Raw genomic sequence first — 72,089 nt, 5'->3', positions numbered from 1 at the left:
GTGCGGATTCCGTGGTGGCATAAACAACGCTGCCATCTGCAGCATACACACACCACACACACCACACACACACACACCACACACACACCACACACACACCACACACACACACACCACACACACACACCACACACACCACACACACCACACACACCACACACACCACACACACCACACACACCACACACACACCACACACACCACACACACACACACACACACCACACACACACCACACCACACACCCCACACACACCACACACACCCCACACACCCCACACACCCCACACACCGTACACGTCTCGCCGTGTACAAGCAGCAACAGGTGAGCTCACAGCAGAGTGAGTTTTCCCTCCGCCTGCGTTACTGGAGGGTAAACGAGAGCCAGAGAGTGTGGGTTACCGGAGGGTGTCTGCAGAGAGCGAGTTAGGAGGGGCGGGTGTGGGTGGGGTGATTGGGGGTAGGAGGTGAGAGACGGGCGGGGTAGTCAGGTGGAACAGTGTGGGGGGGGGGGGGTGCGTGTCCGTGCATGTGGGGAGCGGTGGCGCAGTGGTTAGCGCGCCGCGCCACGAACCCGGCAAGCAGAGTTCGATTCCCGCTTGCGGTCAACACCACGTGACGTTTATCTGAACCGGTTCTGGGCCTCCCCTAGGTCGACTCAACCTCCAATGAGTACCTGGTGCGATGTGTAAATATCAGCACAGCGTGGTGCTGGCCACCCACCCCCTCGCGTGCCGTGCCGGCCTTCATAAGTGGGTGCTCGCAAACAGCAGTTGCCCCCAATAGTCTACGATGGCTATACGGGGGATCTTTGTATTTGGTGTGGGGGGGGAGGTAGGCGGTGGGGGAGTTAATCACCGTGCTTATCGTGTTCGTCTCACCTGGATGGGTCGTGAGTACGATACACGCCAGGGCAAGAATGTGTGTGGCGGGGAGCGGTGGCGCAGTGGTTAGCACACCGCGCTGCTTGTGTATGGCGGGGTGGGGAGCGGTGGCGCAGTGGTTAGCGCACCGCTTGTGTGTGGCGGGGTGGGGAGCGGTGGCGGGGTGGGGAGCGGTGGCGCAGTGGTTAGCGCACCGCGCTGCTTGCGTGTGGCGGGGTGGGGAGCGGTGGCGCAGTGGTTAGCGCACCGCGCTGCTTGTGGACACCGCGAGCGGGCGAGTCAAGCCTCAACGGGCATGTCGTGTCAGCCCTCGCCCCTGCATGGTGAAGTATGGACAACCAACTCCCGTAACAGATGCGGCGTTGCGAGGCCTTCATCCAGGAGCTACATGAGCAAATGGCTGTAAATGATGAATAACACTGGTCAACAACCACCCCCCCCCCAAGACGCCTCCAAACTAAACGCGCCCCCCCCCAAGCGCGGGGCCCTGGGCGATCGCCCCGAGTCGCTGTACCCCTAGCCACGCGCACGCACCCGCCCATACACAGCACATGGAGGAGGTGAGGATAAAGGTGGTGGTGGTGATGTCGGTGAAGATATGAAAAAGAGGAGGAGAATAGGTAATAGAGGAGGAGGGAGGAGGAGGTCCAGGTGAGATTGTGGAGGAGGTGGAAGGGGAGATGGAAGGGGAGATGGAAGGGAAGGAGCTGTAAGCCAGGGTAATCGACCCAAGGGAGGCCCAGGACCGGTTCAGATATAATCGTCACTGGTGGTGGCCGTCAGCGGGAATCGAACTCGAGTCACCGGGTTCCTAGCACAGCGCGCTGACCGCTACACCACCGCTCCCCCCACACACACATACACACATACACTCTCATTGACACACACATATACCCTCATTGGCACACACACGCGCAGGCACACACCCAGAAGTGCCCAAAATATTTTCATGTCCCTTCTTTTTTAAAATCACGGTACAAAGTCTAAGCGATGGCTCTGGTCACGCCTGAGCGAGCTTCCTTGCACTGAATCTCACAAACTCACTGTGGTCAACACTCACCACCACACTCACCAACCGCTTACTAAGCTTCCTACCCATATCTCTCCATCCACATACCAAAAGAAAGTCGTTGTCACACATCCCATCGCCGTCATCACCCCCATCACAAAAGACAAAGATCCCCCGTTTAGCCTTAACACACTGCTGGGGCAAGTGCTGTTAGCGAGCAGCAACCTATTAAAGCCTAGTGAGGCACACGAGGGGTTTGGGTGGCCAGCATCACGCCCGGTCGCCTTTGTCTCCCTAGTAGCGATGTTTACACACCGCTACTCCAGGTACTCACTTGATGCTGAGTCGATCTAGGGGAGGCCCAGGAGCGGTTCAGATAATCGTCACTGGTGTTGACCTCGAGGGCAGCGCGCTAACCGCTACACCATCCCCATCACCACCCCCATCATCACCCCTATCACCTTCACCACCTCCACCCCCTTTGACCTCATCTCTTCGATGCCCCTATGTCCCACATGCCCCCAATGTCCCCCATGCCCCCATTGCCCCCCATGCCCCCATTGCCCATGCCCCCATGCCACCTTTAGAAGCGCTCTGCCCCCCCCCCCCCACACTTCACCTGCGCGCTCACCGCACTCGTCGCTTAAACCGCGCCGAGTGCGATGAGCATCTCACGCACCCCGCCCCCCTCCTCCCCCGCACTTCCAAACCTCTCGTCTTCTCCCTCCCATCCCCCATCCTGCCCTCGCCCCTCCGCCTCCCCCATCCCCCCACGATTATTCGTCGACCCATCCCATCGGCGGCGCGGCGTTTTGGTCGCGGAGCGTAGAGTTTCAGCAGCACGAACATAACTCCGAAGCGGTTTCGACATCTCCGTGTCTCATCGGCAGAGTCGCGCTAACAATGCGGGGGAACGGCCATGTGTTTACAGGCACGCGCTATGCCCTGTTCGATCATGATGGGTCATAGCGAGACGCACACGGACGTGACACGCAACGCGGATTCACAGATCAATCACTCGCGTCCTGGCGGGAAATGTTAACAACATAGATACACGGGCAGACGTGCATTCACCATGACAACGAGTTGTTGTTGTTGTTGACGATAGATAGCCCTCCTACCACGACGGGGAGTCTCATAGCGGGCGCCACGGTGGCCAGGAGATGTTGACTACCTCGCCTGGTATACAGGAGGTCGTGGGTTCGATCCCGACCCTGACGCTTGCTGCTGTACATTTGGAGTTTGCGTTGTGTCGCTCATCATCACGGTGGCCAGGAGATGTTGACTACCTCGCCTGGTATACAGGAGGTCGTGGGTTCGATGCCGACCCTGACGCTTGCTGCTGTATATTTGAGGTTGCATGTCTTTCTGTCCGTGGTCGCGTGATTTTTCTCCGGGTCCTCTGAGTTTTTCCCTCCACGTTTAGAAACGCGCCTTTCGAGTGTTTGGTCGTGCGATACATGTTCACGTGATAAGCCACTTCGTCGAGATCTCATTTGTGATGGTCAGGTCGCTTCTGAAAAAAAGAGCTACAGACCTCAGTCCGCTTTACCTGGTAAAATCAAATCAAATCAACAGTGATCTCAACACAATTGAAGGGGGGATACCCCCAGTGGCAGCTGTCCCTGCGCGGGTACAATGTGACTTACATGAGCTGGCCTGCAACATCTGTCCAACAGAGGGAGGGAGGGGGGGCGTGAGTGGAGTGGGCGATGATTTGAAGCTGCTTGCTGTGCAATCCCAATCGAGTCAATCGATATAGTCTGCGGGCTCAACTGCGTTGCTCATTGCATTCTCCACAACTGCCGCGAGCGATGGTTGTGTGGTGCGTGGCAGAGAGACGGGGTCCCGGTGCCCCCGTGAGGCCGAGGGGAGCGGTGTGTGCGGGTTGGCCGCGTGGAGTGCTGGAGACGAGGCTGCCTGGGATGCTTCTTGGCAGCACAGGGACCACCACCGCCACCACCACTACCACTACCACCACCGCCACCACCACCACCGCTACTACCACCACCGCTACTACCACCACCGCCACCGCCACTACCACCACTACCACCGCTACCACCACCGCCACCACTGTCACGGCGTCTTGCCTTTACCGTCTGGACGGATAAAAAACCTGGCACGAATTTACGCCTTGGCGAACGCGAGTGTGTTAGTGTAGTGGTGGTGGGGGAGTGGTGGTGGTGGGGGAGTGGTGGTGGTGGTGGGGGGGGGTGGTGGGAGAGTGGTGATGAGGAGAGTGGTGGTGGTGGGTGGAGTGGTGGTGGTGGTGGGGAGTGGTGGTGGGGAGAGTGGTGGTGGTGGGGGGAGTGGTGGTGGTGGTTGTGGTGGGGGGGCGTAGTGGTGGGGGGAGTGGTGGTGGTGGGTGGAGTGGTGGTGGTGGGGGGAGTAGTGGTAGTGGGGAGTGGTGGTGGTGGGTGGAGTGGTGGTGGTGGGGGGAGTAGTGGTAGTGGGGAGTGGTGGTGGTGGTGGGGAGTGGTGGTGGTAGTGGGGAGGCGTAGTGGTGGGGGGAGTGGTGGTGGTGGGGGGGGGAGTGGTGGTGGTGGCGGGCGGAGTGGTGGTTGGGGTGGGGAGGAGTGGTGAGTGGTGGTGGCGCAGTTAGCACACTGACTGCGCAACGAACCCGACGACCCGAGTTCGATGCCCGCTGCTCACGTACCAATAAGTGGCGATTATTATTTTAAAAGTCGTGGATCTTCACCCCCCCCCCCCACCCAGGTCGACTCGGCCCTAAAATGAGTACTGTACCTGATGCGGTATGTTAGAATTGGAGAGACAAATGCGGCCGGGCGTGGTGCTGGCCACCCACCCCCTCGCGTGCCGGCCTTCATAGGTGCTACTCGCTTAACAGCACTTGCCCCAACAGCCTGTTAGGGCCATACGGGGCATCTTTGTCTTCGTTAGTGAGTGTGTCGGAGTGTTTTGCTAATGGCACTCGACCATACAGTCAATACACATAAGCGGGGATCTTTGTTTTCTGAGTGTGTGTGAGAGGGTTAGAATTCGTGAATGTGTTTGGCAGTATGTGTGTACGTGCGTGTGTGTTCTTTACGTTAGAGTGTGTGTATGGCTCGAAAAGTGTTTGCTAGCTGCACTTGCCCCAACAGTCTATACAGCTGAAAGGGAAATATTTGTCTTTGTGAGTGGGTGAGTGGGTGAGTGTGTGTGCGGTGCTGGGAGCGGCGGTGCAGTGGTTAGCGCGCTGCGCTACGAACCCGGCGACCCGGGTTTTATTCCCGCTCGGGACGATCATCCGAGCACTTGCTACACGCGTGCTGGGTCTCCCGTTCATCCGAACATTGGCCAGGCTGAAAGATCTCTGCTGAGCTTCTAATTGCAGCCACAAATGCATTGGCCAGCAGCATGTCCGCTTGATTGCTTGCACGTGTGGGCGAGTTAAAGCTTCCCCACACCCACCAGCCCCCCCCGCCCCCTAGTAGCCCCCCCCCCCCAACTGGTGAACTTGTTTTTCTTATTTGTTTGCTTTGAGGTGTATGTTTTGCTTATGTAATTCGGGATGTCTGCGTGAGATCTCGGCTGGATTACAGAGAAAGTTGGCTTTGTTTTTACAGAGAAGAGGGCTCCTGGGAGCCAATCACAGCACGACCTCCCTTCCTAACACAAGCGTCCCAGACACCAACTCTCGGCCAATCAGAAGCTGTTCATATCGCCAGCCCTGACACTAACCAAACTGGCCACTCAGATACCATCTCTACCACTAGCCATAACCCGAACCACACTTGCAAATCAAACACTAATATTAGCCCTACTCCTAAGCGTACTAACTAATCACAGACCCTTAACCATAGCCCTACAATGAAATATTAACACTCGCCCTAACACTAACCTCAACGTACTGACCACACACACGTGCACCTGTGTGGGTACACGTATGCCTAGAGCAGGGGTCGGCAACCAAAATAACAAGAAGAGCCATTTCTTTCCAATTCGGTACAAAATTCAGTATTTCAAGAGCCACAATGAATCTGAGTACATACGTACTCATCGTCAAGAAGCAGCCCGTAAAGAGCCGCATGCGGCTCCGGAGCCGTAGGTTGCCGACCCTTGGCCTAGAGCAACACTGACACCCGTGCACATACATTAGTTGAAATGCACGCATAACTTTGGTTCAAAGACAAAGCTCCCCCGTATAGCCTTTAGCAGACTGTTGGGGCAAGTGTTGTTAGCGAGTAGCTACCTATGAAGGCCGACACGGCACACGAGGGGGGGGGGCGGCGGTGGGTTGGGGGTGGCCAGCACCCCTCGAGGCCGCCTTTGTCTCCCTAGCGGCAATGTTTACTACGTACCGCACCGGGTACTTTGTGTGTGAATTCCATAGTTGTCAACCCATACGGGTTTACCCGGTTTTCGTGTCCAGGGAAATTGAGTTTTCAGGTCCGTATGGCGTACAGCCGTTTTCAATACGGGGCAAAAAAATGTGTCTGTCTCTTTGTTTGTGTTTCTCCCTTGTTTATGAGACTTTGTAGGATGAACGTGGAGATTTCTAAGGGGCACGGGGTGACCAATAAGGTCTGAATTGATCTGTAATAAGGTAGGGAGGGCACTGACAAGCAGAGGTCGCAACCGGGTACCCGATACCCGTACCCTACGCGATGCCCGGCTACCCGTACCCGGCCGGGTACGGACACCCGTTTGCGACCCTGGTGCGGCCGGGTATGGGTACGGGTAAGGAATCAAAACCCGTTTGCGACCTCTGCTGACAAGGGGTTGATGGGTGTGGAATTCACCACACGCCGTGACCGCCCTCTGCTGGACACGCGGGAGATATCGAGGGCGGGGGTTCCTGTGCGGGGTTCGAGTCAAAATGTCAAAGTGAAGTTGATTTAATCTTGATTTGAAGCTTTCGTGACTGCAGGAATCCATACAGGTGGGACAACCACAGCAAGACTTCAGCTATGGTTGACCCACCTGGTATAGATTGCTTGTGTTGCGATCGAAACGTCGTGAGTTGTTTTATTTTATGTCTACCTACGTGACTTTACCGAAAGAACCAAAGAGTATGAAGTTGATTTATGTAACCAAGGCTAGAGAGAGCTGTATATATCTTTTTAAAAACTATTTAAATTTTACCAGATAATGCCCACTGAGCTATGGAGCTTTTTTAAGAAGCGGCCTGGTTATATCGCAAATGAAAGCTCAAACGAAGTGGCTTATCATGTGGAAATGTAAAGCAGCCAGATACGCTAAACGCGTCATGTCGATTCTAAATGTGGAGGGGGAAACCCGGAGGACCCGGAGAAAAATCTATGCAACCACGGGGAGAGAGAGAGACGTGAAATCAAAATATACAGCAGCAGGCGTCAGGGTCGGGATAAAACCTACAACCTCATGCAAACCAAGCGAGGTAGTTAACATCTCCTGGCCACCGTGATGATGATGAGCGAGACAACGCAAACTCCAAATGTACAGCAACCGTCAGGGTCGAGATCGAACCCACGACCTCCTGTATACCAGGCGAGGTAGTTAACATCTCCTGGCCACCGTGATGATGATGATAGTGAGAGACGCGGAAACTCCAAATATACAGCAGCATGCGTCAGGGTCGGGATCAAACCTACGACCTCCTGTATACCAGGCGAGGTAATTAACATCTCCTAGCCACCGTGGCACCCCGTGAGAGACTTTCCCTTGGTAGAACTCGAGATGCTCCGAGGGATTGTCTCGGCTTGCAAGAGTGACACGGGCCGTCCAGTCGAACAGTCGGGGACGATGAGGAGATAATCCCAATTGAGTTATTTTTAGGGAAATGAGTAGGATTATGGATAGGGGGTGTGAGTTCAAGTGGGAGTGGGATATTGGTTCAGAGGTATGGCTTGTAAGAGAGGCAGTGTTGAGTCGGCGTATGATGACGGCTAGGGTTAGGTTAGGATAATGGGTTTAAATCGTAGGGTCTGGTTAAATACAGTGGTAGGATCTCAAGACTTGCGGTATGGTTGGAGGTAGCGGTAGGATTAGGTTCGGGGGATGGGTAGGTGCAGAATTAAGCACAGGGCTATGTGTAGAGGTGGGCGTATTGCTAGGGGTATGATTGGAGCTCGGGTTAGGATCAGGAGTAGGATTATAATAGGGGTATGTGTAATATTAAGTGCATATAGGGGTAGAGAGGTAGGTGTGTGGTCGGCAATATTGTTGGAGATAGGGTTAGGAGTAGGGTTGAGGATAGGGTTAGAAAGGGGTGCTAGTGGTAACGGCTAAAGAATTGAGTTAGGGGTAGGATTGGGGGTAGGGTTAGAAAGGGGGTCTAGTGGTAACGGCTAAATGATTGAGTTATGGGTAGGGTTGGGGGTAGGGTTAGTAAGGGGGGCTAGTGATAACGGCTAAAGGAATGAGTAAGGGGTAGGGTTGGGGGTAGGGTTAGAAAGGGGTGCTAATGGTAACGGCTAAAGGATTGAGTTAGGGGTAGGGTTGGGGGTAGGGTTAGTAAGGGGGGCTAGTGGTAACGGCTAAAGGATTGAGTTAGGGGTAGGGTTGGGGGTAGGGTTGGGTTAGGGATGTCGTCATGGTCAGCGGTAAGTGTAGCAATGGGAGTAGTGGAGGGAGCGTGGTTAAGTATAGGGGTTGGTGTATCATTAAAGGATCGGGGTTCGGCACGGGCTAGAAATAGAGGGAGTGTTGAGGGCAGGGTAAAGGTTGAGTGTCGATGCGTACGTACAGGGATATGGATAGGGGTAGGATTAGGCATAAGGGTAGTGAGACAAAGGCGGCCGGGTCCTACCCCCATCACCTTCGGGCGCTTACCTGCTCCATAATAGGTGCTCAAAAGCAACACTTGTCGCATTCCTCGGATGATAAGACCCTACCCCCATCGCCCGCGGTCATTGAAAGCAACAGTTGGGGGTGCGTCTTACTATCCGGTCTGTGTAGGTGCGTGTGTTTCTATAACTCCTTATCAGTGCCCTACCTTAGCACAGACCCATTCAGACCTTATACTGGTAGGAACCACCTGGTTCCACCAGCCCACAGGGGATTATTGTGTCCGTCCGTCCGTCGTGCATCCAAAAATGGGAGGGGTGGGGCTGGGTGGGGAGGGGAGGGTGGGGAGGGTGGGGCTGGGTGGGGGGTGGGAGGGGTGGGGCTGACGTGGGGAGGGGCTGGTCACCCCGTGGTGCCCTTATAAAACTCAACGTTTAACCTACTCACGCCGGCTTGTGCTCGCCCTAACAGTCGGGCATATTTGCCGAATACACCACGCCGCCGTTGACTCTGCCCATTGACCGAGCAACCCAACGTTCCTGCCAGCTCCCTCCGCAGCAGGAATGTGTTTGGTCACCACGCGCGCCTTATAAATGTCAACGTTCATCCTACAAAGTCCCATCACAAGGAAGAAACACAAACAAATAGACAATACAAAAAATATCTTGCCCGTATTGAAGCGGCTATACGTCGTATGGACCTGAAAACTCAACTTCCTTGTACACTGTATAAGAATACGGGGTTTGGAGTTGTGTCTTACTTATACTCGTCCAAGCATTCCATCAGCGCTTAGAACCTTTGCGCCTGCACTAAGCAGCCTTGGTTAAGAAAAAAAACCATACACACACACCAAGGTCAATAAAACTCAGTACCAATTTCTTTGGGGGGAAAAACTAAAAATCGTATTCATCCACAACGTTGCAGGATAATTTTACATTTGAAGTTTTCGTGACTGCAAGGATCCATACTCTTTGGTTCTTTCGGTAAAGTCACGTAGGTGAAAAATAATAAATAAATAAAATAAAAATAAAATGAGAATAACTAAATTAAATGACGACGTTTCGGAGGCAACACAAGCCTCCGTCATGAGGTAGGACAGCCACAGCAAGAACAAATTCCACTCCAGCAAAAAATGGTCTTGCTGTGGCTGTCCTATCTGATAACGGAGGCTTGTGTTGCTTCCGAAACGTCGTGATTTAATTTAGTTATTTTCATATTCCATTGGAACCTTATTTGCCAGAAAAAAAATTATAATAGTTTTTTTACCCTTCTATCTGGCAACAAAACTGACACCTTTTTTTTACAAGGAGTCATGTTTGCATAGACCACAATACCTGCAGCCATAATGCAAACAAAAAACATAACTCTGATATTATATGCACTGTCCTTGAAGTTGATTGGTCCACACCCGAGATAGCTTTCTGCCAAATGAGGTTCCAATGGTGTAAATTCTTACCCCGAGCTCTCATACTCTGATGGTGCATTGTCTTTGAGTTGTGCGCCTTTTGGCGTCATCTGATCCAACCCATGTGAGACTAGGCTCTAAGGAAAGCTGTCTCGGGTGTGGACCAATCAACTTCAAGGACAGTGCATATATTATCAGAGTTATGTTTTTTGTTTGCATTATGGCTACAGGTATTGTGGTCTATGCAAACATGACTCCTTGTAAAAAAAGGTGTCAGTTTTGTTGCCAGATAGAAGGGTAAAAAAACAATTATCATATTTTCATTATTTTTTTATTTTCACTTACGTGACTTTACCGAAAGAACCAAAGAGAACGTTGCAGGAGCTTGCAGTGACGCGCAGTGACCGCGAGGATGCGCTAGAGCCTACGATCGCTCGCAGCGAGCGAGTTACACACCAAGTGAGTTGAGTCGCGGGCGTTTTGGCATCCCGTGCGATTGTGTGTAGACTTGGTAACTCGTGCGTGGGGGAAGCGATCTTAAGTTGTCCGTGACGATTAGCCACATCGAAGCTTCATGGTTATTCTGGATTGTGTTTTGCAGGAGGGAGCGCTTTGTGTGGCCACTATAACCCGCATAGAACAGGGAGAGAGAGAGCGCTTCTTACCCACATGGCCATCTGGCAGTTCACCGGATACAGATATTTTGCTGTGACAGTTTCACCTGAAGACGGAAGCTTGTGTTGCCTCCGAAACGTCGTGATATTATTGTTTTTGGTTTTTATTTTTATTAATTTTAATTTCATTTTTTACCTACGTGACTTTACCGAAAGAACTAAGAGTATAGTTCACCGGAGACATTGAATGCCGAAACCGAACCAGAGTTTTGCTTGTGCTGAACCAATGTTGCTCATGATAGGATGCACTCCCACAAGGCTGTACGGCTGATGGGATGTGTAAACGAACTTTAAGAAGCAGTATGTTTCATTTCATTCAGACAGCTCCAGTAATTTTCGATTTAAAGCTTTCGTGACTGCAGGGATTCATCTTCTTGGTTCTTTCGGTAAAGTCACGTAGAAGGGAAGTAATAAAATAATAAAAATATAAAACAATACAATTCTCACGACGTTTCGATTGCAACACAAGCAATCATCATCAGGTGTGAAAGTACCAAGAAGATGAAGCTCCAGTAATAATAATATACAAATAAAAACACGGTTATTGACAGCTACATTCGTTGAATGCAGTATTCTAATCATGGACAGCACATCTGTCAATCAGCTGCTGGATGAAGTCCAGCAGCTGATGCGGGTCACGTGGGGGGGTTATTTGACCATACTTCACCACCGCTGGTGAATGGGGGGGGGGGCATAGAAGACGTACGGTCCAATGCGGTGGATCTCACTGCCTTGCGTCCTCCACTGCACACAAAGTGACGACACAGCAACCGATAGCACCTCGGTTATGCAATGCGGTCGTCTAAATCCGCGCACGGCTATCCAGGCTAATCCCTGCACAGCAACAAGATTACAACTCAGATCGGTGCTGTTTGTTACTGGCCGTTTTGCGCCGCTCACATCGGTGGCGAATGGCAGACCGTCTGAACTAACCCGCATTGACCAGAGTGGTGAAGTATGGTCAAACGACATCCCATGGCGGACACGGCGTCGGGAAGCGTTCATCTAGCAGTGGATAGACCATGGCTGATGAAGATGATTTTAATTACGATATGAACGCACCATGTGCGTGAGCAACTCTGCCCTAACAGAGGAGGAGGAGGAGGGGGGGGGGGGGATATAAGTCGACGTTTCGGGAAATGACCCTTGTTACATAGTTTCCGCGAGGCCTTCGTCCAGCAGTGGACTGATCATGGCTGACGATGACGATTCCTGTTTAAATACTCAGTACGGTCACGTGGCAGTGTGAAAAAACAACCAAAAACCAGGTAGAAATAATAGCGACGCATTCGGCGGGGGGGGGGGGAGACAGTGAGAGCGACCGATAAAGCTTTAATAAAAAATTATTGAATTATTTTTTACAATTACTACGTCAATTCGGCGATGTTGGGGTGGTGTGAAAGCAAAATAATAAGTCGCAAAAAATCAGTGCTCCAGGTGAGGCTCGAACTCACAACCTCGGCATTGCCCACCAAAGTACTGCTCTATAAGTACCGCGCGCTAACCGATTGCGCCACTGGAGCCGCCGCTAGACGAGCGCTCACAGCGGCTACTTGAATGTTTCATGGGGGGGGGATGTGATATGGGTTTTTTATTTGATAGGGTTTCGGTTTTATGAGTTTGCGTTGTTGTTGTTGTGCCGGTCGATGGCGCACAGTGAAAGGAGGAGGAGATGTGTGTGTGTGTGAGTGAGAAAATGATCGTTTGAAAAAATATGAAAGTTTTTCTTTGCTTAAAGCTTTCGTGACTGCAAGAATTCATACTCTGGGTATTTCGGTAACGTCACGTAGTTATTCTGTTTCTATCTCCGTGACTTTACCGAAAGAGCCAAAGAGAGTATATATACACACTGTACTCTTGTGTTCTTTAGGTTGCTACAGTTGTGTGTTGCTACAGTATATTTACTGTTTTGCGGTGAGCCGTGGCGAGCGCTGTTATTTTTTTAAAGATCATTTATTCACAAGTGATATTGATATTTACATCATATCGTAGGCGACGTTTCGGGTAATTGCCCTTATTCATAGAACACCGTGCTATGAAGAAGTGATGCGAACTAAAATACTTTTCACAATTGTTTTTTTACTAACAATGACTATTTTAGCACGTTTTATATTATTTAATTTTGAGGCTACACATGTGGTGGTGTTGTCGTTATTGACGAACGTGTTGAGTGCTGCTGCTGTTGCTGTTGTTGCTGTAATCGTGGCCTTGTCACCTGCACGTCTGGTGCACGAGGTGTCAGGGCCTTGAGAAACGAGGTGTCAGAGCCTTGAAAAACGAGGTATCAGGTCCTTGAAAAACGAGGTGTCAGGTCCATGAGAAACGATGTGTCAGAGCCTTGAGAAACGAGGTGTCAGAGCCTTGAAAAACGAGGTGTCAGGTCCTTGAAAAACGAGGTGTCAGGTCCTTGAGAAACGAGGTGTCAGGGCCTTGAGAAACGATGTGTCAGCGCCTTGAAAAACGAGGTGTCAGGTCCTTGAAAAACGAGGTGTCAGGTCCTTGAGAAACGATGTGTCAGAGCCTTGAGAAACGAGGTGTCAGAGCCTTGAAAAACGAGGTGTCAGGTCCTTGAAAAACGAGGTGTCAGGTCCTTGAGAAACGAGGTGTCAGAGCCTTGAAAAACGAGGTGTCAGGTCCTTGAGAAACGAGGTGTCAGGGCCTTGAGAAAGAGGTGTCAGGACCATGAGAAACGAGGTGTCAGGACCTTGAGAAAAGAGGTGTCAGGGCCTTGAGAAAGAGGTGTCAGGGCCTTGAGAAAGAGGTGTCAGGGCCTTGAGAAAGAGGTGTCAGGGCCTTGAGAAACGAGGTGTCAGGGCCTTGAAAACGAGGTGTCAGGGCCTTGAGAAACGAGGTGTCAGGGCCTTGAAAAACGAGGTGTCAGGGCCTTGAGAAAGAGGTGTCAGGGCCTTGAGAAACGAGGTGTCAGACCTTGAGAAAGAGGTGTCAGGGCCTTGAGAAACGAGGTGTCAGGGCCTTGAGAAACGAGGTGTCAGGGCCTTGAGAAACGAGGTGTCAGGGCCTTGAGAAAGAGGTGTCAGGGCCTTGAAAAACGAGGTGTCAAGACCTTGAGAAAGAGGTGTCAGGGCCTTGAGAAACGAGGTGTCAGGGCCTTGAGAAACGAGGTGTCAGGGCCTTGAGAAACGAGGTGTCAGGGCCTTGAAAAACGAGGTGTCAGGGCCTTGAGAAAGAGGTGTCAGGGCCTTGAGAAACGAGGTGTCAGGGCCTTGAAAAACGAGGTGTCAAGACCTTGAGAAAGAGGTGTCAGGGCCTTGAGAAACGAGGTGTCAGGGCCTTGAGAAACGAGGTGTCAGGGCCTTGAGAAACGAGGTGTCAGGGCCTTGAGAAACGAGGTGTCAGAGCCTTGAGAAACGAGGTGTCAGAGCCTTGAGAAAGAGGTGTCAGGGCCTTTAATGAGGTGTCAGGGCCTTGAGAAACGAGGTGTCAGGGCCTTGAGAAACGAGATGTCAGAGCCTTGAGAAAGGAGATGTCAGGGCCTTGAGAAACGAGGTGTCAGGGCCTTGAGAAAGAGGTGTCAGGGCCTTGAGAAACGAGGTGTCAGGGCCTTGAGAAACGAGGTGTCAGGGCCTTTAATGAGGTGTCAGGGCCTTGAGAAACGAGGTGTCAGGGCCTTGAGAAACGAGGTGTCAGGGCCTTTAATGAGGTGTCAGGGCCTTGAGAAACGAGGTGTCGGGGCCTTGAGAAACGAGGTGTCAGGGCCTTTAATGAGGTGTCAGGGCCTTGAGAAACGAGGTGTCAGGGCCTTGAGAAAGAGGTGTCAGGCCTTTAATGAGGTGGGGCCCTTAATGAGGAGGTGGAGCCTGAAAGGAAGCGGTGGGCCTTTAAGGAGGAGGTGGGGCCTTTAATGAGGAGGTGAGGCCTTTAATGAGGAGGTGGGGTATTTAATGAGGAGGTGGGGCCTTTAATAAGGAGGTGTGGCCTTTAATGAGGTGGGGCCTTTAATGAGGAGGTGGGGCCTTTAATGAGGTGGGACCATTAATAAGGAGGTGGGGCCTTTGAAAGGAGGTGGGCCTTTAATGAGGAGGTGGGGCCTTTAAAAGGACCTGGGGCCTTTAAAAGGAGGTGGGGGCTTCAGGAACGAGGCACTGCAACAATGACGCCCTCCCAGAAGGCGGTGTGGGCTGATGGGATGGACAAAAAAAAACGTTTTTGTTGCTACAGTATGTGGCGGGATAGATGTTGGGGCCGTCCATAAATGACGTCACGCGATTTTGGACGATTTTTGACCCCCCCCCCCCCCTCGTCACACGTCGTCACAAAAAGTCAAGACCCCCCCTCAAATATGACTTCACAAAGCTCCCCCCCCCCCCAAAACCATATTTCAATTTTGAAAATAACACATGCTTCAAATCGCTTTAAACTATTGTCATCGTAGTGCGTATTTAATGTGGCGCTGCACTCTGATGTTGTAGGAGAAAACATTTATTAAAAAAGTCTATTTAATGAAGTAGAACGTGTTGACTATATTTATTTAAAGTTGCGCATTTTGATGTGACGTCACATTTCTCACACATCGTCACAAATGTCTGACCCGCCCCCCCCCACCCCTAGGTGCGTGACGTCATTTATGGACGGCCCCCCACCACCACCTATGATCGGCAGGCCGCGTGCGGTGGGGTAAAGTGTGTGTACCCCAACTTTTTCCAGGATGACTGACCAGCGTGGAAGAGTAGGCCAAATCCCACTCGAGAGCTGCCTCGAAGTGGAGGGCCCATCCACCAGCAGTGACGCTTGCCAGCAGTTACACGGCTGCGCTTTTACTTTTTAAATCCTTTATATTAAGTTCACTTGCTTGCTCGCTTACGACCGTGCAAATCTTTCGGTCGTTTTTAACCCACTTCCCGTGATCCAATCGAGCTGACATTTTGTACACAGACTCGTTGTGCGTGACAATTTATTTTTGTGAAATTTTTTTCCCAAAATTTTCCACTTTTTAGTAAAAAAAAAAATCTGATTTAATTTAAAATACCAATGTGATAAAAATGAAACTCTTACTCAAGAAAAACAGAAATGAATAATAAAATAAAACCGATGCCACGCATATAAAGGATTTATAGTGAAAAACTTTGTTTTTACGGGTTAATTTTTTACGACCACAGTCAATATTAAGTCACACAAGACCACGACAACAAATATCCACGTCTTTAATGTTTTTATTCATTTTTAAATATAGATTTTTTTTTTGCAAACCATCGCTTTTAGGGCGTGGTGAAGGAGTATTGAATTCTCATTGCGTTCATATATGTGGAGAGAACATGTGATGCATGTATGTCTTTATTTTACACTCTTTTTGGACAACCAGTACAGTATTCCGCCTCCAGACCTTGGCTCAAGTTTCCATCTTAACAAATCCACCCATTGTGCCGCACGCGCCACGCACATCGTCTCACTGAGCATTCTCACATGTTTACTGGGTTAAAGGTGAGTGGGCGTTGAGTGGATGGTGGGTGGTGGAAGTGGGGAGTGGTGGTAGTGTTGGGGTGTTGGGTGTCTGGTCGGTGAGGATGGTGAGCGATGGCGACGTGGTGACGGTGACTCAATAGTGGTGGTGATGATATTGAGTGGGTGGTAGTGGTGATGATATTGAGTGGGTGGTTGGTAAGTGTTCATGGTAGTGAGTGGGTGGTGGTGAGGTGGCAGTGGTTGTGTTCAGTGTGTGGTGGTGAGTAGAGATTACAGTGGTTGTGTTGAGCGAGTGGTGGTGAGTCGATAGTGATTGTGGTGGTGGTGGTGCTGATGCTGGCAAGTTGGGTGGGTGGTGGTAGTGACGGCAAGTAGGCAATGTTGAGCATGCCAGTGGTGGTGCTGGTGACAGTGGTGGTGCTGGTGACGGTGGTGGTGCTAGTGACAGTGGTGGTGCTGGTGACAGTGGTGGTGCTGGTGACGGTGGTGGTGCTGATGATAGTGGTGGTGTTGGTGACAGTGCGTGCAGCAACATTGGTGGTGTGGCTGGTGTGGCTAGGAGGTTCAAGGTGGATTGGTAAACAGGACCGGCTGAACCTGTGACCTCCACTTTCGCAACGTGACACAAACAAGGGCCTCGGAGTTAGGTCAGGAATCCCAAAAAATACATTTCCCAAGTCAGGTTTTGCTTGTTTTTGTTGTCAAACAAGATTTATGTATTTCAATGTTCCCACGTGGATAGTGCCTTCACAGACAGAACTCTGAACACATGTGGGGGCTTTTAGGGCTGCCACCTTTACCACGGTTTGACCCGAACCGGCCAGAAGTTCTCAGTCAGATGTGACTGCGATAAAGGTCAACACGATACCGCTGCCAGCTCTCGATACATCTGGGTACAACTCAGATACCACTTCGAGATATCGGTACTAATCAGATACCACGACCAGATGATACAAATCAGATGCCACGACCAGATCTCGGTACAACATCTCGGTAACCGGTGTATTGTCTAGCAACAAAAAACAAAACGATAAAAAACTCTAACCGTTTTCAGAACCGATTACAGAAAATTATAAACCGGTTACCGTTTCATATTCTTTTTTTATGAATGAACCGATTTATTTTTTTGTTAGACATTCGGCTGACGGTAACACTGACACGTTTTTATATTTTAACTCCCGATTTTAACAACCCTCAAATCGAATCCTTAACCCCCCTCCCCCGCATCCTCATCACGAATGTCCGTGACAAATCCGGGACGGGTGGCAACCCCCAGGCCGCGAAACGTCGCGACTCTCGCTGGCACTCACGTGGCTGGCGGAATACAAAATATATCGACTATCTATAGACTGTCTATAGACTGTCTATAGACTGTATTGATCATGACACCGGACGTAAGACGAGACACACAGGCAGGACGAAGTCGGGGGGAGGGAGGGAGCAGGCAAGACGCGTGACGGTGCGGTGATAATGATGATGGTGGAGTGAGGTGGTGGTGGGGTGAGTGACGGTGCAGTGATGATGATGATGGTGGAGTGAGATGGGTTGGTGTGGTCGGGTGAAGTGATGGCGATGGTGGAGTGAGGTGGTGGTGGGGTGAGTGATGGTGAATTCACGCGAGGGCGAGTGATTACATTGCGAGGTGAGTGATGTGAGTGAGTGCATGGTGAGGTTAGGGTAATATTGCTTATGAGCTTCATTGCCCCATCAAGGGCTGGTGTATATTGCAGTAAATCTGAAATATTCAATAGAAAAATTGTTCAGCTCATGATTATTAATGAGGGGGGAGGGGATTGCCCCATGTGGAGTGACGTCACCCGCTAATGGTTATTGGGGAGGGGTGCGGCATGTGGAGTGACGTCACCCCCTCATGGTTATTGGGGAGGGGTGCGGCATGTGGAGTGACGTCACCCGCTAACGGTTATTGGGGAGGGGTGCGGCATGTGGAGTGACGTCACCCGCTAATGGTTATTGGGGAGGGGTGCGGCATGTGGAGTGACGTCACCCCCTCATGGTTATTGGGGAGGGGTGCGGCATGTGGAGTGACGTCACCCGCTAACGGTTATTGGGGAGGGGTGCGGCATGTGGAGTGACGTCACCCGCTAATGGTTATTGGGGAGGGGTGCGGCATGTGGAGTGACGTCACCCCCTCATGGTTATTGGGGAGGGGTGCGGCATGTGGAGTGCGTTCATCTCAATTTCCACGCGGGCATGAATATTAATGAAGGGGGGGGGGGGGGCTCTTTTGCAGTGACGTCACGCACGGATGTCGCACTGTGCTGCGTATATTTATTTTTAAATCCTTTATATTAAGTTCACTTGCTTGCTTGCTTACGACCGTGCAAATATTTCGGTCGTTTTTTAACCCACTTCCCGTGATCCAATTGAGCTGACATTTTCCACACAGACTCGTTGTGCGTGACAATTAATGTTCGTGACAATTTTTTTCCAAAATTTTACACTTTTTAGGACAACAATAATATATTTAATTACCAATTGCTTAATGGTGCCATGCAATCATCTGACCCATAGGTGGCAGCCATCTCAAGCCAGAGGACGAGAGGACTCTAGCCGCCACGCATATAAAGGATTTATAGTGAAAAACTTTGTTTTCACGGGTTATACTTGTTTACCGTCAATTTCTGTAAAGAAACGTCATATTTGAAGCGACTTTGCGTAATAAATTATTTAATTCGTCTCGACCTTCCTCTGCGTTAGTGTACAAATCCACCCGACTCATGAATATTAATGAGGGGGGGGTGGGCCTCATTTTGGAGTGACGTCACACGGGGGGGGGCTCATTTTGGAGTGACGTCACGCGGGGGGGCGGGCCTTATGTGGAGTGACGTCACGCGGGGGGCCTCATGTGGAGTGACGTCACACGGGGGAGTTGGCCTCATGTGGAGTGACGTCACGCGGGGGGGTGGGCCTCATGTGGAGTGACGTCACGCGGGGGGGGGGTGGGCCTCATGCGGAGTGACGTCACGCGCGGGACGGACAGACATTTGTGGGTGATTATACTCGGTAATAAACAAGTACAACAACAACCACCAATCATCCACCATGATCCACGTGCAAATACCACAATTCTCGCGTGCCAATACTCGCAGGAGTGGGGGTAGGGGGGGATGATGAACCTGTGGTGGCAGTGACAAGACGCGTGCGTGGAGATCACAACGAGGGAACAAACACCACGACACGTTCGCTAGGGCTGCGGCGGCGGTGGTGGTGGTTAAAGTGTGGTGGTGGGTCTACTCCTGAGACCTACTGCTGGCCAGCGTGCAAAATTGGCCCAAAAATACAATGTCTTACCCCACCCCCCCCCTAATACAGCAGCTCTCTCTGACAGCTGCCTTCTCGTATTCTTAGGTTTTTTCGGTAAAGTCACGTAAAAAATTAAAATTTATAAAAATAAAATAAAAATAAAATAAAAATCACGACGTTTCGGAGGCAAGACAAGCTTCCGTCTTCAGGTGGAACTGTGACGGTTCCACCTGAAGACGGAAGCTTGTGTTGCCTCCGAAACGTCGTGATTTTTATTTTATTTTTATTTTATTTAACTTTTATTAATTTTTATTTTTTACCTAGGTGACTTTACCGAAAAAACCTGAGAATATGAATCTTTGCAGTCACGAAAGCTTCAAATCTAGAATTAGCTGCCTTCTCGTTGACGCCCTTCCGCCAGCTGCGAGGCGAGAGAAGATACTTGCAGGGCTGCGCCTACACCTTCTGTTCGGGAAATACGACCTGACGAAGGCTGCTCGGCCGGAACGTCGAGATCTCATTCTCGGCGGTGCATCTGCCGGTCATTTCAGTGAGTTAACCCGTGACACCTGGGTGTGTCTGCACCGGGACCTTCCACGCTTCACGTGGTCGTTTCAAAGTGCACCGAGCCTGGCACAAGCGCTGCTGCGGTGGTTATGACCGCCGCTGTTGTGTGCGTTTCTGTTTGTGTGTGCGTATATGTTGCTGTGATTGTGTATAGGTGTCATTTATGTGTGACCTGGGGAGCGGTAGTGTAGTGGTTAACCCGAGTTCGATTCCCGCTCACGGCCAACACCAGTGACGATTATCTGAAGCGGTCCTGGGCCTCCCCTAGGTCGATTCAGCCTCAAATGAGTACCTGGTGCGGTGTGTAAACATCGCCGCTGGGGAGACAAAGGCGGCCGGGCGTGGTGCTGGCCACCCACCCCCTCGTGTGCCGTGCCGGTCTTCATAGGTTGCTGGCTAACAGCACTTGCCCCTACAGGCTGATAAGGCTACACGGGGGATCTTTGTTATGTGCGTTGTGCGTGTGTCTATGGGGAGCGGTGGTGTAGTGGTTAGCGCGCGACGTTACGAACCCAGCTCCCCGTCTTCCAAATCCCAGCCACGGCTAACATCAGTGGCGAGTGATGTGCCTAGGTCGACTCGGCCTTTAAATTAGTTCCTAACGCCTGGTGGGGAGACAAAGGCGGCCGGGTGTGGTGCTGGCCACACCAATACCCCTCCCGCACCGTACCGGCCTTAATAGGTGCTCGCCAACAGCACTTGCCTCAACAGTCTATGCAGGCTACAACAGGGCACCTTTGTCAGTGTTTTTACGCACACGCGCACATATACAGTATTGTACAACTCTACTCAGTTCCGAACAACACACACACACGCGCGGAACCCAGATGGACATACATCAGAATTGCCAATTTTAAATTTACATTCTTCATAAATTATCACACGCGAGAGAAAGGGAAACAAAAAACACGCATCTTCTGCGTTACATTGAAACATTTAGTTTTTGCATTGCTTGGCGTAATTCTTCACTCTGGCCTCGCCGCCACCAGGCGGAGTTCATTGCACGCTTCCTTCGTGTCGAGTCCCTTATTCGCTTGGCTTTACTACCCATTCAGTAGCTTAATCGTTCAATCAAGCACTCGATAGTTAATCAATCAACAACACCGATCACCCTTGTATCCCGAAATTGCAATAAACAGACATGTTGAACACATTTGCATTGCATAATCTGTAAAACGACCTGACATCAATCTTTGACATCTGTCAGTGAATAAACTAAATAAAACAATTACGGTAACATTACTATTTTTTTTAAAAAGGACACACCCAACAAAAAATACGAAACGATTATAAATAAGTAAACGAATTAACAAATATTAAACTTCTCGCACTGCTCAGTGGCGCTGGTCGAGTGCTCGTTATGGGCCCTCTGTTGCTAGGGAATGCGACGTGGCCACGGCTAACATCAGTGGCGAGATCTGGAAATCATCCTCGTGGCCCCCCTCTAGGTGAACTCGACGTTAAAATACCGCAGCACTGGGGGAGACAAAGGCGGCCATGGGGAGGAGGGGGGGGGCAGTTGCACCGCCTGCGCACTGCGTAGCTACGTCACTGCCTCGAGCGGCAAAATGAAATGAAACGAAACAAAACATACTTTTGCCGATACGAACAGAGCTACGTGATGTTCAACTCAAAACATAATCATGACGCACGTTCTTGTCGATGAGCGTTTAAGTAACAAAATCGACACGCCGCACATATCCGTCTCCCAACGTTAACCAAATGTTTCTTGACGCAGCTGTGCGTTTCGTATGACTGCATCATTTCGCGTTGAACCAGAACCCCTGGTATTGTATCATGCGGCAGTTCAGCATTGATTCAAGCAAAGCCCGACTGCTGATGAGGCACTGCATGTCGAAACCAGCCCTTGCCGATAAACATCTGGTCCAGTTCAACATCGATTCAAGCAAAGCCCGACTGCTGATGAGGCACTGCATGTCGAAACCAGCCCTTGCCGATAAACATCTGGTCCAGTTCAGCATCGATTCAAGCAAAGCCTGGCTCTGCTGCTGATGAGACACTGTGTGTCGAAACCAGCCCTTGCCGATAAACATCTGGACAGTTCAGCATTGATTCAAGCAAAGCGTGGCTCTGCTGCTGATGAGACACTGTGTGTCGAAACCAGCCCTTGCCGATAAACATCTGGACAGTTCAGCATTGATTCAAGCAAAGCCTGGCTCTGCTGCTGATGAGACACTGTGTATCGAAACCAGCCCTTGCCGATAAACATCTGGACAGTTCAGCATTGATTCAAGCAAAGCCTGGCTCTGCTGCTGATGAGACACTGTGTGTCGAAACCAGCCCTTGCCGATAAACATCTGGACAGTTCAGCATTGATTCAAGCAAAGCGTGGCTCTGCTGCTGATGAGACACTGTGTGTCGAAACCAGCCCTTGCCGATAAACATCTGGACAGTTCAGCATTGATTCAAGCAAAGCCTGGCTCTGCTGCTGATGAGACACTGTGTGTCGAAACCGGTCGCAAAAGTTTTGCTCGTCTTGAACCATTGCTGCTGAAATTCATTCCCAATAGGCCGTGGCAGCAGCTGATGGGATGTGAGACTTTATATATATTGTTATTTTTTTAACGTAGAGAGACGAATTATACATAAAGGAGACATTGCTCGTTTTATTTTGTAACTGATATTAATGACGGCAGTAACTGCAGCTCTCTCCGATGTCTGTCCATGGTTGCTGGACACTTTGTCCGACGTTTACGCTCCACGTGCCAGAACCGAGAGGTCCCAGACGACGAGATATCCTGGCTTCGAATCCAGATTTCAGCCGCCACAATTTGTAGTGATTGAAGGCGGTGTTCTCGGGCGTAGCGATTCGATAGTTTCACCAATTATCAGTTACCAATGACTGCACACAACAAGAAAAACAACCCAATCATAAAATTTGCTTCTGGACCTCTTAGGTGTGGCTGTCCGTTCAGTTACATCTGTACTGGGGGGGGGGATTCAAGCGGCGACCGGCTCTCACACGCGTGGGCTTTTCTTTCTCTCCTCCCACGTGAACGAATAAACCACTTCATCAATGAAGTTGACCAAACATCCGCACATAGGACCCACAGGGCTTGGCCAATTGTGGCCAACCGGTTAAAACCTCCCTGCCTGTCTGTGGTTTCCCCGTGCCTCTCAATTATTCTCTCTCATTCTCTCCTCTCTCTCTCTCATTTTCTCCGTGGTGGAGAACGTAAAACTGCGCCGTTACAAAACTCCGCGTTAATTAGCGAGATGCTCCCAGCACGTGGAGATAATTGGCACGACCCGAATTCACACGGGAGAGTCGCGCGCGCACACAGCGGCAACAACCGTGAAAGCACACGCACTTGTAAAACAGTAACGCTATCAACCGCAATCGATTGTTGGGGGCGAGATGACCGACCGCGTGTGAGTACAGCCCCCAGTGTTGTGTCGCACGCCATCCTCCACCCGACGCAGCCACTTAAAAGCGCTCACGTGAACAAACGCACCGTTGTAGTTTTCGTATCGCGTCGGCACGCCGCTGTGTTGTCGGAGAACATGACACACGCGCCTTTAACAATCGGGGAGTCCGGCGTTTCGCTGGAAGTTACAACGGACAGTATGCGGTGATTGTACATGTACGTTGAGCTTCTTTTCGCACTGCGCGTAGCCAACCGCGCTAATCGGAGGTGCCAGAATTGTGAGAATGCCCTCTTCCAGTCTCAGGCCTTCGGTAGGCGGCGTGAAATCATCAACGTCCCGCACAGATGGGCAGGTAGTAGGGAGTGATGCCTAGAGGTCTCTTTCCGTCTGTTTGTTCAACATTTGCCACACACAATGGAAGTACCGGAACTTTTTGTTTGTTTGTTTGGCTGCGTCGGGTGGAGGAGGGAGTACGACACAACACTGGCCCCAAACAATCGAAAACGAACCTTGTCGATATTGGCCGCGAAAACCCCCACGGGTTAAACGTGCAGTAGCAGAGATTGCTTGCGGACTAACGTCACAAAGGACTGTAAGATCTGCGCAAAATCGATTTTGATGTGTTTTTGTCCATAATAGAGGTTTGTTTGGGTTAGATCGCGTAAATATATAAATGTGTCGTTAAACCCGCCACCACCCGACACGGCCAACTAGTAATGTTTGTCACGTAAACAGAACGTGGCAAATTCGTCACTAGTACAGCACTAACCGGTGTGTTGGAGAGCCAAGCCACAACATTTACAATCCGAGTACGACGTTTCGCCAGTAATTACAACCAGCTTCATCAGGCGAGAGCCAGATTTGTTTTTGGTTTGTTTTTGAACACTTTCAGATTTTTCTAGGAGGGGGTCGGGACTCGCAAAAATGACCAGTGAGTATCGTCGTGGAGAATGTCATCGACGGAATAAATTTCGCCTCCTCGCCGTCTTTGCCTCGTACATTAATTAAAGGTACTTGTCACGAAACAACTATAAACTAAACTTAAAAAAAAAGTTTTTTTTTATTTTACCGGATGAGGTCCACTGAGCTATAACAGCTCCTTTTCAGAAGCCACCTGGCCACAAATCATAGCTCAGCGAAGTGGCTTATCGTCACGTGGACATTTATTGCAGCCAAATGCTCTAAATGCACATTTAGAAACGGAGAGGGAAAAACCGGAGGACCCGGAGAAAAATCCACGCGACCACGGGGAGAAAGAGAGACATGCAAACTCGAAATATACAGCAGGCGTCAGGGTCGGGATCGAACCCATGACCTCTTGTGTAGCAGGCGAGGGAGATAATGTCTCACCATCGCAGTTCCCCTAACTCACGGACCACATGCCGGTATCAGAATCCACCGAATCGGTTGATCGCTACAATTTTCAATGTCCTCCTCTCGTCTCCAAACGAGGCGAAGGGAGATGATTTCTCAAGGGAGTCTTGGGAGCGTGCAAGCGAGTGGGCGGGCGCCGCGATTGAACGGGCGAGCGGAGAGAGGGTGACACTCGAGGCATCGCATCATCCATCAGGCCAAATGGGGTGAGGGGGATGACACTGAATCGATCGGGCGAGTGAGTGGTGGAGGAGGAGGTGGCGGGGAAGATAGAGGTCACGCGCTCTACGGCACAGCGAGCTGCGTCTTCATCGTCACTATCACTGTCGACTTTACCATCATCTCCGTCGTGAGCTCATTACCACCATCGTTGTCATTGCCATCTCTGCGATCATCATAATGACCACACCATCACCACGATTATCGTCAACGTGTACCACAGTTCACTGAACAGCGCCTTGGTTAAGTCGCTAAATAAATGTACGATAAGGTAAGCGATCACTTTCACCGTCATCACCGGGGTCAATCATCGTCGATCGTCATTGGCGGTGTAAGCGAAGGTCTGCAACGCTTGCGTCACGTTAGCTCAGGCGGCTCCCAACACGAGTCGACATTTGCGAGAGCCGGGCACCACCTGCTCCTCGCTCGCTATTTATACCCCCGTTTATATTTTATCCGCAGCGCGGCGTTTCATAATTCCACAATAACTCCTAACTCCTAAACCCCCACAATCACGTCGCGTGTCGGAAGCTGGGCAGCCTCGTTTGCAATCGGATCTGAATACCAGGTGTTACAGGCTTCGGGGCTGCGACGTAGCGGACCAGGCAGATGGCATTACGTAATTGGATTGTTGATTCAATCTGTGCGGGGCATTGAAGGGTGCCCCTTGCGTCGTGCTTTGTGGCCTTTCTCCAGGTTCTCCGGTTTCCACGCACGCGGCGCCAGGCTCTCTCCGCAAATAGAAAGTGGCCAAACGTCCCGAGCCAACGGGAACCTCCTGCAAACTAGCCTCGAGACTCGGCGAGGCTTCGCGGGGAAACGTAAAGGACACTGCCGTTAAATTTCGATTTAAAGCTTTCGTGACTGCAGGGATTCATCTTCTTGGTTCTTTCGGTAAAGTCACGTAGAAGGGAAGTAATAAAATGATAAAAATAAAACATAATAATTCTCACGACGTTTCTTGGAGCGTATTTCCAAGCGTGGTGGTGTTTCATTCAGACGCTGTCTCCCCGACAGACCTGGTCTTCACCTGAGGACGGCTGCTTGCGTTGTGGCCGAAACGTCGTGAGAATTATTTATTATGTTTTATTTTTATTATGTTATTACTTCCCTTCTACGTGACTTTACCGAAAGAACCAAGAATAAGACACTGCCGTTATTGTTATCGGGATTACTTTTAAAGATCGCGAGTAGAAAAACAAATGGGCCTGGGCGGGACGCATTGCCGGACGGGGTGAGGGCCGATGGGACGAGACTGGTGACGGAGTGGCAGCCGAAGGAGGAGGGGAGAGGCGTCCGAGCGGACAGCCGGCCACGAAATCCGTTCACGTGCGCAGAGTGAGACGATGGGTCGCGAGGGATGGGCAACGGCACGGGGAGGCCTTCATGCAGCAGTGGATAGACACTGGCTAACGACGATGATGATGATTACAATGATGATGACGATGATTTTAGCCATCTCCACCCAATCAACATTATTACATAACCCACAAAACGAGTCCAACATGCCACGGGCTCGGCTGAGACACTAAACACCAACGGGGGGGTCCGAACATCAAGACAATTCACAGTCAGCTGGTGATCCCGGGTAGAAATCCGCGGCAGCAGCAGCAGCGAGGGCGGCGGCGGTGGCAGCAGCGGACAGAACCGACTGCCGCGGATTTCTTATTTGACCCACGAGAGGTCACGCAAACCGCACACAAGTCGCAATCCAATTCGCTTACCCCGGCCGCCGAAACCGCGCGCACAAATAAAAGAAACCCAGCAGCAGCTGCTGCTGTCGGGGGATGTGAGGATGCAGTAGGGGGTGGCGGGGTGGTGAGGGGGAGGTTGGGGGGGCAGGAGGGAGGTGGGGGGCCGGGGGGGGGGCTCCCCTGGGAGTCCCCCGTTGCTACTGTTCCTGGCGGCATCTTCGCTCGCTCTTTCGTGGTGTAGCTCTCTAGTGGTGTAGCACGCGGGTTTCCGTGTCGCAGTTAAATACAAGACCTTGGTCAATCCGCTGCTGGATGAAGGCCTCTGCATGCAGTGCTGGTCGTATTGTAATATCGTACTTAGTACATGTAAATATATATGTACGCGTGGTTGTTTTTGTTAAAGCTCTTGTTAGTTTTCTTGTATGTTTTCTTCTTTATTCTACTTGTTCTTAAAGTAAAAAAAAAGTACGACATGTTCAGTTTGAAGTATCTTTAAAACGTAATAAAATGACGACGACGACGACGATGACGACGATGATGATGATGATGATGCAAGTTGAGCAGGAATTCGTGGACACGTGGGAGCGTCGGCGAATTCGAACCGAGAGGTGCGGGAGAAACCTTAAGCTCAAATGGATTTGCGTTAAACACGAAAAAATAAAAGAGTTCCGAATGAAACGGAGCGTTCGTCGGGAATTGTTGAACCACAAGGAAGAAAAATGTGCGCGTTGAGAAAGTAATAAATAAATTGGGGACGATCGCTAGAGTCGTGCAGCTTTAAATTGGCGGAACAACCCCGGGAGACACAAAAACGGAAACTGCGACGAGGAGGAGTAGGACGATGATGAAATGGAATTTTTTTTTTCTTTAAATTAATCAAATTTGATTAAATAAAAACAATCAAAGAGCCTCTAAGACTTTAAAAGAACAAACAAGATCCTCCAAACTACTTTGATGGAGAAAAAAAACCGCAAAAAAAATAAACGGCGGATTAGAGTTCGAACGACATATACATTAAAGAATTTAAACGCCGGTAAACTGGAAACGTAACCTCCAACTCAATCCACGTTCGGCAACTCAGATGTGAATAAATTAGCGGCGTCATCACGACCACCCGGCTCTCGACAAGCGGCAGGCCTAGCGATCGCTCGCCGTGCCGATGGCCGACTTCGTGCCGCCGTCACGAATCCGAAATGTGGCGCCGGCCGGCCGGACCGGAATGGCGACGCGGTTTGTGGCGTTCCGGAGAAGCGACGGAAACTGAGGGGAAGTTCCTTGCCGTCCCCGGAGACCTCTCCCCATCTTCGGGGAGACTCTCCGTCATCCGCGAGAGGGCTGGTGGATCACGGACGGCCGGCTTTGGTCGGTCGGTCCACCGATCAGCGCAGCGATCGTCACCCGCCTTTCATGTCGCCCTGCGACCGGTACCGGCCCCTCGAGTCGACCGACCGCACAACCGATCGATCGGTGGATCGGTTGATCGGTGAGCCCCTCTCCCTCCCCCAACTCCACTCGCCCGCTCGCTCGAAGCATACCGATCGATCGTTTGTCGTGACCGTCCGATCGCCGGTCCCGCTTTCCCGCGGCCTCCTCCTCCTCCGCCGCCTCCGCCGCGTCCGCGGTCACTCGGCCTTCGCGGCGACGACGGCGGCGGCGGCGGCCCTGGCCTTGCGCTCGCCGCGCTCGTCGAAGCGGAGGCGCAGCGTGTTGCGGATAACCATCGTCTCGACGAGGAAGCAGCCGCAGAACCAGGGCAGCGCGTACTCCAGCGTCACGAGGCCCATGAAGTTGTAGCGGAAGTGCGAGTAGTCCCAGGGGCAGGCGTCGACCTGGCGCAGCGCGAGGCCCGTCAAGAACTCCCAGGCGTAGGTCCACAGCGTGTAGACGACGCAGCGCAGCAGGATGTTGCAGCGTCCGCGCAGCCTCAGGTACATCCACTCGAGCACCAGGATGGACGTGCCGTAGATGAAGAGGGCCCAGACGCTCGTCACGCCGGGGAACTTCCAGTTCTTGTTGACGACGAACTCCCACGCGGCGGTGAACATCACCTCGCAGAAGTAGCCGTGGATGGCGTAGATGTACCAGCGCGACTTGAGCGTCAGCGGCTCCACGGGCATCGCCGCGGCAGCGCGGCCGCCACCGCCTCCCATCGCTCACGATGGGCTGATGGGATTGGTCGGTTGATCGGGTTCAGCGGTTGGGTGCTCCGTCGGTCGGTCGTTTGCGTGGTTGGTCAGTTGGTTGATTAGTCGGTCGGTTGGTTAATCGGTGAGTTGGTTCTTCAATCGATTTGCTTTGTTAGTCGTTTGTCTGTCGCTTGATTGATAGGTTAGTCAAGTCCATCGGTGGGTGAGTCGGCTGATCAGTCGCTCAGTCGGTCAGTCGGTCAGTCGGGGCAGTTGATTGTTTGGTTGCCCAGTCGCCGGCTTGCGCAATCGCTCGCTTTAATCACACAATCGATCACTCATTTGATCATTAGCTGAAGAAGCACTTCATCGCTGGTTCCCCCGATCAATTGCTCGCTCGAACGTCAAATCAATTGTTCAATAGTTCAGCCAATGGTTCGCTTGCTCGTGAACTCATTCGGCCGTGTCCTCGTTTGATCGTTGCTTCTCCATCCAGCCCGTTCATTCGCTCACCGACGCAGTCGCTCACGCGTTCGCGCATACGGTCAGTTACTCATTCACTCGGTTGTTCGTTCCCTTAATCACTCGTTCATTCACTCCATCAGTCACTCGCATGACAATTCAATCGACCAATCGTTAAGTGTCTCTTTCACTCATTCGCTCGTTAGCTCCTTCACTCACTCGAGTGGTCGCTGAGCCCCCCAGTTTTTTGTGGTGATGGGGGGCGGGGGTAGGGAGAGGCTCCGTGGCTCACTGTCCCTGTGGGTTACAAGCGGGAGTAAGGGGGTGCGTGGGGGGGGGGGTCAAGGGTCGAGTGAGAGGGAGGTGGACGAGCTTCCGCAGATTTCTACCTGGTCGGTGATCATTCCAAATGTGAACGTCCTCATCTCGTTACTTATGACATCACTTATATTACTTACGACATTACTTATGACATCACTTATATTACTTACGACATCACTTATGACATCACTTATATTACGACATCACTTATGACATCACTTATATTACGACATCACTTACGATTTTACTCACGACAAGTCTTATGACATTACCTTGGACATGACTTACAAACACAAATAACGGAGAGAAAAAAACTCAACACCTTTGTCAATATCCCTGTGTGGTCTTCCCGGGCGGTTGTTGTTTGTTGTTGTTGTGGTCTTAAATGGAAACTTATATAATGGACGTTTCGGGCAGTGGGCCTTCTGCATAGCACGTGAATGGAGAGCCGAGTAGAGAGTGGACGACACTTCTATGCACCATGGGACGAGATGAGAACTACATTTTAAAAATGTCCGTCGATGATGACCAATGTCATTTTCAACAAAAAACTTCCCGACGGACGTTTTGAGTTTGTGTGTTCACGATGAACCGTAAACATCGGCTGAAGGAGCATAATTATGGATCATACAAAAGCTCTCAGGACTTGTCGAGATCCACCAGCTCAAAGGAACTGCGCGTGTGGCCAATTTTTATTGTTTAGAACTGCCCGGCTTTCGGAGTTCAGAAACCATGACCATCCCAACAGGCACCAATGGGACAAAGACACAACTGAGGACATGCATTCATGTTTCATACTACGTTGTAAAAAAGTTTTGCTGGCTGCCTGGCTGCTTGGAGGGAGGGACAGACTGCTAGTCTGTTGCGATTGGTTTCCTCGTCAATTACAGATTTAATTACTCTAATCAGTTGTGGAGGCACAGCTAGTCCGAGGAGTGTGTGTGGGAAGTTGGGGGGGGGGGGGTTACCTTGAGTGTGATTGCAGCCAATCAGCAATCGGCTGCTCCCCCAAAGTGGGGCAGCACTTGCGGTCGCGAGTGGAACGAGGGCAGCAGATGAAGATCCTGCGACAAAAATGGTGCGGAGGGGGGGGCGGGGGCAGGGGCAGGTGGGGGGGGGCACATGACACACAGGTCGTCATCGTCGTCCGTAAGCCACGATCTCTCCACTGCTGGATGGAGACCTCGCCAAGCCGTCGTCATCATCTCTCACGCGGCGCTGCAAGCGATGCAGCGTCGCTACAATCCACCCCGCCAGTGCGCCAGCAGAAGATCGACCTTGCCGCTAGCGTCGCGCACCCGCAAAGATAAAGGTCACCCTAAACTAAACGTTTCATCTTCTTGGTTCTTTCGGTAAAGTCACGTAGAAGGGAAATAATAAAATAATAAAAATAAAACATAATAAAATACAATTCTCACGACGTTTCGGCCACAATGCAAGCAGCCGTCCTCAGGTGAAGACCAGGTCTGTCGGGGAGACAGCGTCTGAACGACAGACCTGGTCTTCACCTGAGGACGGCTGCTTGCGTTGTGGCCGAAACGTCGTGAGAATTATTTTATTATGTTTTATTTTTATAATTTTATTATTTCCCTTCTACGTCACTTTACCGAAAGAACCAAGAAGATAAATCCCTGCAGTCAAGAAAGCTTTAAATCGAAATGTAAACGTTTCATTTTAGCAGGTAAGGGCCCACTGTGCTTTACGGCCTTTTTTCAGAAGCGACCTGGCCACACAAATGATAGCTCGACGAGGAGGGGCTTCTCACGTGGACATTAACGGCAACCAAATGCTCTACACGCGTGACGTCCATTATAAATGTGGAGGGAATAACCGTGGGACCCGGAGAAAAATCCACGCGACCACGAGGGTGAGAGACGCAGCAAACTCCAAATATACAGACGTCAGGGTCAGGATCGAAGCCACAAACCCCTGTATACCAGGCGAGGTTGTTAACATCTCCTGGCCACCGTAGCAACCAGTGTAGCCATGCAAGTTGTTGTGGAAATTGCCGATCGTGAGCACCGATTAAGTGAGGCGGGCACAGAAACATAACCTGGACTGGCCGCTGGTGGGTCAACAAACCACTTTCTACACGATCTTACTAATAAATATTTGCGAAATTATTTGGTTTGCTATGAAGAAGGCCTGTCGCCCGATACGTCAAGTATTATAAATATTTATATATTTCCCCCCTTTCATCAAAGCCACACGGTGTTAATAATGGACCGATTGCGCACATCTCCGTCGTGAACGGAATATTAACGACACAATCCACAGTCGTACGATTGTGGCCATGCAGCCTTGACTATGGATCTTACAGTCGAACCACAGAGACCCACAGAGACCTACAGAGACCCACAGAGACCTACAGAGACCCACAGAGACACGCAGAGACCCACAGAGACACACAGGGACCCACAGAGACACACAGGGACCCACAGAGACACACAGAGACCTACAGAGACCCACAGAGACACACAGAGACCCACAGAGACCCACAGAGACCTACAGAGACCCACAGAGACCTACAGAGACCCACAGAGACACACAGAGACCCACAGAGACACACAGGGACCCACAGAGACACACAGGGACCCACAGATACACACAGAGACCCACAGAGACACACAGAGACCCACAGAGACACACAGAGACCCACAGAGACCCACAGAGACACACAGAGACCCACAGAGACACACAGGGACCCACAGAGACACACAGAGACCCACAGAGACACACAGAGACCCACAGAGACACACAGAGACCCACAGAGACACACAGAGACCTACAGAGACCCACAGAGACACACAGAGGCCCACAGACACGTAGAGACACACAGAGACACACAGAGACCCACAGAGACACCCAGAGACCCACAGAGACACACAGGGACCCACAGAGACACACAGAGACCCACAGAGACCCACAGGGACCCACAGAGACACACAGAGACCCACAGAGACACACAGAGACCCACAGAGACACACAGAGACCCACAGAGACACACAGAGACCCACAGAGACCCACAGAGACCCACAAAGACCCACAGAGACACACAGGGACCCACAGAGACACACAGAGACCCACAGAGACCCACAAAGACCCACAGAGACACACAGGGACCCACAGAGACCCACAGAGACACACAGAGACCCACAGAGACACACAGGGACCCACAGAGACACACAGAGACCCACAGAGACACACAGAGACCCACAGAGACCCACAGAGACACACAGAGGCCCACAGACACGTAGAGACACACAGAGACACACAGAGACCCACAGAGACACACAGAGACCCACAGAGACACACAGAGACCCACAGAGACACACAGAGACACACAGAGACCCACAGAGACCCACAGAGACACACAGAGACCCACAGAGACACACAGAGACACACAGAGACACACAAAGACCCACAGAGACCCACAGAGACACACAAAGACCCACAGAGACCCACAGAGACACGTAGAGACCCACAGAGACACACAGAGACCCACAGAGACACACAGAGACACACAGAGACACACAGAGACCCACAGAGACACACAGAGACCCACAGAGAAACACAGAGACCCACAGAGAAACACAGAGACCCACAGAGACACACAGAGACACACAGAGACCCACAGAGACACACAGAGACCCACAGAGACCCACAGAGACACACAGAGGCCCACAGACACGTAGAGACACACAGAGACACACAGAGACCCACAGAGACACACAGAGACCCACAGAGACACACAGAGACCCACAGAGACACACAGAGACCCACAGAGACCCACAGAGACACGTAGAGACCCACAGAGACACACAGAGACCCACAGAGACACACAGAGACACACAGAGACACACAAAGACCCACAGAGACCCACAGAGACACACAGAGACCCACAGAGACCCACAGAGACACGTAGAGACCCACAGAGACACACAGAGACCCACAGAGACACACAGAGACACACAGAGACACACAGAGACCCACAGAGACACACAGAGACCCACAGAGAAACACAGAGACCCACAGAGACACACAGAGACCCACAGAGACACACAGAGACATTCCCAGCAAGCCACAGAAGTGTGACTGATGAAACTATGGACCACGAAACAAACCCATTAAGACCCAAAGAGGTACTTGCAGAATCCTCGAGACCCAAAAAGATGGAGACCCCGCTAGATACGTAAAAGACACAAGCCACATTAGTGAGATTGTGCCCACGCAAGCTACGGACCGCGTCGAAAACCCACTGTGGCCTCCACTCCTTCAACAGAGGAACAGCGACGCGACACGAACTAAATTTCGATTTAAAGCTTTCGTGACTGCAGGGATTCATCTTCTTGGTTCTTTCGGTAAAGTCACGTAGAAGGGAAATAATAAAATTATATGATATTATTTTATTATGTTTTATTTTTATTATTTTATTATTTCCCTTCTACGTGACTTTACCGAAAGAACCAAGAAGACGACACGAACTCTCTCTCTCTGCTGAAAAAGCCCTCTCGTTGTGGTGAGCAGCAGCAGCAGCAGAACTCGAGATTGGTCTCAAGCTCCTGAACGACAACAGCATCATCATCATCATCGCTGCCGCTGCCTCCGTCGCGCGCAAGGACAGGGGAGAGGTGTTGCGGACAAACGCGTTGAACCGAGTTCCGTCACGTTTGCCGTACTCCGTACTCTGTACGTACGTGCGTTGAACTTCTTTCGCACCTCCCGTAGCCGACCGTGCTTCCCGCGAGCGGAGAGGTGTGTGACGCTCGCTCGCTGGGTGACCGTGACTTTTATGGGGGGGGCCCCAACTCGAGTTGCGATAACGCGGTGGGGGGCGGGGTGGGCGGCGGTGACATTCATGCTCCGCCGCCACCGATGTCACGCCACGGGTGTTGACTCGGCGATCGCCTGTGCCAGGCTCCGGTGATTACGGCCCAAGGGAATGAGCTACCGCCTAAATTTCGATTTAAAGCTTTCGTGACTGCAGGGATTCATCTTCTTGGTTCTTTCGGTAAAGTCACGTAGAAGGGAAATAATAAAATAATAATAATAAAACATAATTAAATAATTCTCACGACGTTTCGGCCACAACGCAAGCAGCCGTCCTCAGTTGAAGAACAGGTCTGTCGGAAAGACAGCGTCTTCACCTGAGGACGGCTGCTTGCGTTGTGGCCGAAACGTCGTGAGAATTATTTTATTATGTTTTATTATTATTTTGTTATTTCCCTTCTACGTGACTTTACCGAAAGAACCGAGAAGATGAGCTACCGCCTCTCAGATCCCTCCTCCTGCTCCTGCTGTGAGCGTCCTCTAGTCCACGCGCACGGCAGAGGGCAGCGACTTTCGCCGGTTCGCTCTGCCGCATGAGAGTCATAGGGAGCGCCGCGGTGGCCAGATGTTAACTACCTCGCCTGGTATGCAGGAGGTCGTGGGTTTAATTCCGACCCTGACGCCTCTCTCCCACGTGGCCGCGTGGATTTTTCTCCGCTTTTTCCCTCCACAATTAGAAACGTGCGTTTTAGAGTATTTGGCTGCTATGAATTTCCACGTGATAAGCCACTTCCGTTGGGCTATCGTTTGTGCCCAGATCACTTCTGAAAAAGAGTTCTACAGCTCAGTGGGCCTTAGCTGGTAAAATAAAATTTAAAAAGACAATTTTTGTGTTTTTAGTTTTCAGTGTTTTGCCGCCGCGTGAATTCAAACCGACATTTGAAATTCTCCGAGCTGCAGTTGAACGAAAACGAAGCACGGATTTTTGTTTTGTTTTACGACGACGCCGCCGTCTCTGAGGGAGCCACCAATCCTCGCCTCTCCGTGACGCTCAATTCCAGGGGGGGCGCGGTTCGGTCTCGGTACAAGTAAATGTTTGCCGATCGATAACGTAACGAGAGACGACGGATACGCCGCCCCATTGTGTTTCCGTCACCTTTGGTCCAGGTGTGAGCGTGTGTGTGTGTGTGAGACGCGCGCGTGCGTGTTTGGGTGTGTAGATTTCTTTCCACGTAGTTTGCTGGTAATTAAATTGAAGGTGGACGGGTTACCAGCCCCCTCGCACCCGTCCAGAGGGCCCCCATGGGGCACTGCGGTGGCCATGGGGGAAAGCGTTGGCTCAGCGGTTAGAGCACTGCGCCACGACCCCTTCGGCCCGAGTTTGAGTCCCAATAACAGCGGCAAATACTTGAACTGATCCTGTGCTTCCCCTAGGTCGACTCTACCTTAAATGACTACCCGGTGCATCTGTGTAAATATCAGCACTGGGGAGACAAAGGCGGCCGGGCGTGCTAACCACCCACCCCCTCGTGTGCCATGCCGGCCTTCACCCGAGCTCGCTAACAGCGCTTGCAAATCAACGGTCTCGGTGCTGGCCAGCCGTAGGCCTGTACCGTGCTGTTTAAATAGGCGAGGAGATTTTGAATAATTCTGTAACCTCGGGGCGGCCCAGTGGCTCATGGATCAGAGGCACCGTGCCGGCACCGCTGAGATGCGAGGTTCCAATCCGGGTTTCAGACGCGCAGCCACAGAGACCCACAGAGTCCCTATGTGGGTCTCTGTGGGTCTCTGTGCGAATGTGAGTTTCTGTATAGAATTGGCCTGTGTGAGTATATGTGTCTCTATGTGACTCTATATTTCTGTATATCTGTGGGTCTCCGTGCGAGTCTCCGTGTGAGTCTGTGGATCTCCGTGCGAGTCTGTGGGTCTCCGTGCGAGTCTGCGGGTCTCCGTGCGAGTCTGCGGGTCTCCGTGCGAGTCTGCGGGTCTCCGTGAGAGTCTGCGGGTCTCCGTGCAAGTCTGCGAGTCTGCGGGTATCCGTGCGAGTCTGCGTTTCTCTACATCCATTCCATCACCAGTCTCGACCACGATGTCTCTAACCCCCCGTCTACCCTGTAATCCACACACTCCTCTTTCTGTATCTTCACCAGGCAAGCCAAGATACTGATATGAGAGTATAAATACGCTGTACTCACACATGCACACACATCCCCCTGGGGCCAGTGCTGTTGGCGATCACCTATTAAGGCTGACAAAGCGCACACACCCGGCCGCCTTTGTCTCCCCCATTTCTAGCGGTTACACACACCGCGCCAGGTACAGTACTCACTTAAGGCTGAGTGAACCTAGGGGAGGCCCAGGAACGGTTCAGATTTTCGCCACCGATGTTTGGCCGTGGCCGGGAATCGAACTCGGGTGGAAGGGTTCCTGGCGCAGTGCGCTAACCGCTACACCACCGCTCCCCACTGCCGCTCACACGACAAAAACTGCTGCTCACACACACAGACACAGATAGTGCAACGGTTAGTGCGCTGTGCTCGGAGCCCGGAGATCCGAGTTCGATTCCCGTTCATGGTCAACGCCAGTGACGATTATCTGAACCGGTACTGGGTCTCCCCTAGGTCCACTCAGCCTCAATTGAGTACCTGGTGCGGTGTGTAAACATCGCCACTGGGGAGACAAAGGCGGTCGGGCATGGTGCTGGCCACCCACCCCCTCGTGTGCCGTGCCGGCCTTCATAGGTGCTCGCTAACAGCATTTGCCCCGACAGCCTATTAAAGGCTATACCGGCTATCTGTGTCTTTTGTGCGTGACGAAAATATCCATCCCCAAGGAACGGGGGGACATTTACAGTTCGCGATTATAAGGCCCACAGGGCCGTGTGCATGTGTGTGGGGAGCGGTGGTGCAGTGGTTAGCGCAGTTAGTTAGCGCACTGGACTAGGGACCCGTTGACCCGAGTTGGATTCCCGCTCACGGTCAACATCCGTGAGACGAGTACCCGGCCCCCCCTCCCCCCAACCACCCCCTAAATTGAGTACCTGGTGTGGTGGGTGTGTAAACATCGAATGAACCAGCGCCCACCAACATCGTGGGAGAGGCCCCTCACATCCAGCAGTGGATCGTTCGTCACGTGGACGACCCGCCACGTGCCGGCACGGGATGACGTCACACGAGGGTTCCCGGTTTGAACTTAGCAGCTGCGTAGCTGCAGCCAGAGACAAAGATCCTCCGTGTAGCCTCGACAGATTGTCGGGGCAAGTGCTGTTAGCGAGTAGCACTATACATGTCCACGTGATAAACCACTTCGTTGAGCTATCATTTGTGGCCAGGTCGCTTCTGTGGGCTTAACCTGGTAAAATAAAAACAATAGTTTCGTTTTTGTTTCAATAATTATTTTTACTTCTTTTTTATTTAAATACGGTCAATATTCATCGTGGTCACCGCCAGCAGCAGCCACCAGCAGCAGCAGCATGGCATCGTGACCGGAACAGGCACTTCCTCTTCCCTCGGGATAAGAGCGAAGCGTCTGCAGTGCCCACAACTCACATCGAGTTCCAGAATCCGATATCGTTTTGTTGAACCCGAGCGAGAACTCATCAAGAGGCCAAGATACAAGAGTCCCGTTTGCAGTACTATTTACGATTATTGCACCCGCGGTGATAACCGGCGCGGCCACTTGATTCGAACCGTGAACATCTGTAACAATCTTAATTTTGGAGCTTTCGTGACTGCAGGAATTATTCTTTGGTTCTTTCGGTAAAGTCACGTATAAAGATAAAATAATACATTAAATAATAGCATACGACGTTTCGATTGCAACACAAGCAATCATCATCAGGTATAATGAAATAGCGACATAAAATCTAACCAAAAAACTATAGACAGACATATAAGCAGACAGATATCATCTGTAACAATAACACAAGTAGGTCATTTACAGTCGTGTGTCATTCCACTGCTGGATGAATGCCGCTATAAGCTGCCATCGTCTCTCGCAGGGTGCTGCGAAAACGCAACGATAATTATACTGGTCAACAACAAAAAACATATTTTTTTATGGCCTGGACTTTTGCAGCTGTTCTAGACTAATTTCAGGGTGCTGATTCCAAATCTGATCTCAGATTTGCTCCATCACATTTCATTTTTATGCTATCGGCATACCCCATTTTCATTGATTTTACCCGAAATTAACTCTGTCACTTATGATTGCAAGTTGTTGCGAGTCAGTGACTGCTTTAGTGTTAAAATATGGTGCTGTATTTTTAGGAGAGTGTGTTTATAATATCATTTAATGTAGATATGCACATTTATTTAATATTTTTCTTCCGCAGTTTTTATTGAAAATGCAATCTTTGATATCTCAAAAACCTGATGTGATAGACAAAAACTGATGCCAGATTTGGAATCAGCATCCCAAAATTACCTTAAAACCGTTGGAATATCTTTTGCCAGAAAAAGTGTGTTGACCAGTGTTATCCATCTCGCTGCGTTACGCGATTTGGATGCTCCGTCTCCGTGATGGACGACCATCTCGGGGGCGCGTTTTTCTTACCCCCCCCTCCCTCCTTTAGGCTGCCACTCCGTCGTTAGTCTCGACCACCGCGCCGTCCAATGACCCGCACGGCGTGGGGGCGAAGGAGAGTAGGAGAGGGGGGCAGGGAGGGCTGGTGTCATCCGGCAGGGGATTGACACCGGCCCTTGTGAACTGACGCCTCGTGTGTTGACTCAAGAGAAAGCGAGTGCCAGGCACCCGATTATTACGACTCGGACGACAGCAGTAAAAATGCGGTAAAGGCGCGGCCCCTGCAAGTGCTCGCTCGCGTCACTGCTGGCTCACGGGAGCTCTCGAGCAGTGTTCTTCACTCGGGGAGGAGGGTGGGGGGAGGAGCACTTCAGTGAGGCCCGCCACACGTTTGAAACCATCGGGAGTTTGACAGCAGCAGTAGCACGACGACGACGATGATGATGGAGGGGTCTTCTCACTCGTTGTACCTCATTGGGGAGGGGGCCCGCAGCTCAGAGGCCGCACTAAAGGCCACCAGGGACCGCCAGTGACCCGCTCGGGGCCTTGCGATGAGGAACACAGCGAGAGAGAGAGAACCTCTACAGATGGAACTTTTGGATTCCTCCCGTGGTAGGGATGGATGCTGGCGGCTCGAGACTTCGTGGAAGGGTTGGGAGAGCCGCACACTTTGCCCCGCCGCACGCGCCAACTCCCCGGTCGACTTTGCTGCGGTGCAGCCACGGATGGGTGGACATCGTTGATTCAAGTGCCGCGCCGGGACATCGAAACGGCGACTCTCCCCTCCTTGGCAAGTCCAGGGTGCTGAACCACTCCGCCACGGAGGCAGCGGCATCTCACGATTTAGGCCAGTGGGCATACACCGCACAAAGACAAAGATCCCCCGTATAGCCTGCACAGACTGTTGGGGCAAGTGCTGTTAGCGAGCACCTATGAAGGCCGGAACGGCACACGAGGGGGGTGGGTGGCCAGGACCACGCCCGGCCGCCTTTGTGTCCCTAGTGGCGATGTTTACACATCGTGCCAGGTACTCATTTGAGGCTGAGTCGACCTAGGGGAGGCCCAGGACCGGTTCAGATCATCGTCACCGGTGTTTGGCCGTGAGCGGGAATCGAACTCGGGTCGCCGGGTTCGTAGCGCAGCGTAGCGCTAACCGCTGCACCACCGCTCCCCACGAACACACACACGTGCATGCAGTACAGTACAACACACGCGTACACAATACGTGTACACAGCCAATGAAACAGGAGCCTCTTGTAAAGGAGTCCAGAGACTCTGAGGTTTCCCTGGGTAAAAAAAATTGCTTAAAAGCTCATGGGATTCCCCCAGTATTGACAAAGATTCTGATTACATTATGACTCGAATAGATACACGGGCATATTGACTACACGTGGTGCATACATAATCAACTACATATAGTTAAAGGATCGTGACTGAGTTACTAATGTGAATTCCCATGGTTTTCAAAGAAGGGCTGGAGAATTAAAATGTGCTATACAAACTGGAGTTAAGTCTGTGTGTGTGTGTAATGAGAAACATTTGTAAACGATTCTAATATGAATATCTATAAACGATTTAATACAGGGTGCTTAAAAAAAAGTTTTTACACTTATATGGGACGGACAATACACTGTAACATCGTAACAAATCTAGAATTGAAGCTTTCGTGACTGCAGGAATTACTATAATCATGGGTTCTTTCGGTAAAGTTACGTATGTAGAAATAAAATAACATTTAAATAAATCACAAATAAAAGAAAAAAAAGTATTTTAAAATATAATAAATAAATAATCTTTATTTTATTTGTGATTTACAAATAAAAGAAAATTACAATTTTATTTTAAATTAAATTACAATTTTTATTTTATTTTATTTGTGATTTATAAAAAAATTATTTTATTTTATTTCTACATAATTTTAATAATTTTAAATAAATCACAAATAAAAGAAAATTTTAATTATATTTTAAAATAAAATGTTAATTTCATTTTATTTGTGATTTATTAAAATTATATTTTATTTCTACAAACGTGACTTCACCGAAAGAACCAATGGAGTATCATAACAAATGTGATGTTATTAGCTTCAAAAAGTCAAAGAGTCTCCCCTTGTTCGCCATCATCGTCAACGCGCGCCTGGAATCTTCTCCAGGCGGTCTGCGGAGCCAAGAGGCGGCGCATTTCTCGTGGTTGTTGTTGCAAATTCCCAGAAGTGTTACAACATTACAATATATTGTTTTTAAGCACCCCCTGTGTACTTTTCAAGCCGCCGCACAAGCGTCGAGAGGGAGACTCGAGAGGGAGAGGACGCGGAACCGCAGAGGAGAATCGGGAAGACGGCAACGGCAGCCGCCTCGGGGTGGTGGTGGTGGTGACAATTTGCCCAAGTTCTGCGGTCCTCTAAATATATACACACACGTGAAAGGTGGCGTCGACAGTTGCTTACGGTGCCGGATTACCCTCGTAGCAAGAGTAGATACTTCAGCTACTATACATGTAGTAGCTACGGCCCCGCATATGTAGGAGCTACTACTACTACATGTGTAGTAGTAGCTACTACAGTAGTAGTAGCTACTAATACACATGTAATGGCTACTACATATGTAGTTGCTACTACATATGTTGCTACTACATATGTAGCTACGGGCCCCGCACTTTCAAAGGCCCCGCGCTAAATGCTTTCAAGCTATCAATTCCGGTTCAGCGATTCTGCACTTGCTCGATTACTATAGTACTACACCGCCTTCAACTTTTACGAACGACTGCGTGTTTAAGCTTAGCGATTTGTCGTATTATCTCGCTGTATTGCAAATGAAAAAATACAATTACTTTACTGTGCAAGTTAAACATTTGTGTTTTAATATTTACGTGTTTGTTTTAGGGCCCCGTGATAACAACAGCATATGCGACAGGCCCCGTACGAGCTGAATGCGGCACTGGTTGTTCTACCGCTGAGGCACGTGGCCGCGAAGCGTCGTGCCAAACAAAGACGAAGATTCCCCTCCCCCAGTATAGCCTTAACAGACTGTTGGGGCAAGTGCTGTTCGCCCCAGTGGTTCATTTAACCACACCGCACCAGGTACTCATTTGAGGCTGAGTCGACCTAGGGGCGGCCCAGCACCGGTTCAGATAATCGTCACCGGTGTTTGACCGTGAGCGTGAATCGAACTGGCCGCGACACTGTTACAAGCACACCCGACACACACACACACAAGACACGGATAAACCCACGTGGGTAATGAGTGTGAAAGTGCTGTTAGAGACCACCTCTGTACCGTACACCGATACACACGCAAACACATACCTGGAAACCCACACGGTTCACCCCGTATTCTTGTGCAGGGAAATTGATCTTTCAAGTCCATACGGCGTACAGCCGTTTCGATACGGGCACGCGAACAAAACATTGTGCATTTGTTTGTGTTTCTCCCATGTGATGGGACTTTGTAGGGCGAACGTTGATATCTATAAGGGGCACGGGGTGACCAACATTGTCTGAATGGGTCTGTAATCACGTAGGCAGCACTGATAAGGCATACACACCGGCACAAGGACAGTCGCAGACACACACACACACACTGATACACATTGATACAAAACACCTACACACACAAAATACCCTGAAAAACACCACGATACGTAACACTGACAAATACATCAACAAAGACACACAGCAAACATGCTGACACACACGTGGACAACACAGACACACACACACTGATACACATTGATACAAAACACCTATTCACACAAATACCCTGATATACACCACGATACGTAACGCTGACAAATACATCAACAAAGACACAGCAAACACGCTGACACACACGTGGACAACACAGACACGAACACTTATATCGATACACACTGATGCACAAACACCGACAGACACACAGACAATGATCCCCCGTATAGCCTTAACAGACTGTAGGGGCAAGTGCTGTTAGCGAGCACACAGACACACACCGACAGACACACCGACAGACACACCAACAGACACACACAGACACACACACAGACAGACACACACAGACACACACCGACAGACACACACAGACACACACACAGACACACACACCGACATGGCTAAGACTTACACCGTCACACGTACAAAGATCCCCCGTATAGCCTGAGCAGACTGTTGGGGCAAGTGCTGTTAGTGGCGGACTATGAAGGCCGGCACGGCACACGAGGGGGTGGCCAACACCACGCCCGGCCGCCTTTGTCTCCCCCAGTGGCGATGGTTACACACCGTATCAGCTACTCATTTGCGACTGAGTCGACTTAGGAGAGACCCAGGACCGGTTCTAAATAATCGTCACCGGTGTTGGGTCGTTCTCAGCGTAGCGCGCTGATCGCTACGCCACCGCTCCCCACACACAGCCAAAATAATACACACACCGACACACACACACACCGACACACACACACACCGACACACACACACACCGACACATACACACACCGACACACACACACACCGACACACACACCGACACACACACACCGACACACACACACACCGACACACACACACACCGACACAATGACACTGATACACACATACCAATATTGACACAAAGACAGATACACACACGCAGTGACACACGAAAATATACTAACACGCTGGCAAACGCAGTACCCACACTGACACAAAGACGCACACAGTGACACACACAGACACAATTACACTGACACACACTGATAAACACAGTACCAACATTGACACAAAGCCACACACACTGACACACACAGACACACACTGACACACACACTGACACACACAGCATCCACACTGACACAAAGCCACACACACACTGACACACACAGACACACACTGACACACACACTGATAAACACAGCATCCACATTGACACAAAGCCACACACACACTGACACTGATAAACACAGCATCCACATTGACACAAAGCCACACACACTGACACACACAGACACACACTGACACACACTGGTAAACACAGTACCAACATTGACACAAAGCCACACACACTGACACACACAGACACACACTGACACACACACTGATAAACACAGTACCCACATTGACACAAAGCCACACACACACTGACACACGCAGACACAATGACACTGACACACACACTGATAAACACAGTACCCACACTGACACAAAAAGACAGCCACACACACAGTGACACACACACAGTGACACACACACAGTGACACACAGTGACACACACAGTGACACACACAGAGTGACACACACAGTGACACACACGCAGTGAGACACACACACAGTGACACACACACACAGTGACACACAGTGACACACACAGTGACACACACACAGTGACACACACACAGAGTGACACACACACAGTGAGACACACACAGTGACACACACACAGAGAGACATCACCATCAGCTGAGCGACTGTGCCTGGGGATGGACGCAACGAGTGAGGATACACCACACTGCTTACCTTCATCACGCAGCCGGAATCTCTCTGCTGATGCTGATGATGCTGCTGCTGATGATGCTGCTGCTGATGATGATGACGCTGATGATGATGACGCTGCTGATGCTGCTGATGATGACGCTGACGTGCGATGAGAACCAGGAAGATGATGGTCGTGATGGCGAGGAGGATGAGAATGGGATGTGATGGGGGCAGGGAGGAGTGGAGTGAGGGGGGGGTCCGAGGAGGAGATGGGGGTGGGGGGAGGGGTGGGGGTGGTGGGGGGGCACGGCCGTGACGTCACCGGCGAGGCTGCAGCGACTGCCCGACGAGGTGACGTCACCGGAGGGCTCGCTCAAGCGCACACAGTGTCAGTGTGTGTAGTGGTGTGTCAGTGTGTGTAGCGGTGTGTCAGTGTGTGTGTAGTGGTGTGTCAGTGTGTGTAGTGGTGGTGTGTCAGTGTGTAGTGGTGGTGTGTCAGTGTGTGTAGTGGTGTGTCAGTGTGTGTAGTGGTGTGTCAGTGTGTGTAGTGGTGTGTCAGTGTGTGTAGTGGTGTGTCAGTGTGTGTAGCGGTGTGTCAGTGTGTGTGTAGTGGTGTGTCAGTGTGTGTAGTGGTGGTGTGTCAGTGTGTAGTGGTGGTGTGTCAGTGTGTGTAGTGGTGTGTCAGTGTGTGTAGTGGTGTGTCAGTGTGTGTAGTGGTGTGTCAGTGTGTGTAGTGGTGTGTCAGTGTGTGTAGCGGTGTGTCAGTGTGTGTAGTGGTGTGTCAGTGTGTGTAGTGGTGTGTCAGTGTGTGTAGTGGTGGTGTGTCAGTGTGTGTAGTGGTGTGTCAGTGTGTGTAGTGGTGTGTCAGTGTGTGTAGTGGTGTGTCAGTGTGTGTAGTGGTGGTGTGTCAGTGTGTGTAGTGGTGTGTCAGTGTGTGTAGTAGTGTGTCAGTGTGTGTAGTGGTGTGTCAGTGTGTGTAGTGGTGTGTCAGTGTGTGTGTAGCAGTATGTCAGTGTGTGTAGTGGTGTCAGTGTGTGTAGTGGTGTGTCAGTGTATGTAGTGGTGTGTCAGTGTGTGTAGTGGTGTGTCTGTGTAGTGGTATGTCAGTGTGTGTAGTGGTGTGTCAGTGTGTGTAGTGGTGTGTCAGTGTGTGTAGTGGTGTGTCAGTGTGTGTAGTGGTGTGTCAGTGTGTGTAGTGGTGTGTCAGTGTGTGTAGTGGTGTGTCAGTGTGTGTAGTGGTTTGTCAGTGTGTGTAGTGGTGTGTCAGTGTGTGTGTAGCAGTGTGTCAGTGTGTGTAGTGGTGTCAGTGTGTGTAGTGGTGTGTCAGTGTATGTAGTGGTGGTGTGTCAGTGTGTGTAGTGGTGTGTCAGTGTGTGTAGTGGTGGTGTGTCAGTGTGTGTAGTGGTGTGTCAGTGTGTGTAGTGGTGTGTCAGTGTGTGTAGTGGTGTGTCAGTGTGTGTAGTGGTGTCAGTGTGTGTAGTGGTGTGTCAGTGTGTGTAGTGGTGTGTCAGTGTGTGTAGTGGTGTGTCAGTGTGTGTAGTGGTGGTGTGTCAGTGTGTGTAGTGGTGTGTCAGTGTGTGTAGTGGTGTGTCAGTGTGTGTAGTGGTGTGTCAGTGTGTGTAGTGTGGTGTGTCAGTGTGTGTAGTGGTGTGTCAGTGTGTGTAGTGGTGGTGTGTCAGTGTGTGTAGTGGTGTGTCAGTGTGTGTAGTGGTGTGTCAGTGTGTGTTGGTGTGTCAGTGTGTGTAGTGGTGTGTCAGTGTGTGTAGTGGTGTGTCAGTGTGGTGTAGTGGTGGTGTGTCAGTGTGTGTAGTGGTGTGTCAGTGTGTGTAGTGCTGTGTCAGTGTGTGTAGTGGTGTGTCAGTGTGTGTAGTGGTGTGTCAGTGTGTGTAGTGGTGGTGTGTCAGTGTGTGTAGTGGTGTGTGTAGTGGTGTCAGTGTGTATAGTGGTGTGTCAGTGTGTGTAGTGGTGGTGTGTCAGTGTGTGTAGTGGTGTGTGTAGTGGTGTCAGTGTGTGTAGTGGTGTGTCAGTGTGTGTAGTGGTGTGTCAGTGTGTGTAGTGGTGTCAGTGTGTGTAGTGGTGTGTCAGTGTGTGTAGTGGTGTGTCAGTGTGTGTAGTGGTGTGTCAGTGTGTGTAGTGGTGTGTCAGTGTGTTTAGTGGTGTGTCAGTGTGTGTAGTGGTGTGTCAGTGTGTGTAGTGGTGGTGTGTCAGTGTGTGTAGTGGTGTGTCAGTGTGTGTAGTGGTGCGTTAGTGTGTGTAGTGGTGCGTCAGTGTGTGTAGTGGTGCGTCAGTGTGTGTAGTGGTGTGTCAGTGTGTGTAGTGGTGTGTCAGTGTGTGTGTAGCAGTGTGTCAGTGTGTGTAGTGGTGTCAGTGTGTGTAGTGGTGTGTCAGTGTATGTAGTGGTGGTGTGTCAGTGTGTGTAGTGGTGTGTCAGTGTGTGTAGTGGTGGTGTGTCAGTGTGTGTAGTGGTGTGTCAGTGTGTGTAGTGGTGTGTCAGTGTGTGTAGTGGTGTGTCAGTGTGTGTAGTGGTGTCAGTGTGTGTAGTGGTGTGTCAGTGTGTGTAGTGGTGTGTCAGTGTGTGTAGTGGTGTGTCAGTGTGTGTAGTGGTGGTGTGTCAGTGTGTGTAGTGGTGTGTCAGTGTGTGTAGTGGTGTGTCAGTGTGTGTAGTGGTGTGTCAGTGTGTGTAGTGGTGGTGTGTCAGTGTGTGTAGTGGTGTGTCAGTGTGTGTAGTGGTTGTGTCAGTGTGTGTAGTGGTGTGTCAGTGTGTGTAGTGGGTGTCAGTGTGTGTAGTGGTGTGTCAGTGTGTGTAGTGGTGTGTCAGTGTGTGTAGTGGTGTGTCAGTGTGTGTAGTGGTGTGTCAGTGTGTGTAGTGGTGTGTCAGTGTGTGTGTAGTGGTGGTGTGTCAGTGTGTGTAGTGGTGTGTCAGTGTGTGTAGTGCTGTGTCAGTGTGTGTAGTGGTGTGTCAGTGTGTGTAGTGGTGTGTCAGTGTGTGTAGTGGTGGTGTGTCAGTGTGTGTAGTGGTGTGTGTAGTGGTGTCAGTGTGTATAGTGGTGTGTCAGTGTGTGTAGTGGTGGTGTGTCAGTGTGTGTAGTGGTGTGTGTAGTGGTGTCAGTGTGTGTAGTGGTGTGTCAGTGTGTGTAGTGGTGTGTCAGTGTGTGTAGTGGTGTCAGTGTGTGTAGTGGTGTGTCAGTGTGTGTAGTGGTGTGTCAGTGTGTGTAGTGGTGTGTCAGTGTGTGTAGTGGTGTGTCAGTGTGTTTAGTGGTGTGTCAGTGTGTGTAGTGGTGTGTCAGTGTGTGTAGTGGTGGTGTGTCAGTGTGTGTAGTGGTGTGTCAGTGTGTGTAGTGGTGCGTTAGTGTGTGTAGTGGTGCGTCAGTGTGTGTAGTGGTGCGTCAGTGTGTGTAGTGGTGTGTCAGTGTGTGTAGTGGTGTGTCAGTGTGTGTAGTGGTGGTGTGTCAGTGTGTGTAGTGGTGTGTCAGTGTGTGTAGTGGTGTGTCAGTGTGTGTAGTGGTGTCAGTGTGTGTAGTGGTGTCATTGTGTGTAGTGGTGGTGTGTCAGTGTGTGTAGTGGTGTGTCAGTGTGTGTAGTGGTGGTGTGTCAGTGTGTGTAGTGGTGTGTCAGTGTGTGTAGTGGTGTGTCAGTGTGTGTAGTGGTGTGTGTAGTGGTGTCAGTGTGTGTAGTGGTGTGTCAGTGTGTGTAGTGGTGTGTCAGTGTGTGTAGTGGTGTGTGTAGTGGTGTCAGTGTGTGTAGTGGTGTGTCAGTGTGTGTAGTGTGTGTGTCAGTGTGTGTAGTGGGGTGTCAGTGTGTGTAGTGGTGTGTCAGTGTGCGTAGTGGTGTGTCAGTGTGTGTAGTGGTGTGTCAGTGTGTGTAGTGGTGTCATTGTGTGTAGTGGTGGTGTGTCAGTGTGTGTAGTGGTGTGTCAGTGTGTGTAGTGGTGGTGTGTCAGTGTGTGTAGTGGTGTGTCAGTGTGTGTAGTGGTGTGTCAGTGTGTGTAGTGGTGTCAGTGTGTGTAGTGGTGTGTCAGTGTGTGTAGTGGTGTCAGTGTGTGTAGTGGTGTGTCAGTGTGTGTAGTGGTGTGTCAGTGTGTGTAGTGGTGTCTCAGTGTGTGTAGTGGTGTGTCAGTGTGTGTAGTGGTGTGTCAGTGTGTGTAGTGGTGTGTCAGTGTGTGTAGTGGTGTGTCAGTGTGTGTAGTGGTGTGTCAGTGTGTGTAGTGGTGTGTAAGTGTGTGTGTAGTGGTGTGTCAGTGTGTGTAGTGGTGTGTCAGTGTGAAGTGGTATCAGTGTGTGTAGTGGTGTCAGTGTGTGTAGTGGTGGTGTCAGTGTGTGTAGTGGTGTCAGTGTGTGTAGTGGTGGTGTCAGTGTGTAGTGGTGGTGTCAGTGTGTGTAGTGGTGGTGTCAGTGTGTATAGTGGTGTCAGTTTGTGTAGTGGTGGTGTCAGTGTGTGTAGTGGTGGTGTCAGTGTGTGTAGTGGTGGTGTCAGTGTGTGTAGTGGTGGTGTCAGTGTGTGTAGTGGTGTGTCAGTGTGTGTAGTGGATCCCCTGCACATCTCGTCATTTGTGTCTCCTTTCATGTCTTGTGCCAATATGATCAAGGACTTCACATTTTCCCGGCACACATCTCGTAGGTCGTGGTCTTCGAGCCGTTCTCGGATAGGTCTTCCTCTATTTCCGGTTCCTTCCATGTATGCCGAACAACAACAACACACTTTTAATTTCCCTGTTGTCGCCCATCCTACACGTGTGTCCAAATAGTGCCAGTTTACTTCTCATCACTGCCTGCATCGGGTCTTCTTCTTTATTTTGATGATATTCGAAAACGTATGGTTAAAGTCAAATCAAGATTAAGCCATGTTTGTTTTGTTGAAGTACGGAGTTAGCCTGCTAATTTAATCTAAATTGTCTTATGGTTGTTATTGTTCGACTTGCATCCCATTGGGATTTTTGCACACAGCCTTGATGTACGGTGCTTTTTTTCTGGAAGATTTTACTAGTTTTTCCTGGATGTTTCTGTTGCGAAACGTCACTTTAAGATGTTCTTTGTTCATGATTTGTTTGTTGCGGTTGCACCCGAGTTAAGAGCCTCACATCTCACAAGGCAATACCTAATAAATGAAAAATTAAAACGTGCAAACTGTTTTCTTCTACGTTGGTCACTAGTTGGGTCCACCTTAGACGCAGCATCATGCTGTAGCAATACGTTTCGACGATTACTTTTAAGGTATACTCATATTCCGACAGCAAGCTCACTCCCACTCCTGACTATTAATTACGCATCGTGTCTCCACGCAATATACATTGTGTTCAACACATTCCTGCGGAGGGAGCTGGCAGGAACGTTGGGTTGCTCGGTCAATGGCCAGGGTCAACGGCGGCGTGGTGTATTCCGCAAATATGCCCGACTGTGAGGGCGGGCACAAGCCGGCGTGAGTAGGTTAAACGTTGAGTTTTATAAGGGCACCACGGGGTGACCAGCCCCTATACACCCACCCCCACCCCTCCCACCCCCCACCCAGCCCCTCCCCACCCTCCCCTCCCAGCCCCACCCCTCCCACCCCCACCCTCCCCTCTCCACCCAGCCCCACCCCTCCCATTTTTGGATCCACGACGGAGGGACGGACACAATAATCCCGTGGGCTGGTGGAACCAGGTGGTTTCTACCAGTATAACCCACGTAGTACACGTACTTGAGTGGCGATTACATGGAAATCAATGTTACGTGAATACTCGTCTTTTGAGTCCGAACCACATCCTGTACTTGGCTAATACGGACGACTCCGTGTGTCCAAAGCTCAAGCGAAGTGTCAATGTTGCTGCCTGCGATAAAAAAAAATCACTCGAAAATGCGTCCCCAGTCTCCGCGTTGGGCGAGATGGCACCGCGCAACGAGCAGGGTGCCCATTCGGCCGCTCGTTGCAATGGAATCACGGGTTGGGATTTCGGCGGCCGCCCCGATTAATACTGTGGTTGGTGTATGAAGCGTAACAAAACAAATATAAATGCGTAATTCGCAAGAGTAATAAGGCAATGTGTGCCGGCTTCAAGGATCAAATTGGGCAAGTTTGAAGAATAAAAATCCGCAAATTACGCAATTTGGATTACACACCGCTCCCTACACACACACATATACGAAAAACCCGACAAAAAAAAGAGTGATGAGACTCAGAGGCTTTCCCGTGTAAAGAAGCATAATGATGATACTATCTCGGGACCCGAGCCTGAATATCGCACTTGAATCATCGACCACCAAGCGCAATAAAACAACAGAGGGCAGTGCAGTATCATTGCTGTACTGTACTTCTATGCTCCGACGACTACGATTCCACTGAAGTTATTTGCCGGAAGAACATCCAACGATCTGCACGACGTGGGGATTTCCTCCTACAGCAGTGGACATTCCTTTCTTAAGTCCTAACCAATGTGGAACTCTCCATGTTGCTATGCAAAGCGTCAGGAATGATGGACACGTGGATCGCGTGTGTACATCGGTACCAATGCACACACAATGCGAGTGCCACTACTGCGAGTTCTGGTAGTAGTTAGGACTCGCAACCCTGTGGGAAACCACGATGGTTGCCCTGCACAGTTACACTCAAGGGCATGGGGGGACGCGTAAGATTAAAGTAATTTAATTTAATAAAGCCCCCGTAAGGTCTTGCTAATGCTAACGCCAGCGCCTTTGATAAGCCAGATGAACTTACCGCCGGCTTTCCATTAAGCAGCAGGTGTAATTCAACGTCATCGTCGTCTGCCATGGTCAATCCACTGCTGGATGAAGGCCTCCCCAGGGAGCGTCAACATCCCTCACGGTCCCACAATGCAACAATTCCACCAAGGCCCCGTACAAGATGTTTTTGGGAGTGGGTGTGTACATTGTCGTCTGTACTACAAATGTCTCCAACGACTTCAGCCATCGGTCATTCCACTGCTGGATGAAGGTCTTCCGATGCCGTGTGGGGGGGGGGGATGGTGGTTTCAAGTTTGTTTAAAACCATGTGGGAACTCGAGAAGAACCAGGATAATTATTTAATTTGCGACAGAACTGTTTATTTGACCATACTTCACCACGCCGGTCAGTGCGGGTTGGCAAAGACGGGGGGGGGGGGGGACATCGCCGTGAGAGCATAGAAGTACAGCGCAACTTAAACGTTTTACCGCACTGCCCTCTGCTGCCCACCACGCACTCGTTCCAATAAACAAGGAATAAACCCCGTTGCAGAGGCAAGGTTTGTCATGTTAACAAAAGCACGGGAAAGCTTTTGAGCAATTTGGCCGAATCCGGTAGCTCGAGATTGAGTCCCAGCCACGGCAAACATCAGCGGCGAGGGATATCGGAATAGGTTCAGGGTCCCCCCATCCACCTCTACGAACACCACAGGATGGTCAAAACCAACCCCCCCTCCCTCCCATGATCGGCACGGCGCGGGTAGGCTTACCTTCAGCAGTGGAATGACAAACATGGGCCGTCGTGCATTGCAACTGTTATTTATAAAATGCAGGTAAAAAAATGTAATGAACACAGCCTGAAAAGAGAAAAACGTATAGCACTGACGTTTCAGGCAATGACCCTCCAAAGCAGACTATAGTTCATTTAATGCATAGCTGGATTATGTAAATAAGCTTACATTTAAATGTTAAATATACTTTAAACGACAATCACCATCAATGGTCACAATCTATCCACTGCTAGATGAAGACCTCCCAAAGCCATCGTCATTAAAATTCAAATAAATAATAAATGCTATGGTGTTTTTCATCGCTTGATTGTATTATTTTATTGGCAAGAATTCCCCAAAACAGCAAAGATTCATTATGAAATTCACAAAGTATTCGTTTTTTTGTGTGTGTGTGTGACAGAGGGACGCAAATGATAATAGTACCAACTGAAATCGCTCTACTGGTATACACTCACAATGGGGGAGTCGGGGTATAGTTGCCACCTTATCCACAGCGCAAACCCGGATACACTTCTCAAATTAGCAGAGGTCGATTTAGAACTGGGATGTACACACTGCAAACCCTGGCATCAGGGTTGCCAGGGCTTAAGTCCTGGCAGCCGAACACAATGCTAATTTTCTCGGACTGTCCGTGGTTAAACCCGCAGAGGTGGCAACCTTATGTTGGGGTGCAACTGCTTCCACCTTTTCCACCGTGTCTCGTCAAAGATGTCACAATACACCTCCCGTAAAGTGTGTGGAGGATGTGGGGGGGGGGTCAGGTAGCGGTTGGGATGGGAGAGATTCGAACCAGTGGTGAAATCATTGATATTCCCGCCCCTTAGTTTGTGATGTAAATCTGTGCACACGAACTCGGTGGGTAAGACATCTGACTTGCGGAATTCTACGCAGCTTGAGCCGCAGGACCTCGCAATCAGCCATCTCCGCTATAAAGTGTAGCCGCTGATCAAATCAATCCGGAATGCGCCCCAGCCTCCTCAAGTCTTGGTAGATAAGCTACGTGGCCGGTGGTGGTACTAACTCATGGGGTAAGGGAAGGGGGTTGTTTCTGCAATATTTTTTTGGTACGTTACACGACCATATACTTTTGCTACACAACTGCAATCACATTACAGTTGTGTTAAATAATGAAGGTAAGAGACTAAATTATAGTGTTCTTAGAATGCAATAATTTTTTTTATAAGGAGCTGAATTCTAGATAACAGTTGATGCACCATTATTTTTACATGAACTAGTGCCCCTTGAGCTACTTGGGGCCCTAAACGTTTGCTTAGTTGCTTGTGCCTAGCCCCACCACTGTGCATAGTACTTGGATGGGCGCCCCACCATGCACCCCAGTTCGTCATAGGTAGCTGCGGAGCTGTGTGTTGGTCAGCAGGAGGCAGTGCAGCAGAAAATCCATCCGTTGTACCGTACTTATACGCTCCCACGTCTATACACTATATGTTCCACGTCCGCCTTCACCAATCCGCACTGACCAGCGTGGAGAATTATGGTCAAAGAACGAGCCGCACGGTATGGGCACGTTAACCCTCATCCAGCAGTGGATTGACAAAAAAAATGTTGTACATGTGCGCATGGTAGGTACCAAATCTAGACTTAAAACTAATTTCATTAAAACTGCTTTGTGTTTGGTTTGTTGTCCTTCCCCCGCAACTCCGATTAGCACGGTTGGCTACGTATGGTGCGAAAGAAGTTCAACATACATACAAGTGCGACCACCGCATTCATTACTTAAAGTGGACTATGACAGAACTCAGGATCACCGTGGTGGTGGTGAAGCCGTACGTACACCGCCATCGCCTTTAATCCGGCTCCCTGGTGAGTGGTGTTGGTGGCCCCTGCAGACACTACATGTGCAAGACTCCGGATCTGATGGGCATAGGCCCTGGTGGAAGGAATTCAATGGGGGGCAACCAGTCTAATTCCCCACGTGGCTCTCCCCCCATTCCCCCCTGTGTACCCACCCTGCCACCTGGGCACCATTGGGCCCTGCAGCAATTGCACCGCCTGCACACCAAGTAGCCACGCCACTGCTGATAGGCCAAGAGAGGGCCAGTCATTGAAGTACAGGAAGTGGGACTGCTGCCTCGATTTGATTCCAAAATAAACAGTGTCAATGTGGCACATCTCGTGGCTGCAAGGGCTTTAAAACCCTATCGCATTAAATAGATACAAATAAAAAACAAATTCTTGCACATTTGATCAATTCGTGCATAGTGATCGTAAGAATCGAATCATTGCATGCCCACCGCTGGCCAGTGTAAATGGAATTTTTAGTGTTGTGCCCTTGTAAGTGTACGTTTTCTCTGGTGACTCCAGTTTATTTTCCAATTATTTGCCATCCGTGCAACAAATAACATGAACTAAATTCTGAGTACTCATTAAAGAAATGGCCAAACATCTTAATGCAGCTGGATCCTCCCCCTCCAAACGTACTGAGGCTAAGTAATGCTCAGTAATGCTTCCTTGGATGAAGGGTATTGTTAAACTGTTGCTAGTCTTGTCATTTATATTATTGAGCAGTGGGCTTTACCCATTTCCTATCAGATTTAGTCACACTCCATGGGAGGGAATTACTCGGTTCACTGATGATGGTAAGTGCTTATCTGGAGACAACTTTGAACTCTCGGTGAACGTTGCTCTACAGGTGAAAATAATCGAACCACCGGTCCCTTAAAATTTTCGGAGGGGGCCCAAATGAAAAAAACAATTCCCGATTCGCCAAGTCAAAAGCATCGACTCAACTATATTAAGTGCAAAATCTATTTCTTTCGGTCCCTTCTGGAAAATAATTATAATTTACAAGTCATTCAGTCCTGATCGTGTTAGATAACGTAGACCCCTTTTCCACTGGCACATCTGAGCAGAGCCAAGCCAACAGGGGGCCAACTTGGTAACAGGTGATTTTCCACCATTCTTTTGCTGTGCCGAACCAGAAACCAAACCGTAATACTCTGGGGGCCTCACAAAACATGCGAATCAGGGGTGCCAAACAGGGCCAGGGTCTCGAACATTAATAACACATTCGTTGCGTGTTTGACGTCCGACAGTACACTGGCGAGGGGGAAATTGAACGACATGGCATCGCCGTGCAGTGGAAGCGAGGTACGAGACAGCGTGGCGCTATTCTCCTAACACTGAAAGATCGTGGGATGGAGGTGCGGGGCGTTGACGAGGTGTCCACAGATGTACCACTGGGGTTTTTTTTGTTTTTTTTTTACTAAAACGGACGCATCGCCGCCCATAAACAAATACAACTGCGGTCTCGGTCTTTTTTAGACTATAAAAAGATGCACATGAAATATATAATTGCATAATTTAGCTATCGTCTTAACAACGCTTCATACAAAAAGAGAAAAGGTTGCCGCACCTTGCTTATGAACACTAGCTTATGGCCCTGGTAACACTGTTACTGCGATGGCGCGAGGTACAACCTTAATAACGGGTACACATGAGCTGCTAACCAAAGCACAGGCAAAGCGCCGGTCTGCTGAATGTATTGTGACATCATCCCAAAGCGTACACACGCAGATTTGTTAAAAAATGCAAATATGACCCATCTGCCACCCTCACCTCCCCATTGCAGCTCCTAGCACCAAAATGCAAATTGGCATTTTTATTGTCTCAAAAAAGTCGACCTCTCTCCTCACATCGTTTCACTCCAAAATATTACAACGGTAGCAATTTTTTTTTTAAATGTAAAGTGGAATGGCTATTACACGCTAGAAACTAAACCTAGGGTAACATTTATTTATGTACATATTAGCAAACTAATAAGCCATCGTATGCAGTATTAACAGTTTCTTTTTATAAAGAAAATAACGTGTCTGGGCGTCAGAAAAAAAACCCAAAGCCCGTGACGAAAGTTGTAATTCTTCTCACATATGTAAGCAATGATAAGCAAATTTAGTAAAAAAAAAACGAGTTTACAACTCTTTTTGCAAAAAAAACTTGATTGAAAAATTTTCTTCACTTTTCGCTTTAGCAAAAAAGTCAGGGAATGGAATGGGAGAGATTTGGGGGTAAAGATAGGGCGTTGGGGTGGGGGGGGACAGCTAGGGGTGGGGGAGAGGTGGGGGCGGGAGTGATGCGAAAACAAAAATATCGGAGTCGACTCCAACCACCACATTAGCTCATGCAAAACACGACAAAGATCCGAGCCTACGAGGGTTCAAATTGCGAGGAGAGTCGATTGGGGGGGGGGGGGGGGGGGGGGTAGGGGATTACCTCTCGCCAAGTGGACAAACGTCACGCTGACGGTCAAAAAGAACCCAGCGCGCGCTACGTGCAGGGCTTAATTTCTCACTCAATAATTTCCGGGTCATCGACATAGGGAACTACAGGTCAAGGTGCAGCCCTACAATTATAACTTGCTCACGCCAATGTTGGTGGACGGGCCTCCACTAGACGGAGCTCTAAAGAAAATGTTTTGGCCTACTCTTCCACGTTGGCCAGGCGTCTTGGAAGAGGTGGGAGTACCCACACTTTACCCCCACCACGCGCGCCCCGCCGATCGACGAGCCGTGGTGATCCCATTGATACCCCTGGATGGCCAGAGGCAGCAGGGATTCGGGAGGAGGAAGATATATGAAGCTTGCACCATTGTTTGGACTACCGCGCCAGGAAATCTAACCAAACCGTACTGGCGACCCCTGGGATTGCAAGTCGAGTGTGTCAACCGTTATGCCACGGCAACACCCTTGGCGAAGCGAAGAGGGGGTTGGTGGTGGGGAGGGGAACTAGACCCTTAATTAAGAAGTACAAAAATCGCAGTCACTCAAAACTCACTGAAATCGCACAACGTCGGAGGCACCTGGGCAAGTGGACTACTACCCAGCAGGGTTCCCGCACACGCGATTCACGTTGTTGTCGTCGTCGTCATATTTTCCGAGGAGGCCACCCCGAAATATTTTCTAGGTGCAAACGTCCCCTGCGGGGCGGGAGGCGCTAAGGGGGGGATACACGGACGTTGAAAACGGCTACGAAGCAATTGGCGTGCGGCGGCTACGACGACATTGTCAACCGGAAAAAAAAAAAACGAGAAAAGTAATAAGAAAAATAATCTAAACACTTTCGTTTATAAATCGCAGACACTAAAGCTATCATGCCTGTTTACAGGGAAGAAAATAAAAATCCTTATTTGTGCGAAATAAGAAATCGAACTAATAACATGACGTGCTGGCAGCGGCAGGGTGAAGGAGTCAAGGTGGGCGAAGCGTGCGTGTCACGAGTGTCTGTGTGGGGCGGCACTTCTAGGTAACCACAACGCTCCTCATTCCTTCTATCACGCGAGCTCTCAGCTCGGGCCACGCGCCCTCCCCCCCTCGTCACTGAGTGACCTCATCCAGCCAATTACACGAAACTCCCATTTAAAAAAAAGCGGCTTATGCCACGCAATAATCCGCTTGTGCGGTGAGTTCTCTTAGCAGGCCTCTTCAGGTGCCTCCTCCTCCTCCGCCGCTGAAATCGCCATCATCCCCGGGACTTTTTTTTTTATTGAGGAGGGCTTGCAGATGGTGATTGGGGTCGACGGCGTAACGATGGATGCAAGAGGGGTGAAGAGGGGGGCGCGTCACTTGGTGACATGGGTCCCCCCCCTCTCTCTTCGTCTCCACTTTCCTCCTCGATCTGCTCCTCCGCTTTCCACCGCTAGCTTGCTGTGGCTCTACCTCGTCACTCTTCCGCCCCAACCCCGACGTGCCCTCTCAGTCCTCGATGACGATGGGCTCGTCGTTGATGGGCTGGCGGGCGACGAGGTGCGAGGGCAGGCCGAGACCCAGCGGCGGTTTGACCGTGATTCGCCTGTATGGTCGCCGGGCTGCCCTCTTCATCTCGAGCGAAGGCAGCAGCTTGCGCACTTTCCTGCCGCCCGCAACCACAACAATGTCAAACAACAACAACAACAATCTTAGCTGCACAAATTAGGTACTGGACAGAAATACCTTTGATATGGCAACAAACACGCATTTTCTAATTGTAGCCACTGCGCTCAAATCATTTCTGTCACTGCAAGTGACAGAAGCAACAGGTGTGGTTGTATTCTTGGTTCTTTCGGTAAAGTCACGTAGAAGGGAAATAATAAAATAATAAAAATATGAAACAATACAAATTCTCACGACGTTTCGACTGCAACACAAGCAATCATCATCAGGTGTGAAATCCACAGCAAGAACATTTGAAAAAAGTGGCCACTTTACCGAAAGAACCAAGAATAGGTGTGTGTTGTGTTAATGCGTGGTTGCTCATCTGAGATTCATGCAATCAGTCAACCCATAAGGCCTTGGTTTGTCAAGTGACCTACTAGTGGCACCTTAAATTCTTCACCTACCCTGGCACAAGGGCTGTGGTGCCGTCCCTGCCACATAATGGCAACTGTTGTTGCCATTATGTGGCCCAATAAAAAACCGGCCAAACCGATCAAAATGTTGCGCAAACCTCAGAGCGACAAACCAGCGATTAAAAGGAGGCTGCGCCTCTGTGCGCCCGTCCTGCCGGCCGGAGAACGGTAACAAGACGCCGGGCGACGCAAACAGCTCTTCACCTCGTCTCGTCCGTGGCCATGAAGAAGACGTCGTCAGGAGCGTCGATCCAGTTCATGCGTCGTCGCTTGACAAGGGACATTCCCCCAGGCTTCAGCAGCTTCACGTTGGCCGGGTACGGTTTGCCATTGATGAGGTACGGGCGCGTCCCCAGCGCCTGTGTGGAGGCACACGACGCGGGTAGAGTCGTGGTGGGGGGGGGGGTGCCAAATATCGTCACCGTATTCTCCGGACTTCACCGGCCACTTGGCACAGCAGTATAGCAGGCGGTCCCCCACAATCGAGCGGTTAATTAATTCAAATGAAAGTTAAAACGTGACGGATAGCAAAACTGCGGGGGAGTGCAACAAATTAAGATGATGAGTTAATTGCCGCTCCATCATTATCCTTGACTGTCACCTGGTTAAACCGACCAGGTGGGCCACCAGTAAAAATACGCAGTTCGCAATCACAAGGTTATGAGTTCAAATGCCAGTTAGGGGTTGAATCAGTCCATCATTTCTCTGGGGTCGATAAAAATGAGGACCACTTAGTAGGGAAGTCACCAGTGGCTGTCCTGTGGATACACTTGCCCCATCTTAGGAATGTGGAATTGCCTACATCTGGCTCAGGGCTGGGAACAGAAGAGAGCAATGCATCAATGCTCATCTGAGTAGAAAGTAAGACCCCCCCCCCAACACCAAACTTGTGTCTGGTGTCAATAACTTTATACAAATCTGGAATAACACACACGAAATAAAACACACACTGACCAGATCATAAGATGCACTCACAACTATTTCTTTAAAATACAGGGGAGAAATAGTATAATCTGGAGATTATGGGAAAATTACATGAGTTATATTATAACTCATAATTATTATAATAACTTACGTAATGAGAATTACAAAAATATTTATAGCAGCGAACACTTACCAACTGCCTGACTTGTCCATGGTTGGAAAGACCTGCAAAAAACGAAACGGATATCATTTTACTTTCATGTATATTTTGCAACACAATGTTAAATAATTTGGCCACAACCAATGGAAAAATTTCGCTGCAATTAAGTCCATGAGTGACTAAAGTAAGATGTTCCATTTATAGGCACGATTCAACATCACATGGCTTTGGAATATTGGCCAATTATAGAGGTTATTCTCATTAAAAGGACAATCAACTCAGTGGTAGAAGGGGCACTTTCACTGAAGGCCGCTGGAAGAAACGAAACCGAACCGGTGACTTTGTCTCCAGTGGGCATTTAGCTGCGTTAATTCTTAATCGGTGACGGACAGTGAGGGGGTGTCAACAGCGTGCGGCGACGAGAGACGGATTTGAGAAGGGTGTGGGAAAGCCATTCCCCACTGCATTATCTGCACTGCCAGCCCATCGATAAACGATGCAAAAGACTTTCTGTAAAGATTAGAGAATCAGCAGACAAAAAGGTGTGTGCAGGCTGGTAACTTTAGTAGTAATACAAGCAAAAGTGTGATTTCTAGACATAAAAAGGTGTGATTGTTACGGCAAATGCATACATAAGCCACCATACAAACTGGGAACAATTATTCAATAATACGTCGATTAAACGACTCTTAAAATCACGACACACTGCAACCGAAGCATGCGTCTTAGAATGTATCCATCAAATCCCATTGATCCACTGATGATCTCCGTGTAAAGCCTTGTCCCAAGCCTCATAACACAGTAATATGTGAAAGGATGTATTACTTACAATTAACGCAAACTAATACAAATGATATTCCAAATAGTAACGACTGATTCACAGAGCGGTAAATGTTGACATGACTATCAGGGACCTGGCCAGAGTAAAGATATAACACCAACACTTAAAGAGACATCGAATCGTCACCATCCAGCCATGCCTCAACCCCACGGTTAAGCAGGAAAAACACCTATAGCCGGCGAAGAGATATGTGGTTGTCAGCATGTGACATCCATAACAAAGCACTTATTGAAGAACTGACAAAGAAATTGCTATGTTCTCCTTATCTTTAAGGCAATGGGCCATAATTAACTGATAGAACTACAAATTGCATGTGCGACTAACTCCTCCATAAGAGTGGCAGGAGACATCAATAGCCGGTGGTGAGTAATGTGGTGAAGCATTGCGATGTCCCTCAAAACGCCGTTGCTGAAGATCTAAAGAAACGATCTGGGGCTTTTCCTCATCTTGAATGACAGTGGACAACGTGTAACTGTATCATAGCTACATATGGATGGATGTGATGCTACCTCCTCCTACTCCATACGTGAGAAGTAATTAGTCGCGTAAGTTTTCAATGCGATGAAGTGCAATTCATCACCCACATCACATTGTATTGTATAGTATGGGTCTCTATGTAAGTCTATTGGTTTCTATGTGAGACTATGGGTCTCTATGTGACGCGATGGGTCTTTATTTCAGTCAATGGTGTACTGTGCAACCTTACCAATAATCAATGGCCAACACATATGCTTTTGCAGCATGTACAAATGTAATCAATTTCGTGGCCCCAATACCAATGAATGGCTTTCCATATTCAACAGTCACAAACCCAGTCTGTTCATTTTCAAATGCCACATTAATGCTCTATTTATATGATTGAGCCAAAACTGCCAATTTATTTTCGACTTACATTTTAATTGTAAAGGTGCTAGAAGATTTGAAGGTGTCACATAACCTTTGTAGACATCCCAATGTAAAGCCTTATGGTCTTAAAACACACACATTTGTAGATTTGGAGGTTATGGCATACTTCTTGCAGTATGTGTGCGAGAAACATTTTTGGTAAGAAAATTTGGTGACATTACAGTGTAATTACACAGTCATGATACAGTCCATTCAATACATCAACATAAATGGAACCTCCTTTGCCAGTAGCAAAATATGATAATTGGTTTATTAACCCTTTTATCTGGCAACAAATGGTGTAAATTCTTACCCCGAGCTCTCATACTCTGATGGTGCATTGTCTTTGAGTTGTGCGCCTTTTGGCGTCATCTGGTCCAACACCATGTGAAACTAGGCTCTAAGAAAAGCTGTCTCGGGTGTGGACCAATCAATTTCAAGGACAGTGCATACATTATCAGAGTTGTGCTTTTTTTTTGCATTCCGACCTCAGGTATTGTGGTCAATGCAAACATGACTCCTTGTAAAAAAAAAGGTGTCAGTTTTGTGCCAGATAAAAGTGTAAAAAAACCAATTATCACATCATCAACATCTTCATCACTATATCAGGCTGGCTTGGTTTCATCTAAAGTCACGTGGATGAGTTTCTTGGTAAGATGTGATCCAGATTTGTTTTTTATAGCGCGGTGTTTAAAATAGGAGTGCTAAAAAAAGATTCAAGTTAAATAACAGCACCTCCTCCTTCAAGCGGTGCTGTTAAGCACGACACACGTCAACAACGCACTGTAGTTTGTTTTCCTAATTCACCTCTTACACTGATATTTGCCTCATGCCTCGAAGTTTTAAAAAAAGTGAATCGACAGGGGTATACCCGCTCATCGGGACAAATACACACTCACACAGCCATGCACAATCACACGCATACTGTGCGCACACACACGCACTCACACATTGACATGCCTTCCCACTGCAACTCCACAGCTATACGCAATGGTCATTGATGCATCAGAGCCAGTAGAATGGATCACACGCAAGGGGCAATAACACCTTGCGGGTAAAAAAAAGAAAAACCGCTGACAAATGTGCAATTCAGTTTGGAAATGGGGAAACAAAGTTACTATCTACAACGGTTTCTCAACTTCTGTTCTCTTGACCTGCCACAGTCCTCGTTTGTGCTGATTACCGAGACTTTACATCCACAAATTGTGTGGCGCAATGGTGAGCGCGCTACGCTGTTCATCGGGTGAGATCCGAGTTCGATTTCCAGCCACAGTTAACATCAGTGGCGAGTCATGTGAAATGGCCCTGGGCCCCACCCCCTCACCAACCCACATTGACCACCATGGTGAAATATGGTCAAATAACCCTCATGTATCATCACGGCAGATTGATGAGCTGAATGTTAATTCACATTAAGCCACTGCATACTGAATGCACGGGATGGTTGGTAATCGTGGAAATTTGTGCTATGGGGGTCACTACGACTGGAGTTGAGACATACTGCTGTACAAACACAGGAGAAGAGGGAAAGAAATGGACATTGAAGAAGGTGGTGCAAGCACACCATGCGTACTCACCCCTGTAGGGCATCAGAAGACGCTTCCTCATGTTGCCTGGGTGGTCAATGCGGGAGACACGCACAGAAACAAGTTAGTTTCCACTGTGGACTAGCCTCCCTGACGGTGTAGTCACAGTCCATGGACTGAGCAAAAATGGCCACCAAGTAAAGTGACAAAACTTTACAGGGCAGAGCTTTACACTTGAACCATTAGTAGCTCAGAGCAGTAATCAGAGCAGCAGCACATTTGTATGTATGTTGAACTTATTTCGCACCGTACGTAGCCAACCGTGATAATCGGAGGTGCGGGGGAAGGACAACAAACTAAACACAAAAAGCAGTTTTAATATGACTTTAAGATGTTGCAAACTTTTGACATTTCTATATCACCCATGGCTAAAAACATTTTGTTATCTAAATTTTGGCAACCCAGGTGGTGTCAACAGGTGAAATATCTTGCCTGGGCAGAATAAAATTAGGGATGCTTATGCAAGCCCAGCACACAATACAGTGCTTGTTAAAGACTCCTGTGCAACCTACTAATTAATGCTCCATATGAAGAATTGTGAGAGATCATGACAGTTTGCAGATATAATTATCAGCATGGGGATGTTTTGGCCAAAACCAATAACACTATTTTTTTAGCTATGGGAAGAAGCCGCAAAACATGGAAGAAACCCATACAGAGAGGAACTTACACACTGCACACAAAAATCGGAGTCAGGTATCGAACCCAGGCCCTTCGTACTGTGAGGCACAAGTATCTGTGTAATTTTACTACACAATGGGCATTAGGCCAAGGTGCCACCCTGCTGCCCTTACAAATCATATACCCCAGGAAATTAGTTAAATGCTTTCCAGGAAAGACAGACAGATAAAGTGTATTTGAACAGACAATGAGTAATGTCTTATCTTCACTTCTCCCATCTGACGGGAAGTGGGCACGTTAACAAAACGACCTCTCACAAGAGATTAGATGCTGAAGAAGAGACAAGCTGATTCAATTGAATGTAAAAAAACCATTGGTTAAGGGAGAAAAATAAAGCAGAGAAAATAACAAATGCACAACAATGCTCACTGCGTAAAACTGAAGATTCCAAATCAAACGAATTACTACTCTGGTTAAAATATTTAAATTTCTTCTGCACAATGTGAGCACCAAATGAGTATCATTCTTCCCACGTTAGCTAAAATTAGCAATGTATAAACTGGATATAAGCATACCGTATATAAGCACAGTTTTATCAGCATACATGCTTACATTACACTGCTGGGGGGAAAGTCAAAGGAAACATTCTGGTACGAGCACACTATGGATAATAAGCACAGTTGCACAGCTTGCTTATATTCAGCTTCAGCTGTACAGATGCGTGGGGAAGTCAACAATAGTTGTTCTACTAGACCAGGGGTCAGCTACCTGCGGCTTCGGAGCCCTGTGTGTCTGTTTATGGACTTCTTCGTGAAGTTATGTATGTACGTATGCACACGCATTGCGGCTCTTAAAATATTGTTTTGTACCGAATTCGAACAAAATGGCTCTTCTTGTTATTTGGTTACCTGACCCCTGTACTAGACAGACTTCCCACCACCATAATAATGTGGAAATTCCACCATTGACTTAAGAAAATAGATAGCAGTACAGTCCATCGCTAGCCTCATCTCAGGATGTTTGAATGTTTCACTTCTGTTAAAACTTAAATGCGTGTAGATTCATGAGATCCTGTCTTCTGAAATCCAAACTGACACCAGAAATATTCTTTGAATTGTATTAACCTTATAGAAAGTTAACAGTGGTGTCCCATGGAAAAACTAGTCCCCACTAGAAGAAACACGTTGTTTGCAAATGTCACTCTTGATAACAAGACTAGCCTGGTCTTTTAATGTTTCAACTGCTTGCACAAATTAACACGCTCCTTTTGATATTCTTGGTTATTTCGGTAAAGTCACGTAGAAGGGAAATAATAAAATAAAATAAATTCTCATGACGTTTCTTTTTGTTTTGTTTAATATTTTTTCTTATTTTATTATTTCCCTTCTACGTGACTTTACTGAAAGAACCAAGAATATAAATCCCTGCAGTCACGAAAGCTTTAAATCAAAATGTAACGCTCCTTTTCGTCCAATTTTTGGCAACAATCTGCATATGTCCTGATCACCAACAATGGGGGAAAATAGCAGGACCATGTCACACAGACAGTCTGACGCACAGATTGTTGGACAGACCAAACGCCAACCACACACGGACACCCCTACCCATGATGATAGGCGGGCGGTAGAGATGGTTCAACCCACCCGTACCATCCAGTCCGTTGTGCTGCTCGTAGCCGCGCTTGCCAAGGATGGTGGGGGAGCCGTGGTTGATGGTCGATCTCACTTTGGTTGGCGTGGAAAGCCCCGAACTGGGTTTTGGCACCACCCTCTTGGGGCATGGGTGAGCCTCTGTGAATGAGGTGTGCAACATATTTATCATTGTCACCAGCGATGATCTGTTCACTTATAGATGAAGGTCTCCCCCAAACTGGCACTATCTCTCATGGTCATACGATGCAACAATCCATCAAACTCCTGCACATAAAACTGTTTATATCGCTTCATCTCGGTGGTGTATGCTCTCTCGGACTTATTGCATAATTCACAAGATTAAACGGGTTTGGGCAGGACGCATCGCTTGATGGGATGGTGGCTGATGGATGAGGCAAGTGATGGAATGGCAGCCAAAGGAGAGAATAAGTCCAAGATGTTTACCACTGTGGAGATGGAAGCAATGAGATCGATTCATATGCAGGTGTGAAATGGATGGTAGCAGGCACCAGAGGTCGCAAACGGGTTTTGATTCCTTACCCGTACCCGGCCACACCAGGGTCGCAAACGGGTACCCGTACCCATACCCGGCCGGGTACGGGTTACCGGTACCCTACCCGATACCCGGCCGGGTATGGGTAGCAGGATATCGGGTAAGGTACGGGTATCGGGTACACGATTGCGACCTCTGGGATGAAGCCATGTTGCAGGCGCGGGTGGGTTGATTCTAGGAACTTGAATTGTGAGAAGAGACAAGACGTTGGGAAATGAGTGACAAACGGTTACTCACCAGTGACTCACGGCCTTCTCACTCATTGGTTGGGGTGAGTCACGTGCGGCTACCCGTACCCGTACTCGGCCGCACCAGGGTCGCAAACGGGTACCCATACCCGGCCGGGTACGGGTAGCCGGGTATCGGGTACCCGATTGCGACCTCTGGCAGGCACTGGACATTGAGGATGGTGATAGTATGGGGAGGCCTTCATCCAAGTGGGTACACAATGGTTGATGATGATGATAACCATATACTCTAGACAGCTCTAATATGAGTAATACACTCCCCGCTACTCCCAACGAGGTTATTTGGCTTGACCACCTGAATGTGAAATTGTAGTTGTTGCTCTGCATTTACATCAGCCATAAGAAAGCAGAAGCATGGAGTGGGTGTAGATGTGGTTAAGAAGCATAACAGAACTCCTTTGAAATTGATTGTGTTGAGCAGCTTATTTACCCAAGTATTTAGCAATGGTTTCCAGCGGCTTCCTGGTCATAAATCTGGGTTTAACGGGCTCCTTTGCAGCTTCAGGCAGTCGTGTTGCACCTACAAGAGCAAACACACACAAAGAAGGAAGTTTATTATTGTTTGAAATGTATTTTATCTTCCCCACCCCCTCCCCTAATTATGTTGGTGTCATGTCAGGATAAAAAATCTACGTGAAACTCTTGCAGAGCTGTTAATCGCTGTCAGAGAGGACAGCTTCCGAAATGTCTTCAAGTGACATCTGATCCACACTTGCGAGTCTGCACTATCCCAAACACCCTGACAAGAGTTACGTTTTGTTGTATGACAGTCGAAGCAATAACTGAATAATTCACAGAGCTGGAATTTAGCCAAAAAGAGTACAACCAAAATGTTATGCAATTGTGCAGCCATTGGTGACTGGGCTGAAACCATCAGCCCACTACACTTTGTAATCTGGTTTAATTACAGACGGCTGAAATCTGGATTCGAACTCATGTTTCAGTGGAAAGGATTCAGCGCACCAAAGTCTTTATTGAGCTACTCGGCCACATCACAAAACCAAATTATATTTTTATATTCAAGTCAATCCACTGTGCCACGTTTAATGAAACGTAGAGCGTACACTATAACGCACCAGGTTTTAAGGCCCTTGGGAAATAATCACACATCCATTGCCTGCATCAGCATCATAGTAGTTTCCATTGATAACATTTATATATAAAGGTTCCTCACTAGTAGCGATGACCTCAGCAGGTGTGTGAACGTGCAAAGGTCTTTTTATTTGCTATTTCTATCGAGCTAAGGCTTAACATGAGTTGATATGCACTGTACGTACTTCCATATTATACATAGATTTGTATTAGTACAGAAGTGTGATTTGCAGTTGTTCTTGCCCCGTGCAGGTAATAATAATACATTGTGATATGACAGCTCCATTATTTATACGACCACTCGTGAGTTGTTTCTTGTAAAACAGATTACCCGTCTCAATAACTCATGCTCAGCGAGAAAAGCCTTCTGTTGAAGCCCCCCCAATCAACCTTCGCTCAGAGGGAGGTCACTCATCATTCTCCTCTGCTGCCTTTCCCTTAACCGCCCTGTGCTGTCGACTTCCTACCCCAGTTCAAATCCAGACTCAAGACCTTTCTAATTCAGCCAATGACTGTCTCCAAGATAAATACAGCTTCTTAAGATGCGGTTGAAATTTAGATGCTAAATAGCTTCAAACTGTATTGTATAATTGTATTGTAATTAATATATGAAGGGCATTATCAATGAGCCTCAACGCATTTTGAGGCCGGTCCTGGATTTCAATGTTTGGCTAATTCCATATGAAGGAACATGTCACATATAGGAGGAAACTGTATTAATCAGGGAAAAGATACCATGTGTATTACGGGGATATTTATAATGCTTTCAGCATTCTTAACATGCTTAAGAATAATTACACCTGAGTAGAATATCTGGGGTTTATGGAGAGATAACCTTCAAAACCAACTGAGAGCCCAATGAGACGAAGGGTCTTGTCTTCAAGGGAAAACTAGGTTATTAAAAAAGAAAAAGAAACTTAATAGGAATATCAGAACTCTGTTCTGTTTCCACATAGAGATGAAAATATTTTAGTCCATCACCCGATTGGCTTTTCAGACCTATGCCATCTCACGGAATTTTGTTCAAACAAGAAAAATCTGGTGATGTCACCACGGCGCCTGTGCCAGGCTAGGTGCCGTGGTGATGTCACCGCCACGTAGTGGCAAATGGCGGTTGTTGTTGTTGTGGTAATTGAGTGATCATTACATGCTTATCTGGGTTGTAGTTTCATGAATCACCTTTGCCTCTGCAACCCTACTCTCCCCTACCCAGAGAAGTGGCAGATCCAAGGGGAGGCCGATGGGGGTGATTGCACTACTCCCGACCACCCCTTTGGAGACCCTGAAAATTAGTATTTATGATATAACAACAGATACAAAACTTGGAATGTTTAAATTAGTAAATAATTTAGTGCCCTATTTAAAAAGCTTAAAATTTCCACTCTCCCCACCCCCAATTTCGAAAGTTTCTAGATCTGCCTCTGCCCATGAGAGTCCATCATCATACCGCACCCCCCCCCCCTCTCCCCGTGTGCGTGTGCACGTGTCACGTACACTTGGCCTTGATGGCGGTGGTATTGATGGGCAGGAACGGCCGGCGCGCCGCCTGTAGCGGGTGCAGAAGGTCACGGCACAGGCGGCGGGCGAGGCGCGTCAGCTTGGTGGTCTGCAGGTAGAAGGCTTGCCGCGTCTTCAGGGTGAACTTGGGGCTGCCGTTGCTCCGGCTCACCGAGCTGTGGGGGCCCTGGCAGTGACGTGACGACACATGCCCCCTCGAGCGGAATTCCTGCTTCCGCAAAAGGTGTTGTTTTTCGGGCAATTTGGTTGTTTTTGATTCCTTAATGAACATGTTGTTATCGATTATATAGTTTTTACAAAACGTTAATCAATACAATTTGCATACATTCCTCAAAATTGCATACGTGCTTAATTTCCGGTGGTCTTGATTTGATTCCCGGATGCGGCAAACATCAGTTGTCATTTCTACTGGTCCTGGCCACTCTCACCCTTGGCCAACCTGCACTGACGAGTGTGGTGAAGTATGGTCAAGCAACCTCCATTACTGACATGGCATGGAGGGTTGTTTGAACATTCCTCATCAATTATCAGATTGAATAAAGGCTCTACATTATTATTTTAGATAATTTTTATGACTATAGTGATGATATTCTTTGGGTCTTTCGGTAAAGCCACCTAGATAAAAAAAAACATAATAAAAATAATAACAATATCACGACGTTTCAATCGCAACACAAGCAATTGTCATCAGGTGAAAAAAGAGGGGGAAAGCTGCTGAGGCAGGCTGCTTATAAAGGTTTAGAGATGGGCGGGGCAGCTAATGTTAATGTAGGAGAGGTCTCCGTAACCTGCAGTAGGTCTATCCCAATCAAAGAGCTGTTAACAAAGGTTTAGAGATGCTTGTGAATGTATGCTTGGAGACAGCTAGGAAAGAGCCATCGCCACATGGAGGTGGAAAAGGATGGCAAGCCGCCATTTACTAACACAGCTAATGGTGGCTGTGTTAGTGAATGTAACTCAGAGAGTCGAAAATAACTGCTAACATAGGTAGGTAGGAAGGGGACATCACAGCCAGTTATGACCTAAACTGGTTAATAATGTCCTTCCAATAATTGCTCAGTTTGTACCCATCTTCTCAGTTGAAATTGTGTCTGTGTTTAGATTTAAAGCTTTCGTGACTGCAGGGATTCATCTTCTTGGTTCTTTCGGTAAAGTCACGTAGAAGGGAAGTAATAAAATAATAAAAATAAAACATAATTAAATAATTCTCACAACGTTTCGGCCACAACGCAAGCAGCCGTCCTCAGGTGAAAACCAGGTCTGTCGGGGAGACAGTGTCTGAATGAAAGCTCGTGTGCTGTTTCATTCAGACGCTGTCTCCCCGACAGACCTGGTTTTCACCTGAGGACGGCTGCTTGCGTTGTGGCCGAAACGTCGTGAGAATTATTTTATTGTTTTATTTTTATTATTTTATTACTTCCCTTCTACGTGACTTTACCGAAAGAACCAAGAACATTGTGTCTGTGTTTATATATCTGGATGGCTTCATGAACGAATCTTTGCTGATAGCCAGTTGGTTTGCAGAGTAAAGATCTAATAGTTACATCTTGCTCATGATTTTGGAAATATTTTTGGTGACCCCTGCTATGTATGGCAAGGTGATGGTTTTGATTAGGTCCTCAGATGGTTCTTTCCCAACGGTTGTAGTGATAGCTTTACAGTTTGTGTAGTCTGAATATCCATTCTTCTTGAGGGCTTGGTGTAGGTGCTCCAGTTCACTGGCTAGGTGGTGATGGTTGGAAATACGAGCTCTATGGTATATAGAGTTTTGATGAGGGAATTCTTCTGGGATGGATGGTGGTGGGAGTCAGGTTTTAGGTAGGCATCCGTATGGGTGGCTTTCCTGTAGACAGTATCCCATTAAGCCATCAGATTAAAAAGAGACCTGATGGCTCAATGGGAGTACTGCTATGCAGTATGTGGACAAATTTGGTACACAGAATAAAACAAATCCTGGAATGGGTCTTTGTTAATTAGCCAATCGCTAGTAGAGTAACACAACTGGACTTGCAACATACAAGAACATTTGTAGCCCAAGGCACTAATCCAGGCTCAAGAGACACTACCTCCCTACCCCAGGTGATTCCCTTCATCTTTGAGTGCCACCACCTTTAGTTCTTCTACAGGGGGTTGTTTGCTATTTAAATGAGAAAAATAATAACGCACACTCTTACAATCTCCCCCAATCTATTCTCGGTTAGAGCTGAATTGAAATGTAGATCGCAATTTCGAGACACTGTCAACACCTGTAAGGAATCACTCAATATTAAAAACATTTCCAACATTATCGCGAGCGTATCAACAGTATTCTAGGCATGAGCAGGACGCCAAAGCCCAAAGTATACTCTTTAAAAGCATTAATTGATAGAGCACTTCACACAAGTATAAACATTCATGTACACTTTCTGGAGGATGGTAAAGGTGCAGCCCTGCAACTGCTTGCTCATGCCACTGAAGACAGAAGGGCCTCCATTTGAAGGAGCTCTAAAGAGTATATTATCGTGGGTATTTGGTCTGCTCTTCCACCAACGCTGGCAAGATGCCTTGGAAGAGGTGGGAGTGCAGAGACTTTACACAACCACATGTCACCGAAGCACTAACTGTAGTGTACACAGGAAGGGGGATTTAAGAAACTTCTCCGTGCTCTTCATGGCCATGATCAGAACAACCTCTGGATTGCAAGTCCAGACTGCTATCCATTACACCAAAGAAGGAACTGATACAATTTTGAGATAGAATGATTCAGTGATGGTTAAAATAGTCATAAATACATCGAATTAAGAGTGTAGAAATGTATGCGTTTTAATTCATGTACTTTAATAGATTTTAAACAACTATATATTCATACCACTCGAGATTCAATATGCACTACCGAGGAGAAATTAACACATTGATTTTTCAAATGATTTGCCTTTGAAGACTTCAAAGCTTGAGAATTCTTTAAATCATAGAGTGGATTAATCATTGCATACAGACTTCAAATAAATTACTCTCTTGGTTAATTTAATATTCAAAAGGCTATCAACAATCCTGATCATCAGAAGCCATGATCAATAAACTGCTGCATCAAGGCCTCCCCAAGACCACACCATCTCACATGATCCTGCGATATAATAATTATCCAGAACCTGCACAGGAGCTGATATCACTACATTGCATCGGTGGACGTCCTCTTGAACGCCTTATATACCTTGGCTGCCACTCATTATTATTGGCCATCAGCCATCATCCCTTCTAGCCATGACCATTCTTGCTCAAGTCGACTTATTTTATCACTCTTCTCTCACTACTACCATGATTCCTGTTTCCATGAACTTCAGACATTGATTCCTCCATCCATGCTGAGGACTCAGGCTATCGGCCCGACTGTTTCGTCTCAAGGACATAGTGTTCAACTACCATCCGGCACACTCACTCACACGATAACTCAACCACCCACTCACCCACACACCCACTCGCTGAAACACGCACTCACGCTCGCACATACCAGGCCTCCCGCACGGAGGAGAGCGGCACGGTCGCTCTCCAGACGTGTGGGCATCTTGAGGCCACCGTACTTCTTCCAGTAAGTCCAGCAGGCGGTGCACAGCCGGCACTGCATGTTGGGCGGCCCCCACGAGTACCACTGGCACGAGCTGGCAGCTGCGTGGGGAGGGGAAGGCGGCACAACGCCATTGACGTTCGCTCGTGTCAAAGCAAAGGTAGAACATGGGGCCCAAACAACCCATCGACCGATGAACGTCTGGTGTTGAACAAAACTGATAATAATAGAGCACACTTTATTTGAGCACTGTCCTGGTCTTCTTTTGCTGTATGGAAACAGCAACGTCAAGTTTTGATTTCCAGTCAAGAATAACATTGGACGTGAATTCAATGTATAGTAATTTAATGGAAAGTCGGTAGAGTAAGATTTATTTATATCGGAAAGCCCAGCTCTAAGTTTTTCTTCACCCAATTTAAACACAGTAGAGCAGTGACACAGTTGT

General features: G+C 49.0%; 2 protein-coding genes and 1 non-coding gene across 8 annotated transcripts in view; all 3 read right to left on the bottom strand.

The window, feature by feature from the left end:
• Window positions 1-12,115: 12,115 nt before the first annotated feature.
• TRNAI-UAU (transfer RNA isoleucine (anticodon UAU)) lies at window positions 12,116-12,209 on the bottom strand. The gene is made up of 2 exons: window positions 12,172-12,209; window positions 12,116-12,151 (listed from the first exon to the last, which is right to left on the bottom strand). It is a non-coding gene; the product is annotated as a tRNA-Ile (tRNA).
• A 7,486-nt stretch (window positions 12,210-19,695) lies between these two features.
• Window positions 19,696-44,466, bottom strand: TMEM229B (transmembrane protein 229B). Of its 2 annotated transcripts, none has more exons than XM_061581945.1 (3): window positions 44,280-44,466; window positions 30,493-30,588; window positions 19,696-29,500 (listed from the first exon to the last, which is right to left on the bottom strand). In XM_061581945.1, exon 3 carries the CDS (start codon window positions 28,763-28,765, stop codon window positions 28,238-28,240), a length of 528 nt encoding a protein of 175 aa, XP_061437929.1. In that variant the 5' UTR covers window positions 28,766-29,500; window positions 30,493-30,588; window positions 44,280-44,466; the 3' UTR covers window positions 19,696-28,237. The 2 variants fall into 2 exon arrangements, with proteins under 2 accessions (XP_061437929.1, XP_061437936.1); XM_061581952.1 differs by lacking the exon at window positions 44,280-44,466 and adding an exon at window positions 34,222-34,290.
• A 7,519-nt stretch (window positions 44,467-51,985) lies between these two features.
• LOC133362258 (metastasis-associated protein MTA1-like) overlaps window positions 51,986-72,089 on the bottom strand; it is a 63,117-nt gene continuing 43,013 nt past the window's right edge. Inside the window, exons 13-20 of one of the 5 annotated variants that reach the window (XM_061581183.1) lie at window positions 71,591-71,745; window positions 68,080-68,311; window positions 65,924-66,013; window positions 64,645-64,830; window positions 62,411-62,446; window positions 59,141-59,172; window positions 58,228-58,382; window positions 51,986-57,548 (exon numbers count right to left, since the gene is read on the bottom strand). In XM_061581183.1, the coding sequence (XP_061437167.1) occupies window positions 57,392-57,548; window positions 58,228-58,382; window positions 59,141-59,172; window positions 62,411-62,446; window positions 64,645-64,830; window positions 65,924-66,013; window positions 68,080-68,311; window positions 71,591-71,745 (1,043 nt within the window). In that variant the 3' untranslated portion in view covers window positions 51,986-57,391. The remainder of the gene's footprint in view (window positions 57,549-58,227; window positions 58,383-59,140; window positions 59,173-62,410; window positions 62,447-64,644; window positions 64,831-65,923; window positions 66,014-68,079; window positions 68,312-71,590; window positions 71,746-72,089) is intronic. The other 4 variants (XM_061581189.1, XM_061581204.1, XM_061581196.1 and 1 more) reach the window with 4 other exon arrangements.

The sequence above is a fragment of the Lethenteron reissneri genome, chromosome 8 (assembly GCF_015708825.2).
Source record: "Lethenteron reissneri isolate LAM-NWPU_2019-01 chromosome 8, ASM1570882v1, whole genome shotgun sequence".
In the NCBI taxonomy this organism is placed as follows: domain Eukaryota; kingdom Metazoa; phylum Chordata; class Hyperoartia; order Petromyzontiformes; family Petromyzontidae; genus Lethenteron; species Lethenteron reissneri.
This window is presented reverse-complemented; position numbering and strand designations above follow the sequence as displayed.

Excerpts from the sequence above, each read along its gene's own strand:
- TMEM229B (XM_061581945.1), bottom strand. The coding sequence starts at position 28,765 with ATGGGAGGCGGTGGCGGCCGCGCTGCCGCGGCGATGCCCGTGGAGCCG.